This window comes from Vulpes vulpes, chromosome 12 (genome assembly GCF_048418805.1).
Source record: "Vulpes vulpes isolate BD-2025 chromosome 12, VulVul3, whole genome shotgun sequence".
Classification (NCBI taxonomy): Eukaryota; Metazoa; Chordata; class Mammalia; order Carnivora; family Canidae; genus Vulpes; species Vulpes vulpes.
The window spans coordinates 56,887,456-56,959,544 of record NC_132791.1 but is presented as its reverse complement, the minus strand read 5'-3'; positions in this window follow the sequence as shown (position 1 = coordinate 56,959,544).

The following is a 72,089-nucleotide window of genomic DNA, read 5'->3' as shown; positions in this document are numbered from 1 at the left end:
ATTTTGTGCATATTGACAGATTCTAAAGATTTTATGAAGAGGCTAAAGACCCAAAATAGACTGCACAATACTGAAGAACAATCGAGGATTGATGCTACTTGACTTCAGGATTTACTATAAAAGCTGTGGCAATCAAGATAGGATGGCATTGGATATGTGGGTATTATTATATTTCCTCTAATTTTGTATATATTTGAAGGCTTTCATAATGAAAACTTATTTTGTTTTGTTTTAATGGTACAGACTGGTTCCTGAGAGATTTCTTCATCTTTTTTCCATGCTTTCTCCCTTCCCCTAACAATCAAAATTAATCCACACTCTAGGCTTTGTCAGTTGTACTGATTTTCTATTTCCCAAGTCAGTAATTCCTGCTTTCATGATTATCTTATCCTTTATGTTTTCCTTGAAAGATATGTGGTTTAATTTTCTAGTTCTTGTTTAAAATTTTTAGTCAAATACTTAATTTATTTGTTTAGATTCCTTTTTAATTGCTTAAATGTGCAAAATTGTGATTGCTGTCTGAGCTCAACTTTAGATAATCCCTAAATTTTTGATAAAGGATGTATTCATTATTTTATAAACTTTAGTCATTTTGAATTTGAAATATTTAAGAGAAAATTGTGTAATTTTTCTGTGGGTAGACTTTTTTCTATTTATTTTTATTAATTTCTCATTCTATTGGTGGTGTATTCATGGATTATGGTCTGCTTATCATGGATTTGTGTGTGTATATTCAGAAATTATCTGTGTTCTTTATATGACATTGGGTTTTATAAATTTTCCAGGGGACTTGGAAAGAAGATATATACTCATTATGTTATTGAGTTTGCTGATTTATTCACCTTAATATGATAATTGATTATCACTAAGAAAGGTGATAAAAGGAGTACATTGTTTCTTCCCCCAAATTTTAGTTTATTACTATTTTCACAACTTATAATTTATCAAAATAACATTTCCCTTCCTTAATTATGTATCCCATAATAGTTTAGTCATTGTTATATATTTAAATTTACTCCATATTTGCTATGATTTCTGATCACTTCTTACTTGGGCAGAATATTTTGATGTCATTCTTTCTTCAAGAAAGATATACTATTGTCTATTTCATTATTATTTGTTTTGAAAGCTGTCTATAGTTTCAGAATGTCTACCTACTGACTTTATACTTGGATAATTACTCAGTTCAGCAAAAGGCATAATATTTTGAGTCCTGTAATCCTTTTATTTGCTCTTTGTAGACAACTGTTACATTTTCTAATGGCTTTGAATGTGGTTATAAATCAGTATGTGACCAGTCAGATCTGCCCCTCCCACCTCCATCTCACATTTAACCTGATTTTTCCCCTTAAAAATATTTCTATTACTTTTAAAGCTTTATGAACTTACCTAAGATATATTTCAGTATATATAATCATTTATGCTTTTTTTTTTCCCCTGGAACATGATATAATGTTTTTCTACAGATTCAATTCTTAGGACTTTCCAGAATTTTTTTGTTGTTGTTCTCTCTTTGATATCTTTTCTATTCTGTACATGGAGTTCCTTGTTCAGTGTCACAAATTATCTTTGCTTTGGTCTATTATCTGCTGTCTACTTACCTTAATATTCTTTTCCTCTATATTCATGGTTATCTCAAAACTTCTGTCTTTTTCAGTAATTTGGTATTAGTCAAGTCTGTGGTTGCTAAATTTAGTCTTTTTTGTTGTTGTTTGGTTTGGTTTTACCTTTTTGTTTTTTAGGTCTGTGATTTTTCTTTTTTTTAATCTTTTATTTATTTATTCATGAGAGACACAGAGAGAGAGAGAAGCAGAGACACAGGCAGAGGGAGAAGCAGGCTCCATATAGCAAGCCAATGTGGGACTCAATCTCCGATCTCCAGGATCCCGCCCTGGGCCAAAGGCAGGGCTGCCCTGATCTTTCTTTTCATTCAGCTCTGTTGTGTACTATCTCTTCTTTAGGAGTTTCTGCTTTAATAAAAAAAAAAAGATTTTATTTATTTATTCATGAGCGACAGAGAAAGAGAGAGGCAGAGACATAGGAAGAGGGAGAAGAGGGTCCAGCCTGATTCAGGACTCGATCTTGGGACCCTAGGATCATCACAACCTGAGCCAAAGGCAGATGCTCAACCACTGAGCCACCCAAATGGCTCAAGTTTCTCTGCTTTTATTAGGTTCATGTTTTCATTATGTTCTTCCACAGCACAAAATCTGTTTCTTCAACTTTTATTTTTTTCTAGGTAAGATTTGTCATCTATGGCACATGTTATCAGTAGCCTACTCAATATCCATTTTTCCCTATTTTCTTATTTCTAGATGACTCACTTTATCCATGGAAGAAGTAATGTACCCAGCTAAAAGGGAATGTCAAGACTCATAGCTTATACTGTCTGATTATTTTTTTTCGTTTTCTACCCACACAGGAACATTTATATTAAAACTTACCATATTGGGACTCCTGGGCGGGTCAGCAGTTGGGTATCTGCCTTTGGCTCAGGGCATGATCCTGGGGTCTGGGATTGAGTCCCACATCAACCTCCTCCCGGGGACCCTGCTTTTTCCTCTGCCTATGTCTTTGCCTCTCTCTCCCTGTGTCTCTCATGAAAGAAAGAAAGAAAGAAAGAAAGAAAGAAAGAAAGAAAGAAAGAATAAATAAAATCTTTTAAAAAATCTTCCCATATTTTTCTTGTGCAGGTGGAATTTTTGTCTGTTGGTCCTTTCTTTATGTCTGAGGGTCTTAGTATAATTTTCAAAAAACTTTTCATTCACATTCCATGTATACTTTGCATGTGTTTATGGGTGTGTGTGTGTGTGTGTGTGTTGGGGGATTTGGACTGGGAATTTTATTTTACTGCAAGGAGCCAATTGAATTCAAGGAAAACTCTTTTTCCTCTCTTTCTTTTTCTTGCCCTCCCTCTCTGCCTCATTTTGGGTTGCACATTTTTAATTTTATGACTTGAAGCTCTGTCCTTTTCTTTGATTGAGTCTGAGGTATTTTTGCTGTTTTGGTCCTATTTGTTATTCTATCCTTATGGGTAGGGAAAGAGAGTTTCAGATGTTTTTATTCTACCATCTTAACTTGGAAGTCTGTACAAGTTCTTTAAATAAATTTTAATTAAAGTAATACAAACAAATGGTTACAAATCAAATCATCCAAAAATATTGTGATAAGAAACAACTGAGCTCAGCTTCACTGTGGTTTAACCCAAACCTTAATCCCCAGAGGCATTTTCCCTCTTTTGCTTTGTAGATGGAGGAAAAAATTTACATGCTGTAAATGCAGACATCTTCAGTGTAAAGTTTGATGGATTGTGACAACAGGCGCATTCTCCTTTAAGCCACCCTTCATTAAAATATAGCAAGGCCCCTCTCCTAACACAACTTCCTGGTTAATGCCACATTACTCCCCCATACCAATGGCAAACACTATCATTTTCTTTCACTATAGATTAGTTTGCCTATTGCAGAACTTCACATAAATTGAATCATACAGTAGGTACTCTTTTATATCTGGCTTTTTTCACTCAGCGTAAAATTTTTAATTTTTTTTTGTAGCATGTTTCATTGTTTTTTTTCCTTTATATTACTGAAAAGTATTCCATTGCCTGTTTATATTACAAACTGTTTATCCATTCTGGTGACATTTAGATTGTTTCCAGTTTGGAGTTATTATGAAGATAATGGTTACAGACAATTACATTACAATGATATCGTAATATCATTTTTGTACACATCCTTCTATGTACATATGTTTTCCTTTATCTTGAGTAAAGAAATGAAAGTGGAATTTCCACGTCTTAGATCAGGTGTACTTTTAACTTAATGAGAAACTACTAGAACAATTTCCAAGCTGATTATACTATTTTAGAGTAGCTCCAGCAGTATATGAAAGTTTTGGTTATTCCACATACTCAACATTTAGTGTTGTCCTTATTGGTGCTTGCCATTTTAGTGATTTGTGATACATATATTGTGATTTTAATTTGGATTTTCCAGAAAACTAATGGTTGATGTTAAGCCCTTTTCATGTACTCATTGACCATTTTTATAACTTCCTTAATGAAATGTCTTGTTCAAGTTTTTTGCTGATATTTATTTTGTTTTTCTTTTTCCTATTGAGTTGTAGGAATTGTGCATATATTCTGGATACAAGTGCTTTATCAGATGTAGATATTGCAAATATTTTCTCCCAGCCTGAGGCAAGAATATGTTCTCTTTCGATGAAGTATAAATCTATTTTATTTTATGAAGAGTGAATACTAGCTTAGAAATCATTACCTAACAAAGTTAATAAAGGTGTTTTTCCCATGCTTTCTTCATCAAGCTTTTTGCTTTTATAATTTGGTGTATGATGCATTTCAAGTTAATTTTGTGCAGAATGTAAGGAATGACTCTAAGTTTCTTTTTGTTCTTATACAGTCTGTTCTAGCACTGTTTTTTGAAAACACTTCCCTTTCCTCACTGAATGACTTTGATACTTTTGTCAAAAATCACTGCCACACTGTCTTGGTTACTGTAGCTATAAAATAAGTCTTGAAAACTAGAGTTCTTTGATTTTGTCCACTTTCAAAACTGTTTTGATTACTCTAGATCTATTGCATTTCATTTAAATTTTAAAATTGGTGTATCAAATTCAGTGGAAAAGTCTGCTGGGATTTTGTTTGGAATTACATTCAGTTTGAATTTGCTTAAGAGAAGGGAAAGGAATTTCATCAATATTGAGTCTTTATGGTGTCTAACATCCATGGGCGTGGAACGTCTGTTTATTTAGTTCTTCATTGATTTCTCATAGTCATAATTTTCTGTGTAGAGGTCTTGAACATATTTTGTTAAATTTGCCCTATGTATTTAATGATTTTTGATACCATGAAAATGATATTGTTAATTTTATTTACTAATTTAATGTGATGGTCAATTTCATGTGTCAATTTGGCTGTACTATAGTACCCATTTATTAAACCAAACTAATCCAGGTATTGCTGTGAATGTATTCTATAGACTTTTAAGCAATCTATAATCAATTTCCTTTAAGTAAAGATTATAATAATCTTGATAATCTGGGTGGGTCTATTTTAATCAACTGAAAGGCTTGAAGAGGAGAAGTGACATTTTCCTGAGAAAGAAGAAATTCCAACTGTTGAGTGCATCTTCATCTTCTGTCTGAGAGTTTCCAGCTGATCCTTCTAGACAGCTTGCCTTTATGGATTTTGGACTTAACTAGCTAACCTCTACAATCACATAAGCCAATTCCTTGCAATAAGTCTCATATATATTCTACTGGAATGTTGACTCTGAAACACTTAGTATATAGAAATAGAGATGATTTTTTAATATTGACTCACATATTTATCATTTCTTCCTTCTTTAAGCAGTATTGGTCTCACCCTAATAGAACACAAAACTTTGGTAAAGGAAATGCTTTCTGAGATTTGTCAGGGGACATAGTGGGGGGTGGCAAGACACACTTAATAAATACATTTTAGCATACTTACATCTCAAAGTCTGAATTCTTTCTTCTATATTATACCAAGGAATTTCTGGCATCTCAACTTTGTTTAGTGAGGACCACCATTGGGAGTCTATAGCTTTGTTTATAAGCACAGCAAGCAGTTAGAACCATACCCATCCTTTCAAATCAAAGACTGAATTCAGTTTCTCTGGAACATATATCTTTATCAAGACATGACTAGGTTGTAAATTTAATTGACATTGTGTATCAGCAGCCTTCATGGTCAGATTAGAAGTTTGGTCATTGGCTTTCATAGTTCTTTGACTTTGAGAAATAAAAAGTTATTTTAGCAAAATTATAGACATTTCTTAGGTTTCAGTTTTACTTTTGATTGAAACTTGAAGATTTGATCTAGGTGTCCTCTCCTTAATATATCCGAGGCCTTCATAAGTAGCCACCCCATTTAGTAATCTTTGAATTCCTCATGTCTTCCATACTATTAATTTGCAGTGGTAATGAGTTTCACCACAGGCTTGCCCTCAAATGGTAGCTGATAACAAATAAACTATAATGATTAGCTGTTTGCCTTCAACTCCATTTGGGCCAAATTTCCCTACCAATTCCTGATATTTGTTGCCAGAAACCTGATACAATCATAGAATAAACTAAGACTCTTAATTGCAGGCTGAAGAAACTGTCCTAAGTAGGAAGTGCATCTATTCCAGGGAACTTGGATAGCTCACAAATGTGAGTGATAAGAATTATAGAATGAGACTCAAGATACAAGCAACTCAAGCAGGAAGTATAACCACTGTATATTAGCAGAAATAGGCCTTCTGTCACCACGAGATATTATTGCAGCCATCCTTAATGATTTATACTGCTCCTTCATCTTTACACCATTCACTTCTGATTCAGAGTCCTGGATATGAGTGTCCAGTGGCTGAGTTTAGGCATCAGCCCACATGACCTCTAGTGGAGACTTACCCATCTATCTTCCATAGCTGAAGGCATAGAACTGTGTCCCAGCAATACTGCACACAATAGGAAATACTCCCTAAAAAAGAAACGGCTTGATGCTCCTGGATGACTCAGTCAGTTGAGCATCTGACTCTTGATCTCAGCGCAGGTCTTGATCTCAGAGTCATGAGTTCAAACCCCATGTTGGGTTCCATGCTAGGCATGGAGCCTACACTAAAAAAAGAAAAAGTTGGATAATGTACAGCCAAAGGAAAATAATCACATACATGTTTAAATAACTAATTTTTACAATGCATTGATATTCCAAAAATGTATTTAATCCTGACATGTGATTTGGTCATTTTTTTTGCCATACATCTAGTTTGTTTGTTGTCTCCCTACCCCATTTAATTTTCTTATTACTGCATTGTTTTCCATCAGTGTGATGATGAAAATTGATGCCAGTCTGATTCTCATGCCTTTGCAAGTAAAAAAGATTTTTTCCCTTTCTTTCTATAAAATGTGACAATTTTTATTTTTCCTTGAGGTTCAAAAATGTCATGGGAGGGGTCTTTTTTCATTCATCATGCTGAGTATTTCAGAGAGTCTTTGATCTCAAGAATGGTGGCTTTCTTCAGTTCTTTGTCTATTCACTTCTCTCTACCATCTCTGTTCTTTTCTGAAACATCCTGTAATCAAATAGTGCACCTTTTGGATGTTATCTATCTAAATTTATTGAAACCTCTCCTTGGTGGGTGAGCCTCTCTTCCTCACTGTTCTTTTCACTGTTCTTTTCACTGTTTTGAGTTTATTACTTTTTCTATTATTTTCTTTTCAGTCAAGGGAGAGATCAGAACTAATTCATATTTTTGGTCTTCCTGCAAAGAAAATGTATAGCATTAATGATAATCTCTTTCTTTGTATTTGTTGGAAACATTTTCCCTGCTTGACTATTTAATCTTTTGCTTTTATAATTATGTTTTCTTTTTTATTTACAAAAAAAGTTTTTTAAAAATCTGTCAATATAATTTTTTTTCTGCCACACCATTTCTTCAGAACTTAGAAAGCACTTCCTGAAGTAGAAATTGGATGTTTTGATTTTCTCTTATTTTCTGATACTTGGTGAGCTAAGTCCCCAGCACTATTAAATACATCACCCCTTTTTAATGATGTGTAGTATTTTATAATATATTCTTATATGTATTAGAGTCTAGTTCTCTTTTATGTATCCTGTTCCATTACTCTACTTTATAACAATATTACAATGTTTTAACTCTTTTAGCTTTATCAGAAACCTGAGGGGCTCTCATTGACACCAGTTCATTTGCAATCCTGATTAGGGTATTTTTTTCACACTCATGAACCTTAGGGGCAATATGTAAGTAAATGCTCACCTTGCTCCTCATTGCTGCTACCAAAACATCTCTGCTTCATTCTGCAATTGCTCATCATTCCCTGTCATTTACTGAAGTCTTGAACTCCTAGATCAATCGCCTCCTCTCCTGTCCCACTGTCATAATTCTCATAGAACAAATTCCATGTCAATAACATTTTCAACATCCTGGCCTCTCAGTTCTGAACCTTCCTTATTTCCAATCATCATTCCATCCTACCTCAGCCACTCACTTCCATGCTCACACATTAAAATTTACTAAGAGTAGCTACATCCTCTTTGAAATCTTGTTTCAATCTTCCTCATTACTCTTTGATCATCACTTGGTAGCCCAGCTCACTTACTGTAATACCCCACTGCAAAAAGTTTTCATCATCATTGAAATTGCCATTGGCCACCATTTACACTTTTCTCTATCATGTTCTTCTAGTTCACTGCTTTCCTTAGCTTACATTCCGTGGAACTCCCTTGCAAATACCCTCAACTCTTTTGTTTCTTTATCCCACTCACCTGGCAAACAATTAATCTTGAGTAAACCCTGCATCTTGTAGCTGCTCCTAAAACATTGCTCTGAGATAATGCAGTCTCACAGAACTATCTGCAATGATAAATTTGTTCTATATCCGTGTAAATTCATGTTCCTGCTTTCAATGCAAATATTTAATACCTTTTCCATTCTTTTAAACCTTCTGCACTTCATCACATTTCTCTTTCTATTAGCTGATAATCTCACTTATGCTTGATTGAGATGATAAAAGAAATAAGACAGGAACCTCTGCATTCTCACAGCCAGTTTGACTAACCTGACTGCATCTGAACTTCTTTGTCTCAATTCTTGCTATGTTGGAAGAAGTGTCCCTTTCCAATCAGAGGCCAGCTTAGTGCTCTGGAACATGTCTTTTCCAGTCTTATGAAAAATTGCATTCTTCTGGCTCTACCTTCTGTTCAGACCTGAGTACACCAGCAGTTATCCCTCATCTTAAAATTCTCCTCTGTCTCTTGTCTCATTCCAGATACTGTGATATTCCTTTTCTATCCCTCACCACTGTACTTGCATCCTCATCCATATTTATTTACTCATCTATTTAGCACCTGATAGCCAATTTATTAAGATAGCTGATTTAACCATTTGCAAGTATGACCCCAACCTCTACTTCTGACTCAATACTGATGGAAGTAATCTGCTTCCTCTTGGAAGGACTGTTCAAAGCAGTGGGTCACTTGAGCATTCTGATCTGAAAAGAATTTCAACCTTAGAACCTTCACCACAAGGAATTTTGCTTGTATCTCAGTGTCTTGGTAGGTACCCCAATTGTTCTCTTAACTTTGAAGTTCTGAACACCTCTTTGCACCTCTAAGTAAGCCCAGCACACACCTTCTCCAGGGCTTTCTCATGGCCACTGACTAGGGTAATTTTAATTTGGTTCCATGCAGGTGTTTCTAGTATCCTTTGAAGTCACAGCTACAGTGGGGTTTGGTGACTCACCTGTTTCTCATTGAGAAGGAACAGCAGAAAACCAGAAAGAGCAAGTAGGCTAGAGCTCTGCTGAAGCTGCAACTGCATCAGCGACACCCTATTTATTCTTAGATCCAGGCCAACTAAGGTTCTTTGACTATACAGAAGCTAGTCATTTCCAGTGCTGCCAAATGATTGCTAAATTGCCAAATCCAGGGGATATGATTCTGTGTTCATTTACTCATTTAGTCATTTAGTCCTTTCATTTTACCAACCCCAATCTTTAAAATATTGATCATTCCCTCCTTCTTGAAAAATGTTCCTGACTTCTATAATGCTGTGCTTTCCCTTTCTTTCCACCTCACCAGTTACTAATTTGAGTCCCTTGCAGGTTATTCCTCTCATACAAGGTCTCTAAATAGATCAGGCAACTTGACTTTCTCTGACTACATTCCTTCCCTAGGTGATATTTTCATATACTAAGAACATGGCCTAATTCTAGTTTTCCTTAATCTTCATTTTTTTCCCAAGTTGCTTTTGCTACCTTGGAATGAATTAGGTTGTGACTAATAGAAATTCCAACACAAAGCAGCTTACAAAATAAGAGAACATAGAAGTAGGGCTGTGTGTTGGTCATGGTTCTTAACTGTAGAAAACAGGTTCACTGTGCTTGTTTTATCAATAGGATGTTTATTAAAGGATGCGAGAAAGCATACCCAATCATTGGGACTACTGGAAGAACAGAGAGGCTGACTCTCCTGAAAAACTCCCAGAATCATTCCCCAGAGTTTTTCCCTATGACTGACCTGGTTGCTGTCACCATCAGAACCATGCTTCCTCTCATGTTCTTCTATTCTGACCACAGTTCACCCAAGCCACAGTATCTCTGCTGCCACTCACTGAAGAGCCTTTGCTCTGTCCATTTCCTCATGTGGTTCTTAAAGATTTTATTAATTTATTCATGAGAGACACAGAGACAAAGGCAGAGACATAGGCAGTGGGAGATGTAGGCTCCATGCAGGCAGCCCAATGTGGGACTTGATCCTGGGACTCCAGGATCACGCCCTGAGCCAAAGGCAGACACTGAACCATTGAGCCGCCCAGGTGCCCCTCCTCATGTGGCTCCATGGCCATCTACTCCTACTTTGAATATGCCTGGTTGCTAAAGTGAAGCCATATTTCTTTATTCTTGAGGCAAAGGAAATCGAGAAGGGTGGTTTGTTTCTACACTGGCAAGGCAAGATTAACAATGTAGAAAACAATTTAAATCGAGAGGAATTCAGAATATACTGGGTACTCATACATGACCAATGTCCATTATAGAGGTGCTTAATAGCATTGTTTACAAAGGTTTTCATTTCGCTATTATTTTTTATGTTTTTAATCACTCTTTTTTTTTTTTTTTCCTGTATGGCTTCACTAGAAGGGCTGTAGTATTCTCATTTAGTGAGTCAACAACTTTTTGAAAGGCAACTTGGTGTCATGCACTGTTCTAGGGGATGTTCTACGGGATGGACTCTGCCCAAATGAGAGTTAAGAGAGAGTGTCTCGGGTAACTTCCAAGCAAGAACAGGACTGTTTTCCTTGAAGCTTCTAGAAAATATGCATTTTCTTGCAACAAGCTCTTTGGCAAGCAAGTGGGAGTAGCTGATTGCTTTAAGCCACTCATGGGCCACTGCTGACCTGGGTGAGGTGACTTTCCTTGTAGCATATACACCATTTGTGGAAGGATTTATAAAATCAAGAAAACAATATGGAAGAAATGAATGCTGGGTGATGCCAAAGAGTAAATATTCATTTTACTCACTATATCTCCTGTTCATTCTAGATGAGCTACTTGAGAACTATATGGACTTTTACAGAAATAGCTTTAATCCAGTAAATAATTTTGGAACAGTTAGAATTCTCATAAAGTTTATTCTTCCTGTATAGGAATGAGGGGTATGTCTCCACTTAAGATGTTATTCTTTATTGCTTATACAAGTTTTATAGAATCTTTCACATAAATTCCTAGCAGGATTTTTGCAAAGATTTTTGCTGTTATTGTGAAAACAACTTTAAAAATATGTTCTTTTTGGTATGTATGAATATTATCAATTTGTGTTCATTAAATTAAGTAATTCTTATTTATAAATGATTTTATATCCTATTTATTTAAAAATTACTGACATTGTGGAATAAATTTTACATTTAATTTTAGTTGGTATTGCCAAAAAAAATCATCCTGTGTTTTCATTTCTAAAACAATCCTTAAATTTTTCTTTCATATATTGTAAGATGGTATTAACTGCTAGAATAATGTGTACTGGATACAACATTTTTGCTATTTACTTAATTACACTGATGCAAAATTAAAAGTTTAATAAATTTATTTCTATTATTTCATTAAATACAGTTTTTAATTGGCTGATACTCTATTATTTTAAATTGCATTTCTATTTTTAATAAGTATTTTAAAAACAAACTGTGATCATTGAACTAAAAGATATAATCTTATACATTTTATCTATTTGACAAATAATATATGGAGAGAGACTTCCTTATATGGAATAATCCTTCCAACCAGAATTTAAATCATTATATTCAATCTAAAAATAGTCATTGTTATTTCTCCCTAAATATCCACCTGTTGGATGTTTATTTTTTAAACTTTTAAAGGGAACACATGAAATCTCTATTTGAACCTCTTCCTATATCTGGTAGAAAGAAGAGTAAGATTTTTAGGGGTATATTAATTTAAAATAATGGCATATACTACAGTTTTAACTTCTGTATTACTAAAATAGTATCTTGAAGATGCATATTTTCCACTTTCCAAGTTATCTAATAAAGAAACAAAACCTTTTATTATACAAAAAACTTTAAGATACTACACTAAACTTTATATTATTTTTTGTATGCCTTTTCCAACCCAGTTTCTGGCACAATATGTAGGAAATTGACTTAACTTTTTCCTGAAACCATGTAAATATAGTCAGTAAAAACTCTATTATCTACTTTAAAAGTATAAATGAATAAGCCAATTTTTGCTTTTTTTTGTCCATCAACCAAAGGAATTTCTTAGTCAATTCAATAAAGAGTATTTTCTTAGGAAAAACAAGATAGATGGTAGCGATATGAAGCTAAGAGACATATATCTTTAATCTCTTTCTTAAATTTAAGTTTATTATAGATTTCTTTAATTTTTTTCCACACACTCCCATTTTCCTTTATTTTAATCTCACTTTCTTTCATCCCTCTGGAATAGTGAAAGTTTCTTATGAAAGTAGAATCCTGAAGTTTCAAATTCCCCCATCTTTAAAGTATATTAGGCAATTTATGGACTCAATTTTTGAAGCCAATTGCAATAGTACACTTAAGATTCTTGGATGAGAAAGTCTTTTATAAATAAGATTTTCCTGTTCAAATATACAATGGTTCCCTGCCCAAATGAACAGAAATTTAAATTACTATGTTAAAAGATGTTCATTCTTAGGGTACTTATTTCTCAAAAGTCAGCTTTAAATCCCTTAATGAATATATAAAGCAACTAAAATTCTTTTCCTATAATTTTTCTTATATTTATATCAAGACCTTTTTAGTGACTTTATCACTAACTTGGTATTTTTTTTTTTTTAGTGTTACTGAGGAAATTTTAAAGTTTAATTCTGTTAGTGTTTTAATAGAACAACATAGGCATGCTTGCCTTTAGTGCTCATTAGGTTTTTGTTTTGTTTTGTTTTGTTTTGTTTTCATTTAAAATACTGGTCATTCAAACATTTTGACCTCTTTCATGTAACAATTTTTTTGATGATTTTGAAAATGGTATAAAAACAGACCATTATTGGTTTTCCTAGAGTCACAATCAAATACTTCTCTCTACTTTTTTCCCTCTCTGGCCTAAATTTTGCTTTGCAGACTTTCCAGTTTCTTAACTGTCCAATTTTAATGAACTTGTTTCAGACTCACTCCCCACCCCCCACCCCAGCCAAAACAAGCTCTTCTACTTGGTCTTTTCAGCAACCTTTGTGCAGTAGTAAATTCCTTGCTATATAATTACATTTTTGTTTAAAAAAATCAGATCAAATAAGTCATCTTCCTGATTACCAGCTCAGATACAATATTCCTTCATCTGTACATCTTCTAAAACAAAATTCAAACTTCTTAGGATTCCAAGTGCCAACCAACTACCCCAACTCCTATTTGGTAATTCCTGTGACCTGGATATTCTTTCTTCTTTCTTTCTTTCTTTCTTTCTTTCTTTCTTTCTTTCTTTCTTTCTTTCTTCCTTCCTTCCTTCCTTCCTTTCTTTCTTTCTTTCTTTCTTTCTTTCTTTCTTTCTTTCTTCTTTCTTTCTTTCGGATTCCAGGTACCAATCAACTACCCCAACACCTATTTGATAATTCCTGTGACCTGGATTTTCTTTCTTTCTTTCTTTCTTTCTTTCTTTCTTTCTTTCTTTTTCTTTCTTTTTTAAGATTTTATTTATTTATCTGAGAGAAAGAGACAGAGAGAGAGAGAGAGATCTCAAGCAGGGGGAGGCGCAGAAGAAAGAGGAGAAGCAGACTCCTCACTGAGCAGAGATCCTGATGTGGGACTCAATCCCAGGACCCTCGTATCATGACCTGAACTAAAGGCAGACACCTAACCGACTGAACCATCCAAGTGACCCTAGATTTCAACCTCTATGAAAAAAATGAGATTTCTCTCTAGTCCCATATACTATTTCCTAATCACAGTCCTTATCATCATTACCAATCACCAACACAGATCTCTATAGTCATACTATTATCTTCCAATTTCTGTATGTGCATTGAAAAAAATTATCTATTCTACATTATCTTTACTGCCTAATTCCTCTATTATGTATTTTCTTACTCCCTTAAACATTAAGGCATAAAATCTTCCATGGAACTGCAATTAGTTTGCATTTACTTATAGGTTGTTTCTGATTTGTGTGTTTATGGAATTATATGTTTTAATTAATGAAAGAGAGCTCAACTGTCATTTTGGACAAATGGCTTGATATTAAAAATAAAAAACAATACAGTATTCTTTTCAAGGCTTCTGATATCATGCACTGTGTTCCGTGGCTGTTTTCTAAGTTCCATTAGTCTTTTCAATGGTTTATATAGACAAATATAAAGCTGCTCTAATACATTAGGACTCTAATTTTTTTAAAAAATGAAAAATAGAAGTAAACAAGCCCTTAGGAGGCAAGAATATTAACACAATGAGTGATTTCCCAATGGAGTCACACTAAAAACAAAACAAACAAAAAACCCCAAACCTATAGTTTAGGACTGGTTGTCTGACCGCATGATAAATGAAGCAAGTGTAATCTGTCTTAAATATATTTACACTTTTGTGAATTATAAGCTTGGATCACATAGAGTCCATAAATAGCAAAAGAAGATTCCAAGATGAAATCATTTTATTGCATAGGAATTCTTAATTTGTCAACTTTGAAATCCCAGAATGCTGTCTTTTTATTTTTCAGAATCCATTTGCTTGTGTTGGTGTTTAGCCCAATAAAAGATATCTCAGGAGATCATATTTTATAAGTGAATGCAAACATATAAAGCAACTTGATGGTTTGGAGTTTATATTTAAACAAGTTTGTATTATTCTGGTTTAATTATGTAACCCATAATGTAGACAAGTCATATTTTTATTAAAGGGGAAAAAAAATCTGATCTCAGAAGGATGGAAACTAGAACTGAAGGGTCACATGAATCTATAGAATCAGCTCTGCTAATTCCATACAGATGTGCTAGTGCATTCCTGTAAATTTTCAGACTGAAAAGGAAATGTTAGTTACACCCTTCCCCTTTACAGCCTAGGGTAAAATATTTCACATATTGTGCATATGTGTTACTGACGAAAAACTAAAAGGACAAAAAATAAGAAGCGGTCACTTTGGGGTTAGTGTTTTACTGTAAATATAAAAGAACAAGTGTATTTAAAACCTACACATAATTCTTTTGCAGATACCTATTCCTATTTTCAAAGTATAAATGCATAATTTGTATATTTAAACAGTGACTGAGGGAAATAGCTTATTGAGAAAATTCATATTCATTTCTGACATGCCAAAGTATATAGTTGTCACATGATATGTTTGCCTTTGGAGAATTGATAGGATTATACTTTACAGATATTGACAAGGGTATAGACCTCACCAGAAGGAATTACACAGTGACTAAGATAGCACTCACTGCGTTACCTGGAATCCTTGACTGGCATCTCTGTATTCTCCAGAAAACTACATCCAAAATGACTTATTAGCTAATAGGCACATCTGCAGATGGGCCAGTGGACCATTGGCTGCTGGTTAGATATTAAAGAAAGCTTTAATGCTGTCACATTTTTGTTTTGAAGAGGGATTTTGAAAAAAAAAAAAAAAGAAGAGGGATTTTGTTTTGAAGAGTCTAGGAGAAGGATGCTGACCCTTCCCTTCTAATGACCTTTTTCCCAGAAAGCCTAAACTTCACTGTTAAATCATTCTCAATATAGCACTATAAGTAACCATTGCCATTCAAACAGAAACGTTACACATGAGGAAGACTGCTTATCTTTCCTGGGATAGTCCAGCGCTCTCATTTTCTAAAGAGTAAACCAAAGCTTACAACCAAAGCTCAGAAAGTTTCAGCTGGTAAATGGCAGGAACACAATATGAGTCTCTGAATTTAGTCCTGAAGACTTATATTCCAATAGCTGTCCAGTGGAAAGATTTGGGATTTTCCTAATAATCACTTATTAATAAACTAATATCTAAAGGCAACTGAGACCAGCTATCCACTATTAAAATACCCTGCTGTGGAGAATACCGTTAAGCTAGATTTGCAATCATGAATAGAACTCTCCCACTATTGGAAATGAGAAGAATTTTCAAGGGATGTAGTGCCAGGGAGGGCAGATGACTGAGTCAGGGTTAAAATATTCTAAGGACATGAAGATGGCAAGTCTTGGAAGTGGAGGAATGAAAGGAGGTTTACAGGGTCCTATTCTAGGACCTGTGCAAGGGTCTGTGCTGGTAGCATAATGTTTAAAGATAATGCAGCAAAAGCTGGGAGAGACTTAGGATTCTGTTGTTTAGTTTGTGAGAGCTTGTCAAAAGGAAGTAGAGATTTACTCTGCACATATGTTTAGGTTTGAGAGATACTGGCAGCAAGCCTTGTAACAATGTACTAGGCAACACAGTTCTGAAAATTGGAATCAACCAGAGTAGGTTAGTGTAGGGGTAGTAGTGGCTAAACATTGTTCAAGGCTTACTTTGCCATTCAAAAGAAATCTTAGTTAGTGGCTCCCTGGCTAAGTCAGGAAAGCTGGAGGCCCTAGGAGGATGATTCAGTGTGGTGCATCTCAACCTCCGGAGGAGCAAGATTCTGGCCAAGACTTGGCACTGGTTAGTTCCTCACAGCCAGTCAGGGCCCCTTCCAGAGATCACACCCCTGATCTGATATTATTGAGCCTTTGATAGTCATAAAGAAGTTGATATTCATGAAGAAGATACATCTAGGAGAGATGGACATTATGGATAGGACATATTCACAACCAAACTGAAACATCCTCTGGCCTTTGGAGTTTGAACTGTTGTATTGTTGATTAGGGTTATTGCAAGAAGTTAGCACAGGGTGTAATACATTTTATGACAGTTCTGGCAGGGAACAAATGGAACTTTCAAATTAAGGTAATTTGAAGAGAGTTTAATAAGGGATTATTAATTAATATGTATGCAGTCTGTAGGGAAACCATAAGAGGTAGCACAGAATTAGTAACAAACAACAACAAAAGGTATCACTACAACTCTTTGATCTGAAGGCAAGGACTGATCATTGGAATCTAGAGGCAGCAAGCCCTGTGATAAACGGGCTCACAGGGGATGCCTGGGTGGCTCAGCTATTGAGTGTCTGCCTTCAGCTCAGGGCATGATCCAGGTCCCTGGATCGAGTCCCACACTGGGCTCTCTGCATGGAGCCTGCTTCTCCCTCTGCCCATGTCTCTGCCTTCTCTCTGTGTCTCTCATGAATAAATAAATAAAATCTTTAAAAAATAAAAAAAATAATAATAAAAGGGCTAACAGAGTAAAAGCCTTCTGTCCTGGGATGTGAGATATAGCCAACTAGAGCAGCTCTGGGGGGCTAGAGGGAATTTGGGCCTGGGGGAGATTGGTCCCTTACTCTGCTAATATTCCTTTTTTTGGGGGGTGCAGAGATTTTTAAAAAATAATTATTTTGAGAAGGGGGAGGGGCAGGGGGAAAGAGGGAGAGAATCTCAAACAGACTCCCCAATGAGCATGGGACCTGACACTAGGCTCTATCTTAAGACACTGAGATCATGACATGAGCTGAAACCAAGAGTCAGACACTCATCTGACTGAACCACCTAGGTGCCCCAACTACTGTTATTTCTTCTTGGAATTTACCGTTGACCCCAGGGCGAGGAACCCGATGACAGAGTCAATTCAACTCAACATTCTAGGCCACAAAACAGGATGGAGAAAGATGGAGATAGGATCTGAAGGGTGTCCTTCAGACTTGTAGCATTAATCTTTGAAGAGGATGTTTAGAAAGTTTTGTTATATGATGTGAGATTTAAACCACCATTCCATGAAAATATCAACCTTTTTAGAGTTTGATGGAACTAGATATACGTGTGTATGTGTATTATATTTGAGGAAGGGTTTTATTAATTTCACTTTAATGCATGTGCCACACATGTAGCCAACAAAATTCAATTGAATTTGGTTACTTTTAATTTGTTTTTAAAGATTTTATTCATTTATTTGAGAGAGTGAGAACAAAACAGCACGAGTAGGGCAAAGGGCAGAGGGAGAGGAGAAGCAGGCTTACCACTGAGCGGGGAGCACAGTGTGGGGCTCGATCCCATGACCCTGGGATCATGACCTGAGCCGAAGGCAGATGCTTAACTGACTGAGCCACCCAGATGCCCTGTATTTGGTTACTTGTATCTGAGATATATTTATCTATTAGTGTTTCTTTTTAAGAAATAAGAGGGAATTGTTTTCTTTTTTGATTTAGCTTTAAAGAAATCCAATACAATAAATTCTGAAACTCTCTATCACTGTTAAAATTAAGACATAAAATTAAATTGGGCCTCATGAGATATAGGTGTTCTTGTAACTTGTAAACAGAGTGCTTTCACACATGGTTCCCCATAACTAAAATAGTGCATTGCACAGAGCAGGTATCAATTTTTTTTGGACTAAAATAAACAAATATATAAGTGACTAAATTGACTGACAGATTCTTGATTCAAGCCAGAGCCTGTTTCTGATGAGATAAGCACAAGGGAGTAACACACCCCTCTCCAGAAGCAGAATTCCCCTTTCTTTCATTGTTCCTTCTTGTGTTTACTGTCCTGCCATATGGAGAGAAGAGAGTGGAGCCGGCAAAGAGGCCTATAGTGCTGCTTAGCCACCATAACTCCAGCCATAAGCAGACAGGAGAGGGGAAGGCCTTCTGGGACTATATTTAAGTCCAAGGAGATGTGTCTCATTACTAGGAAGACTGCCTGCTTGGCTTTCCCTTCCCAGCTGCACAAAGAACTTAGCCACCTACCATCCTCCTACAGAAAAAGAGTACCCTTGCAAATTCACTATGTTTTTTATTTATTTATTTATTTATTTATTTATTTATTTATTTATTGTCTACGTTTAAAGGAGGGAACCATTCCATTACACACAGAGGTGGAGAGTGAGGATGAGGAAGACCTCTGTGGAACTTGATTTTCCTATCCATGTCATTCTATTACACTCTGAAAACTTTGCAACATAGAGACATATCTGAATACATGGACAGTTTATCTTTATTTAGAACCATTTCCAATGATTTACATTTTAACTTCCCAGTGCTTGTATGTGAAACACCGTGAATCTTTGAACAGACTTAGGCAACAGTCTTTTCACTACTTCTGTTTTTTCTGCCACTGATTTTTCATTATCGATGCAGATGTCTCTGTATTTTTGCCAAATGATTTGATGGTATGTTAAAAACTGATCTAAACACTTAAGAATTTATTCTCCTGTTATATATGTGTCAGAAGCTTTATGAAGCAGTAAATCAACGTAGGCACATGTGTACAACCTACAAACATCCTTACTCTTTTCCCTATGAACCATAAAAATTTCATATATCTTTGTCTACAGACTAATTTTTCAAGTGTGTGCTTGGGACTGAATTAGCAGATAACGTTACTAATTTTATTTTTGTAGTAACCTTCATAATTACTACCTTAGTAGCAATTAGTGATCAATAAGCTCATCTCTAGAAGTACCTAGATTCTTTTTTTAAAAAAAGATTTTATTTATTTATTCATGAGAGACACACAGGAGAGAAAGAGAGGCAGAGACATAGGCAGAGGGAGAAGCAGGCTCCATGCAAGGAGCCCGATGTGGGACTCAATCCCGGTACTCTAGGATCATGCCTTGAGCCAAATGCAGACACAATTAACTGCTGAACCACCCAGGTGTTCCATAGAAGTATCTATATTCTTTCATATGCAAGGCTATAACTTAGTTTCAGAGAATCTTTAAATGCATTCTTAATGTTCAGGCAATGGTTAAGCAAAAATTTCATTTGTATAAATCTCAATTTCATTAAGCTATTCCACTGTATCAAAAGAAGCTAAGACCCTCATTATTATGTTTATCTTATTTCAGAATGATATAACTTGGTAGAGACTATAATATACTGTGTTTCTACAAACATAGGGCGCTCAAATTGAAACATTTCAACATTTGTAATACCACGTCAAGGCATTCTAAAATTATAGGTATGTTTAATGTGGTAGGAGTTCTATACTTTTTTCAGTAGAAGCTGTTTTTAAATTAGTGGCCATATTTTAACTAAATTATATAAATATAATGTATTATATATATTTTTTTGTACAAAACATATTGAGTACCTGGGCATTATAACTTTTGTGAAATTTTGCAGTATTTTTTCCCCTTCTGTTTCCTTCTGTCAGTACAAGTAACACTTTTTAAGGTTCCATAGATCCAGTATGATGGATAATATTTGTTATTTTGTTATGAGACTGACACCCACCTACCTGGTTGTGTTTCACAGATACTGCCCTTAGGACTCAGATACTGAGTCCTAAGAGACTGCTCCTTTCTGATGCTTTACCTTATTTAGTCTCTTTTTCCATGAGGAGGAGTGTTTTTAAACCCAGAGTCTGGGAGAGAAGCTGCAGGGGTGGGGAATCACAGCACAGTTTGGGTTTTGGTCTAAAGCATGTGGCAGTATACAGTAGGTTCCCTCACCTGATCTAGAATCTCTTCTGTATGTATTTCCAGGTTGTTCATTTGCCTTCCCAGCAAGTTCACAGGGAAATATTACTATTCCTGAGTACTATTCACTACCTCTTTCCTCATTATGAGGGTAAAGGAGAAGCTGATGGGACAGGAGGCTGACATTAAGGATACCTCCTCAGAGACAAAGGAGCCCATTTAATGTGTTCACCAGGGTGTTGGTTTTCCCATGGAAAAGTCCTTAGAACAGGAGGAGGCAGAGGAGACTGGATAGTTTTCATCGCTTTTCATCTCCTCATGGGAAATAAAGTACATTTCTTGAGAGATGATAGTCTTTGGATGATAGCAGTCCATTTTTATGCCTTCGTGAAGGCACTGATTTTATTCAGATCTCATGAGATCTTTGGTGAAGTATCTGCTTGGACCCACCCACCACCCACTATCCCATATTTTCATCTTCACCAATTTTTCTTACCTAAAAAAGCAACAACTCTAGTAGGCGCTCCTGACTGAAGAACTCAAGGCTTCAGGTTTACCTTTTCTTTTTTTTAATATTATTTATTTATTTGCCAGAGAGAGAGAGAAAGAGAGCACTAGAGAGCACAAGCAGAGGGAATGGTAGAGGGAGAGGGAGAAACAGATGCTCCACTGAGCAGAGAACCTGATGTGGGCCTCGATCCCAGCACCCCTGGTATCATGACCTGAGCAAAAGGTAGACACTTAACTTACTGAGCCACCCAGGTCCAGGTGCCCCAGGTTTACCCTATTATTACAACTACTCCATTGTACCTACAGAAAATAGAAATAATCCTAATCTGGTTGAGTCACAGGTAAATACACTTAAAAGTAGTTGACTTAAATTTTAAAAATACAAAGAGGCAGGGCATTTCAGTTCTAAAATTTAAAGAGCTTGAGAATTCATACCCCCAGTCTTAAAGAAAAAAACATACTGCACAAATTAAAAACCAATGACTTTCTTCAGACCCATCCAAGAATTGAGGTCATGGGGGCAAACTGTCAAATCTGGAGAGAAAAGGTGAATATAGAAAATCAGTATGTTCAGCCTATCTGGAGCTGTGGAAAAGCCAGTGGAGCCATAAAATGACAGGAACACTTAGGTGGTAAATTCATCTTGATCTAGTTGACATTGATTGAATGTATCTACCCAACAACAGCATAATACATGTTTTTCTCAAAACTATACAGAGCATTTTGATGAACTAGTGGAACATGAGTGTGAACTAGCTTGAGAAACAGAAACTTATGAGGGACCAGTCACTGGCAGCTGGGCGACGGGCGGTGGGGGGGAATCCCCATCCCATAGTTTTGTGGTTTTTACCTCCAGGAAGCCCACCAAAGAAGAAAATAGTCCTGTCATGTTCCTAACAGGAGGAGGAAAAAGCAGCCATTCTGAAATATGCCCAGAGTGTTCTCTGTAGCAAGGCCCACTGTCCAGGGAAAGGTCTTTATCAGACCCTTATCTGACCTGGGGAAGGGCAATTAGCTAACCCAACTTCCTTTAGTCATTCTGTTTTATGTCAAGGAAGGGAAAACAAGTTAAGAAGCATTTCTGAGAATTTAGCTCAAGGACTTAGGTTCTTGAGATGAGATTTAGTCATAAGATTATAGAACACTTCCATTTCCCACATCTTACCATTACATTAATCAGGCTCCAGAACATCAAAATACAAAAACTGGTAGGACTGCAAGGAGATAGACAAATTCACATTCCATTTGGATGTTTCAATATTCCTTTTCTTTCCAGCAATGAGGAAAGTGAGGATATAGGTGAACTGAGTAGCACCATCAATGGATGTAACTGACATTTGTAGAACACATCACCCAACAATAACACAATACATACTTTTCTCAAACTTGCATGGAATATTCACCAAGACAGATCATATTCTGGTCCACAAAAATACCTTAACAGATTTAAGAGAATAGAAGTAGTATAGAATTTGTTCTCAGACTACAATAGAATTATTTTTAATAGAATATAAAAATAGAATAGAATTCTAATTAATAATTAAAAATTATTAACAAGGGGCACCTGGGTGGATCAAATGATTAAGCGTCTGCCTTTGGCTCAGGTCATGATAGGGTCTTGGATCAAGCCCCATGTTGGGCTCCCTGCTCAGCAGGGAGTCTGATTCTCCCTCTCCCATTGGCCTTTCCCCTCCTGCTCATGCTCTCTCACTTTTTCAAATGAATAAAAAAATCTTTTAAAAAAGAGAAATTAATATGAATCCTTAGCTGATAAATCCTAAAGTACATGGAGATTAGACATATTTCTAAATAACATGAAGAACTTTCAAGAGAAATTTCAAAAGACTTTTAACTAAATAAAGAAAATACAACTTATCAAAATTTATGGGCTACAGTAAAAAGCAATTCATAGACATTTTTTGCAGTGAATATATATCCTAGAAAAGAAGGCAAATGTAAAATCAAGAATTAATACTTTCATCTTAGGAAAATTAGGAAAAAAAGAGTTACTTCAACATGAAATAAGAACAAGAAAAAAATAATGAAAATGTGAATAAAAATCAAGAAAATTAAAAACAGGAAATCAATAGAGAAAAACCAGTGAAAGCAAAAGCTGGTTCTTTGAAAAGATCAGTAAAATTAACGAACTTCTATCTAGGGTAACCAAGAAAAAAATAGCAGACAAGCTTAATAATACCATAAATGCTAAGCATCAACTCATCTGATTCTATGGACAAAAAAGATAATGAAAGCATATTATAAATAATTCTATGTCATAAATTCAGTAGCTTAGATAAAATGGACAAATTCCTTAAAAAGATACTAACTACAAGAACTCATACAAGGAGAAATAATAAAGTGAACAGGTCGGTATCTATTAAATAAGTTGGATCAGTAATTAATAACCTTCCAAAACAGTAAGAACAAGGTCAACAGGAGTTCAATGGTGAATTCTAGCAAATATGTAATAAATAAATAATACCAGTTCTCTACAATCTCTTCCAGAAAGTTGCAGCACACAGAACACTTCCATACTCATTTTATCAAAACCAAAAACATTATAAAAAGGGAAAATTACCTAATATCAAAACCAAAAGCATTATAAGAAAGGAAAGTTAACAGACCACTATCTCCCATGCACATGGCTACAAAAATGCTCAAAAACATATTGCAAAATTGGATCAAACTATGTCTAAAAAAAATTATGACCAAGTGAGATTCATTCCAGGTGTGTTAATAGTAGTTCAACATTTAAAAATCACTTAACATAATCCATCACATCAACAGGATAAAGAAGTCATATGATTATATCAATTGATTACAAAAGACCATTTGACAAAATCCAACACCATTCATCATAAACACTTCAGCAAACTATGAGTGGAGGGAAAATTTCTACAAAGATCTACAAAAAATGACAGTTAATATCATATTAAATAGCAAGGAAGTTGATGCCTTCCCCCTGAGAGTAGGAGAAAAAAACAAGACATCCCCTCTAACCACTCCTCAACAATGTACTGAAATAAGAACATAAAATAAAAGGCATACATATTGAGAAGGAAGATATAAAACTGTCTTTATTCGCAGATGACAGAATTATCTATCTGGAATATTTCAAGTATATTCCAAAAGTATCAATAAAAACATCCTAAACAAATAAGCAATTATATAGCAGGGTTGCAGGATGCAAGATCTATAAAAAAGTAAATTGCTTTCCAATATACTAGCAATGAACAACTGGAATTTGATATGAAATCCACAATGCCATTTTATTAGTACTAAGACAGACTGATTCAAGGTATAAATCCAAAAAATATGTATGGAAACTATATGCATAAATCTACAAAATTCAGATGGAGAAGTGAAAGAAAAGCTGAGTGAATGGAGAGATATTATATGTTCATGGATTGGAAGACTCAATATTGTCAAGATGTTTATTCTACTGAAATTCATCTATAGATTTAATAATATTAAATGTCAAAATCCCATCCCAAGTTTATTTCATGGATGCTAACAAAATGATTCTAAGGTTTATATAGAAAGGCAAAAGATGGGCAGCCTGGGTGGCTCAGCAGTTTAGTACCACCTTCAGCCCAGGGTGTGATCCTGGAGACCTGGGATCGAGTCCCACGTCAGGCTCCCTGCATGGAGCCTGCTTCTCCCTCTCCCTGTGTCTCTGCCTCTCTCTCTCTCTCTCTCTCTCTCTCTCTCTGTCTCTCATGAATAAATAAATAAAATCTTAAAAAAAAAAAAGAAAGGCAAAAGATCCAGAATAGCATGTACAATTCCCAAAGTGATTAAGTTTGAAGATTCTCACTATTGCCACTTCAAGACTTACTACAAAAATATAGTAATCAAGACAGTGTATGTAGTACCAGAGAAAAAAATAACAAATACATAAATGGAATAGAATAGTAAGTTCAGTGATAGATTCACAAAAATGTATTCAATTGATCTTTGACAGAGGAGCAAAGATGAAAAGCAGAGTTATAGACCAAAAGAAAACACCAGTAAAATGTGTATTTGATAAACAACTTTTATCCAAAATATACAGAGTTCTCAATACTTAATAATAAAATATGTATTCATTCTTATTCGAAGGGAGACACCTAAGATTATCTTCTCAATTGTTTCATCTCAATCAATTCTTACATAGTTTTCATCTTCTGGCAGCCTAGGATTAAAAGACAAACATGGAGGCACCTGTGTGGCACAGTGGTTGAGGGTCTGGCTTTGCCTCAGATCATGATTCCAGGGTCCTGGGATGAAGTCCCACATCAGCAAGCAAGCATCCCCACAGGGGAGCTTGCTTCTCACTCTGCCTATGTCTCTGCCTCTCTCTTTGTGTCTCTCATGGATAAGTAAGTAAAATCTTTTTTTAAAAAAATAAAGGGCAAACATGCCTATTCTCTAGCACATGGGAGAAAATACAAAATAAAAACCTCTATTTCTGTAAGGAGAGCATGAGAAACAATAAGCAGTGGTCCCTGGTCCATAGTTCATGTCCTATTAGTGGACAAATTGGTTCAACCAATTGCCTTAGCCCCAAGGTAGTCCTTGTCCTGAACCTCTATCCACACAAAGTGGTTTAACAAATTTCCAGAGAGAAATCTTACAAAAGGTTTCACCACTTTATGTTGACATAAGTTCTCCCAGTAAAGATCGTCTGTTGAAACTATTTACAAAATGTTCATGTCAAATAATTCTAGTATGATATCATTTCTAGGCCACATTTGATGTCTTCACTTTAGGTATTTTAGCTTTTGAAGGAACAACCTACTTCTAAGTTAGTAAAATAAAATCTAAATTTGACAATCCTTAAAAATAAATTTAGCATGAAATATAACTTGAATTAAGATAATATTTTAGTTTATTAGAATATATAGAGTAAATAATAGAAGCCATATTCTTAGAGAGTGCCACTTTAATATAGATGTACTTTCTGTAGATACAAGGAAGAAGACTGAAATAGATGGGCCTTACACACAGTTCCTTCCTTCATTTCCATTTTGTTGAATGTTCTTTCAAAGAAATAAAAATACTGAAATATTGAAATCCTGTTTTCACTTCATAATCTTATTCTCTTGCTTGTCCTTTCATAGGTAATTTTCATTATGAGTTAAATTGTGGCCTTCCTAGTCACTTTTTTTTTTTTACCACAAATGAATGCATGTAGATGTGATACTACTATTTTGTATTTTTAAACTTTAAATAAATTATATGCCAAACATATTCTCATCTATTTGCTTTATTTTTTAATTAATCAATTAATTAATTTAGAGAGAGTGTGTATGTGTGAGCAGAGGGGAGGGGAGTAGGTTCAGAAGGCCAGAAGGAGAGAATCTTTTTTTTTTAAATTTTTTTATTTATTTATTATAGTCACAGAGAGAGAGAGGCAGAGACATAGGCAGAGGGAGAGAAGCAGGCTCCATGCACCGGGAGCCTGACGTGGGATTCGATCCCGATTCTCCAGGATCGCGCCCTGGGCCAAAGGCAGGCGCCAAACCGCTGCGCCACCCAGGGATCCCAGAAAGAGAGAATCTTAAGCAGGCTCCACACCCCGCACAGCACTTGACACAGGCTCAATCTCACGACTTTGAGATCATGACCTGAGCTGAAATCAAGAGTTGGACGTTTAGCTGACTGGGCCACCCAGGTGCCTCTATTTGTTTTGTTTTTAAACATGTGTTTCTAAGATTTATCCATGTGGATATGTGCAAATACACCAAGTATACTTGAACTGCAGTGGCTAATTCCACTGTTTGATTACAGAAGATCTGTTCTCTTGGTGGTAGAATTTTCCATTGACTGGATTTTTTGTTGTTGTTGTTAGAACTATTAAAAGATAAACTGAGATGTGTTAACATTTTTAATAGTTTATTTGAACAAAAATCAATTCAAATTGGGCAGCATCCCCAAAGCAGCCTTTTATAGGCAGAAAGAAGCATGAACAAGGAAGTTATATGAGTTAAAACACAGGATTATTATTGCATAGTTATGTTCCTTTGGGGGACCACAGAACAGAGGTCTATCATGGAGATTATCTAACTAGCACTGATCAGATGATTCCTCATTGACTTGGTTTAAGAACCCATTTCTGGAAGAGCCAAAATAACAATTAAGTTAAATGTCAGTAGAGTGACATAGGGCTTAGCATAAGTGACTTCATTTTGGGATTGTTGTTTTGTTTTTTAAGAATTCTCTCTTGAGGGGCAGCCCCAGTGGCCCAGCAGTTTAGCACCACCTTCAGCCCAGGACCTGATCCTGGAGACCCGGGATCCCTGCATGGAGCCTGCTTCTCCCTCTGCCTCTGTCTCTGCCTCTCTCTCTGTGTGTCTGCCATGAATAAAGAAATAAAATATTTAAAAAAATAATTCTCTCTCGATCATACTCTTAGCTTAACTCAGACATGTGATAAAAAAAAAATTTATGAGATAATTGCCACTCCCAGCTACTGCTGTATAGTTCTTGCAGTTTTTGCTGAATCTGTGTGTGGCATTCACAGGTCATAGCATCAGGTTCACATTCTTTGAGTTCTCTGTTGCTTTTCTGACATTCTCCTCTTAGGGAGATCATTTGCTTCTTGGTTAGCAGCTGCAAACATGCACATAAAGATTTTGAGAGAATAAGGTGTCCCAGAGAGACTTCTATGATTATTACAAGCAGGACAATTCCACTGTCCAGGATGCATTTTAGAGCCATGGTGCCCCAAACCCGAAGGAATCAGAATCAAGTACGTGAAAGAAATGGCCTATTGATGGAGTAATTTCTTAGGCCAACTAGCTTATTCATCCTATGTAACTGAGTCTCAACTTCTCCAGAAGTGTCCATCCAAGTGTGGCACCTGGTGTTGACCATAGCTCAAATGGTAAAAGATAATGCTCAGTAAAAGATAATCAAGGACTCTGCTATTATTAAGAACAGCTTTGGCCAGAGGCTTAAAGGACTTCTGTCAGGCAGCTGTTGCTTTAGCAGCAGATTCTATAAGAACCTCAAGAATTAAGGAAATGTTCCTGATCATAGCCTCATTTGCACTTACTTTTAGGCAGAGGAGTAGGCATCTGCCAAATGAAGCAAATTTTGAATTATGAATGTCTTTTGGTAATTCTTGTTTGAGTAAGTGGCTTGGGACTTGAATGGTGACAGCCATGAAAGCCAGTAAAATGTAAAGATCTATAGCCCACACAGGAGGTTTTTTTCCTGGTTACTCTTACCTTGTGTCCTTTTTTTTTGTACAGAGCCTGGTGCAAGCTTCCCAGAGTTGAGGTTATTAACCAGAGACAGGGAAATAGACCCTCAGGGTTAGGGAGCCTGACACAAAGAGAGTGAACTGCGTTTGTTCCAGAGAAACTAAGGCATTGGAAAGCAGGAAGAAGTGTGTGATGGGCAAAATTACAGGATGGCCAGCATTGTGGCACATGCAACAGTCCTTTGGAGGGTAGACTGCCTCTCCGTGCAAGGCCTGAGAGATATGTGAACAATAGTATTATCTTTCCAGGCAAGAGCAAGGAAAAGGGTGGACAAAAGAATTATAAAGATCTTTGTGGAATAACAAGAGGTAAAGGATGGTCAGAGAATAAAGAAGGAATAGAAAAATTCATCAACCTGACTTCCTGGGAGGAAGCAGTCACCTGGATGTTGGCTACCTCACTTTCTTGTCAATTTGATTTTGAGGGTTCAATGCCTGCTTAGGAGCAGATGTCATATGGGGCCTTGTTCAATTGTGAGATGTGCACTTAGGTACTGACAGTTTCTATTTGGCAACAGTATCAGTGGTCAAGAGTACTAGGGAGGGTGCGTCCCATGATTCTTACTTTAACCAAAAGCATCAGAATAAAACAGTAAATGACAAAAAACTTAAAATACTGATGGTAAAAGATCTGATAAGAATTCATGACAGAAATGTTATTTCTGGGGTATCCTGGGTGGCTTAGTGGTTGAGTGTCTACCTTTGGCTCAGGGTATGATCCTGAGTCTTGGGATCAAGTTCCTCATTGGGCTCCCTGCAGGGAGACTGCTTCTCCCTCTGCCGGTGTCTCTGCTTCTCTCTCTCTGTCTCTCATGAATAAATAAATAAAATCTTTAAAAAAAGAAATCTTATTTCTATAGCATACAATAACTTAGGATAATAGTTGGACAGTGAGAGTATTGACAAATTTCTGGAACTTCAAACAATTTCTGGAATACCTATATTAGTAATATACATCTGTACACAACCCAAGAAAGTTTATCATCACTTATTTGATGATGCTTCCCATATAACTTGACATACCAAAAACCTAACTAGCTTAAGATCTCTCTTTTACAAAGTGAGAGAGAAGTTTTTTGAGATTTTCCAGGAACACTGGGAAATCTGAGTTTGTGGGCAACAGACTCCACTTAGAATTTAATTTTGAGAAAATGTGAAAGGCTTTGAACATTTGATTAAATATGATCACAGATCATTATTAAATGAAACTTAATTATCTACTTAACCAAAGTGACACTAGAAGACATTAAAGGCAAGTAGAGGTTATATAGTTGTAAATAAAACTTAGTTCTTGTAATATTGTGAAAACTAGGTTTTCTTTAGCAGTCAAAAACCTGATAAAGACAACATGAAGCATATAGCAAATTACTTTGGTAAGACATAAAATGTTTACTGTTTAGGCTTATAATTTAAAAGGTAAAAAACAAATGAAAACCCTTTGCTTATCATTTAAGAGTAGGCCAATAATGTAAGAAAAATTGGTCCTTTCTTCTTTTTTTAAAAAGATTTTATTTATTTACTCATGACAGAGAGAGAGAGAGAGAGAGAGAGAGAGAGGCAGAGACACAGGCAGAGGGAGAAGCAGGCTCCACAAAAGAGCCTAATGTGGGACTCGATCCCAGGACTCTGGGATCACTCCCTGAGCCGAAGGCAGATGCTCAACCACGGAGCCATCTAGATGTGCCTTTTTTTTTTTTTTTAAGTAGACTCCACGCACAGTGTGGAGCCCAATGCAGGGCTTGAACTCACAACCTTGAGATCAAGATCTGAGTTGAGATCAAGAGTCAGACACTTAACCAATTGAGCCACCCAGCACCCCAACTTAGTCATTTTAACAGAGTTATAAGCAAATTCTCTAACTTTGCACCAGTATGTTTTTGACATTAAAACTCATTTTTTAAAAATATATACAAATCTGAGGTGTCTGGGTGGCTCAGCTGGTTAAGTGATCAACTCTTAGTTTTGGCTCTGGTCATGATCTCAGGATGGAGAGACCGCGTACCTCCTCTAACCTTGGGCTTCAAGGTTTAACACTCAGCGCTGAGTTTGTTTAAGATTCTCTCTCTCTCCCTCTGTCTCCCCCTGCTTGTGTTCACACATGCTCACTCTCTCCCAAATAAAATCTTTTTTAAAAAAAGTATACAAATCCATTCCAGTCTTAGCCACACATAAATTATTTTCCCAAGATGACTTTTCCCCAAACCTTCCACATTTTCATATATATATATATATATTTCACATCCATATATATATATATATATATATTCTTTACATAGACATATAGAGAAGATAAATCAGATGGAAATAAAGATTCCTACGTTCTAGATTTACAGCATGTGTCTTTGGAATGTCTTAGTAAGTCCTTTCACAAGGGCTTGATAATATTTTTATTTCTCTTTGGGTACATAGTTTCATTTTATCTTAGGGGAGAAGGCCTTTAAAAAAACTCCCTATCAGACACTGAATATCAGCTTCCAATTTGGCCAACTGCTGACCTTAGAACTACCTTAAAATTTTAAAAAAATCTTTTAAATATATTGTTAGGTTTCAGCCCAGGCAACAGTAAATATTCCCAGCAGTATTGAACAATCCCATGGACACAAGAGGCATCCCCAAAGTCGTGCAAAAGATACTACGCTCCCAAGATCCAGTGTCATTCCCACCCAAAGGGAACCAAGATACTTAGACAACTGCCCTGAGAGCTGGAAATAGTAAGTCCCTATTCACACATGGAGCACAACTGGCATTTCTCTCAGGCCACATCCACCTGCAAATGGGGTATACAATATACATTTCTGTCCAGCCACATTTTGGGGGTCCCCAACGTGATGATGGTTGAGCTGCCTGCACACACAAAAGCCTGCACGATCCCATCAGACAGAAAACCAAGACAAGTTCCTAGGACATGAAATGAGACAAACAAGGAGGCGATAGCTGTCCCTGGGAAAGAAAGAATCAACCACCAATGCTACCCAAAGCAAACCCACGAGTCACAATTCTAAGATCTAATTTTTACAAATATTTTTGCCTACCAATCTAAAAGGAAAGGACAATGTGAAATTTCACCTTCCTTTCTTGACCTGGCCTCACACATGGAGATCTGTAAGAGGTGACTTTGATAAGAATTCTCACCCTTCATTGGTTTCTGCCAGTTTTCACCAGGATCCTGGCTGTAGGCTCTGAAGTCGGAAGGATGTCCCTATAGATCTCATCCTGGTCCCCAAAAACTGTAGAGGAGGAAAAATAATTTTTCCCTTACCTTCTGGAATGTGTGATTGGTTGAGGTGTTTTTTTCTCTAGAGCACCCTGCAAATGACTAAACTTACTACATTAAAAAATTCTTCACTGTAGCCACAATCTACTTGATCAGCCTTAAAATAAAATTATATTTACCCAATGCCTCACAGTGGACCCACTTCAGCATAAGACTGACTCAGTGCTAACCCAGATTCGATCTAGTTTCCCCATCAGACCTACTGTTTCCACAGATTTGATCCCGACTCTAAGTTGGACCCAGTGCCTCCCTGGATTGCATCTGGTTTCCAAGTTGACCCTGTGCTTTCCTGGGTTCAGTCTTGTTTTCAAGATAGATCCAGGGCTTCCCTCCCCTAGTCCTGTTTTCAAGTCAGATCCAGTTGGACTTCTGCCAGTTTTCAAATCCAGCCCAGAAAACACAAATGCTCAAATAAAATCTGGTATCTCCTAATGCAAAAGCTGCAAAGCCAGGATCTGAGGAGGGACTCATCCAGGGCCTGCAAAGGTTTGGAGAAAACAGTGAGCTCATGGACAGAACAGGTATGTTTATCTGTCTGCCCATTGCTCCTGGGGGTCACGTGGGGATGTCCTTCAATTTCCCCTTCTGAAGCCAGAGTTTTTAAAAGCAGAACTGAGATATATTAATTTTTTAAGAGTTTATTTGAGCAAATATCAATCTGAACCAAGCAGCATCCAATCTAGCAGATAGAAAGGAACTCCAAGGAGATGTACAAAATGCAAGATTTATAGGCAGAAAAGAGAAGGAACAAGGAAGTTTATACAAGACAAAAAAAAGCAGGTTGGTTTATTACGTGGTTCTTTTCCTTTAGGGGATGGCAGAGGCCTATCAAGCAGATTACCCAGCTAGTGCTGATGAGGTGATTCCTGATTGAATGGTTTAAGATTTCATTTCTGAACGAGCTAAAGCTATAATTAAGTCTCAGTTTAGTGACATAGAGTTTAGCATAAATTGTTCAATTTTGGGCCTGTTTCCTTATACTTAACAGAATTATAACTGCCATAATAATGACAATGGCTAAAATTTGAGTCCTTGCCATGTGCCAGGCATTATGCTAAGCGTCCTACAAATGGTTAACACATTTTTATCCTCACAACAATCCCCAAGATAGGAGTATTCCTATTATTTCCATTTTTTTTTCTTTTGAGACAAGGAAACCCAGGCAAAGAGAAGTTAAGTAAATGTCTATGATTATATAACTGAAGGTAACAGGGCCAGGATTTGAGCCCAAGAGCATTGTTCCAGGGCAAGTACGCCTAACTGCTGGGACAAATCTCTAGGCACCTGGGCAAGGTTTTGTAGCACATATGCACAGAAATGAAATAGTTGGGTCCGAAGGTGTGAGCATTTTATTATTTTTAGTGCTATTTTTTCCAGTTGATATATTCTCACAAGCTCTAAATGAATGTCTTAGGCTCCACACTCTCTCCTCATGCAGAGAGCTTACGATATTATGCATGATCTAAATTAGTCATCTCTACTTGTTGACCATCCGAAGCCTGAGAGGTCTGTGTCTTCAGCTCCACTTGGCACCTTGAGTTTTCTTTTGTTGTAGCTCTGTTATCTCTTTTGAACATGGCTATCTTTTAAATGTTTCTCCTTTGTACCTAATTGTTACATGTCGGGGTAGAGAGCATTTTCAAAACATGAACTTTTGTACCACCTGGATTTTCAGTTCTATTCATCTTCTGCTATAACCACCAAATATTCCTTAAAACTCTTCTCCTTTGTTTCGTTACCAAAGACTCAAGACGTATGGGTTGATCATCTTTTTGGTGAATAAGATGCTGAGCTAGATATGGGGCATACAAAAACAAAAAAGGCAGAATTCCTCTCTCTGAAGAACTTACAAAGGAATTAGTCTTATAAACAACTAATTAAAATGAAATGTGATAAGTACTAGGACGAAGTATAATCGTATGTTGTGAGAATATACATGACAAAGTATTTATTTTTGCTTTAGGTGGGGCTTGGGGATGCTGACATATATGCTGGGAATTGAACACGAGTAGGGTTTTCTTAAACTCTGAGGAAGAAGTGAAGGTATTTAGCAAAAGTAGGAATATAAACAATTGCTTGAAGGCTTTAAAGTTCATAGCATTTTCAAGAATCAGCAAGTTGGGCCGTTCATGTGATGGATGCTGGGAATCGGGAAAAGAAATTACAGAGTATAAAGCTGAGAAGCTAAGTTGGCCAAAATGTTGGAAGTGGTTGCCTGGGGTGGCAACTGAGATGGGGGAGAAGAGGTCACAGCTCAGTACCACCTCCCTCGTTTGGCTTTTACTGATTTTGTATCTAGTCTAATTTTACACATCACTTTTCCCTTAAAGATTTTTTTTTCTTTTTTACCATCACAACTCTTAATAATTTATACCACTTTTTAAACAATGACTCCTTTTTTCTTAGTATAATGACTTTTTCCCTTAAAATCCACTAAATAAGCATACTAAACAAAGTTATATTTTTAACATTGCTGTTTCAAGCAAAGGCACACTTACAAATTTATTTTATACAATAGCTTCTAGTCAAAGAATATTACACGAAACAAATTTGAAATGCTTGCTAGGTTTGGATGAACCCAGATGTGTTGCTTTGCCTGTGGATGCCAAGCAAGAGGAATAAAGCTGTATTCTCTTTACTCCTCCTCCTTCTTGTGCATATATACTATTGCCTCATGCTTTAAAGCACATAGTTTACTACCAACGACTCCAGTTTTTTCTATTTATGTCAAAGCCTTCCATATCAGGTAGTTATTTTAGACTTTAAGTCTTGAGGGAAAGAGAATTGTCAAGCCCATATGATTTTGATATTGGATGCCTGCCCAGTATTCAAACACTTGACTTTCTACCACCCTTCAAAGAATGATACTTCACTCTTCCTCCTCTAGCCATCATAAATCTTTCTCCTTTGAAAATATAGTAAAACTTCATTATGTTACTTTATATGTGAACAGTATTCATCTTCCAATTATTATTAATATGTTTTTGTTACTGAGTTGATGTATTCTCTGAGAAATATGTCAGGTTATTAGATTGGTATGGACAATCCATATTTAACAGCTTTTAACTTAGGAGCATTATTTTTAGGAATACATTAATGTTATTACAGAAGGAATAGATGTATTTGGATTCCATACATGAACTCACTTGTAAGAGCACAACTAATTTAAAAAAAATGTCAGTCTACTAGAATTCAGTCTACTTCTGTAGATTCATAAGATTATGCCTTTGTATCTAATACCAAGAATTCGATTTTGATCCTGTAAGCAAAAGCAGCTAATTTATTGGAAAAAAATTTGTATTAGTTATTTCACCAATTGATGTGCCAAATAACTGGTCTGGAAGGGTAAGAGTGAGGGCTGCCAGGGGTCCCAGTAGCCAGAGATACTAGGCCATCTTTTATTATCTGTGCTGGCACTCTTGTCTGCCTCATTGTTGTTTATTCTTAAGTCATATTCCAATTCCAAGGATAAATATCTAATTGACACGGACTGAGTTATTCCTACACTTTAGTGGGAACTTTGAATGGGAAACAGTTTCTCAAAGTAGGGGTTTTTTTTTACATTAACTATAAATATGAGGTAAGTGTTCTCAATATAGGAAAAATAGCAGATACCCACCAGATTGTAACAATAGTCCACCAGCCTACACAGATACACATACTTGTTTTCCCTCATATATGAAAAATTTTATTTATGGATTTTATGTTAGCCTTGTTTCTGCAGCTAGTCATAAAGCCTTATCAGCTCTTTATGTCTTCCCTGCACAACCCTTGGTATTTGTTGTTGTTGTTGTCATTGTTGTTTTCTTAAACACCTTTTAAATAGTGGTGGCTGTCTGGGAACATTCACATAGGACATAAGTACTATTAGCCTCAATCAATTCTGAGAGCTCCATTTGGGCAAACCAGTGCCGGTGTATCAGCATGGAAACATCCCAGATTATTTTTCTTTAAAGAAATAGCAGATAAGGAGAGGTGTAATTCAAAATACCATCCACTAGAAGGATTGTCTTTCTCCACTGTCTTTTATGGCCTCCAACAAGTAGGACTATAATTCAGTAGCAGTCTATCCTAGCTGTTGGGGAGAAACATGAAGAATGATCCAAAAACCAAATTTGTTTTTCATCCTCAGTCATCCAGTTGAAAGGAATTGCTAGTGAATCTACAGATACAAATTTAGAAAGCAGTGCATCTCTTAAGTGATTGACATGACATAAATCTCTCAAATTCTTCATGTGGCAGACTACTGGCTATTCACTGAAATCATTGTTCTTTTATTCTTTATGGAATTATTTCTATGCTCTATCTAGCAGCTTCCTTTCTAGTGAAGTGTGATCATATGACTGTGTTCTTCCCCCCCCCCCCCCCCCCCCCCCGCTAAAGATTTTATTTATTTGACCGAGAAAGAAAGCCCACAAGCAGGGGGAGCAGAAGGGAGAGGGGGAATGTGGGGCTTGATCCCAGGACCCTGGGATTGTGATCTGAGTCAAAGGCAGACTCTTACCCAGCTGAGCTACCACCCAGGCGCCCCATATAACTGTGTTCTACCTCATGGAATATAGGTAGAAATAGTGGCTACCATTTCAGTCTAAGACATTTTGAAAGTCTTGTGCTTCTTTTACAGTTTTTTAATCTTCCCTAATACCTTGTAGAGGTAGAGGATAACAATGCTCTAGGGAATGGCAGAGATTTAAAAGGCAAAGTTTCTGGATCTCTGAACCACTGTGTAGATGAATGCTGCCAGCCAGGAACACCCATATTGAGGCCGTCACATAAGTAAGAAATCTACATTTATTGGGTTAAATGCTTGAAGCTCTGTATGCATTGTAGAAGTTTGTATTAGTTCCCAGGTTGAGGAACACTAATGTCTTGCATTTGGCTCTTCCTACTCTAAAGCATAGGGAGTCAGTGAACTAGCATAGGGATTTTGCCAGTGGCCAAAGATATCCATCCAGGTATACACCAATAAGCTAGGAAAATAGTCACTGGATAGGTTTGTTGTTCCGCTGGCCTTGGCAAGTGCTCCGTTTTGGCATTTGACTCCACAAGCCTCATTCTATCAGCCTATAGTGACTTTATGGCTTATTGGAACTAAGGTTAACTATAACTCGGCATCCAATTCTGACTAAAAGGTTTAGGCAATTCTCTTTCTTGTCTTTCACCATGCACATTACCTATGTTTATTTGGAAGGCTGAGGGAAAGGACTAGAGAATATAATGTGGTGTTAGGTGTTACAGTATATTCTTCTTTAACATATATGATTTTGACTTTATTCAAGGGTCTCTAAGTGTGGGAAATTGGCTCAGAGGCCATGACTGTAGTGTGGATAGCTCAATTTGGCCTTTAGAATATTTTTGGCTATACAGATGCAATAAACCCATACTGTCTATTACGTGTTTTTATGGTTCTGTGATTAATAAGCCTCAGCTAGAGGTCTTTGTGTGTCTGGCATTCTTGGAACTTACATGATCATGCTCTCTTGTTTGGTATGAAAACCAAGGATAATATTCTGCTTGTACACACTGGTGCTTTATAGTGGCCAGCATCCATTTTGATTCTTGATGCCTGCATCCTATTAGTCACTAATGATTTTGAATGTATCCCCTGATAGTAAAGATGCATGCTGGGCAGCCCGGGTGGCTCAGTGGTTTAGCGCCGCCTTCAGCGCAAGGCGTGATCCTGGAGACCTGCGATGGAGTCTCACGTCGGGCTCCCTGCATGGAGCCTGCTTCTTCCTCTGCCTCTGTCTCTGCCTCCCTCTCTCTGTGTCTCTCATGAATAAAAAAATAAAATCTTAAAAAAAAAAAGATGCATACTGTACTTCAGCCATCATCTGGACTTGGCTGGTTAGAGTTCTTCCCATTCCTGTTGATACCAGCAAGTCCAATTATAAAGGTTGAGGGCTAGGTGGGATTATGTTTATTTCAGAGAATATATATATCGCAGGGAAAAATAAAGTTACATTTCTCACATGATTTTGGCATATGAGAAATTTATATATACAATAATAATTTAAAATTAAAATCTGACTTAAGATATTTTAAACCAGGTCATTCAATTAAATACAACTAATGAAAACTTTGTACTCCTGAGGTCCCCCCCCCCAAAATAAGATTAGCCATCATGGAAGAGCCACACTTTGCTGGTATTACTTGCATATGTTTTTGTAACTTTTGAAAGTCCAGGAATTCAAATCTTATCTTTTCTGAATATTTGAAAAAAAGCTAATATTCCAAGAAGATGTTAACCTATTACTCTACTGCTTACCTCCATGTACATATGTACCCTACTATGGGATACATGGGGAAAAGTTATAGGTGCAATTGGAGGTCCAGTAAAAAGGTGTAAAGTCATTCTTTTTCAGTGAAGAATCTTGTCATGTGCTGAAAGTCAAAGAATGGGGAACGAATAATGAGGTTGAGGATAATGGTGAATGTTTGAAAGTTTATAATTTGATTTGGGGAATTAGGAATGGAATAGATGGGTAAAATGACTACCAATTAGAGATAACCCATCCTTCTCACACAGCTGAGAGATCATGATCTTGACTGGAATTGAAGCCAAGCTACCATGAGGTGCAATCTGCTTTTGCTATACCATATTGCATGCCATGGGTACCTCGGGCAGCTGTTTACAATCACTCCAAAGCTAGTTAGCAAATAAAATAATGTTTGCTGCAAGCATTGAGATGGATGTACAATGGTGGGATCCAAAATTAATATTCTGTTTAATATAATTTTTTAAAGTAAATCTTTAAACAAAAATTAGAGTTGAAGAAATGGCATAACTTTGTCACATACTCAAAGGAATGGTGAAACGATTCATTTTCTCGGTACTGAATATTTTTTATGATTAAAGCATCACATTGTTAGTGTACAACAAACACTTGAAGACTGTATCTTATCATTGACATGACATTTTTGTCACTCAGTGCAGTAATTTGAAACTGTCACACAAGATTTTAACAAACCTCACTCTTTCGTTGAGATAATATCTAAAATAAAGGATCAACTTTTTTTTTTTCCAGTTAAGCTTGACACTACAATGAAATCTGAATGCTTTTCATTGTCTTTCCTTTTAAAAAGGGTTTGTTTAAAGGGACAAATATGGCAGTAATCTTTGAAAATTCTCCTTAGGTTCAACTCCAGGCAGCTCAAATCTTTTATAAAAACTCCAGCCCTCACTGGGTCCCTTAAGAGTGATCAACCTAAGATTTGTAATATGAAACTTCTGTGTGAATTGTTAACTTCCCCCAGATGGGACAAACCACAGTGTCTTTTAATGCACTAATGGTATCAAAATGCATAAACATCAGATGCAACTGTGTGCTCACATTTGATACCAATCTGGTATTATAATAAAGGAATTATAATGTAGGACACCAGGGAAATCATAGTACATCTTCACATCCTGCTTACTACTGCTTGATGATTTCATAAAGGCTTCTTTCAATCAAACTCCCCTCCCAGGCTTGAGTAATAGGATCATAACAAACAGATAAGGCAGAAATTAGAATTTAGGACTCCTCATTATTAATGACTAGTGAATTTCCCATTTCCCATTAAGCACTTTAACCATTGCTCATTGGCTCATGGGGAATATTACTTTCCTTCTAGTCTTAAAAGAAATATAGATAATAAAAATAATTTAGGTAACTTCTTTTTGGGATCTGCTCTTAACTCATATTAACACTCTTAGAAAGTTATGTAACTACTGAACTTTGAAAGACAAATGGAACCTTTAAACACCTTTTTTTTTTAATGCAAAGTTCCAGCTATGAGATTTGACTGTAAATAAGCCTTCACAATGTTGTATTCAAATATTTTCACTTATAATTTTATGACTTTCACCAATATATTGTATGAAATGAAAAAATTAACACACTATGCTTTTCCTAAGAACACGTCTTTCTTAATTGTTAAAAATTTTACAAAATTAAAATTTGTGACTTAGGAGAGGCATACGGATACAAAATCTTCCAGACGCTCAAAGTTTTCACTTTTTTCCTCAGAGTTTACAAGATGTAGAGGAGAGAAAATTGTTGTTTTTAAAATATACATAGTTGTAGAATCTCTGTTGCTATAGTATTTCTATAACAATTGCAAAAGGGAACTCTAAACACTCCTTATCTCATCTCCTTAGGAAATGCAATGAATCCAGAATTCCAGCTGTCCTTTAGCATCGTATAACTTCTGCCACATATATTTTAAGAATGAATTAACTCAAGCACAATTAACTCTAGCACAATTAATATCCTTTCTGTTCCACATCTTTTAAGCTAAGGATTGATAACTCTAAAAAATGTTTTTCCAAATTAGATACATCGATGAATATATTTGCTTCTAAGAAATGTTACCAAGGTTGTCAGTGAAAGGAGCTATCTTATAAAATGGAATTTGGTGACATAATCACACATGCTTCATGTTGCACAATAATGTTCCTACTCAGATCTCAGAGAAAACACCCTACAGCCACTACAACTTGTCACTTCTACCTGAATTATGAATTACAGAAGAATTTTCAGAGAAGGCAGGTTTAGTGGTCTTTGCATTTTTGATTCAAATGTTCACTCCTCTTTTAGCATAGTATATGATCTTAGGCCTCAATTTTAAACAAACAAACAAAAATAGCATTCAAACACAAAGTTGAAATGTATGGGGAGCCATGGAATGACAAATATGAATTTTAGGTTTTGAGAAAGCCAAGAAAAGAACACAGGATCTTCCTGTAAGAAAGCTATACTAAAAGTTTGCACAGAAAGTTTACTACATATAACCTGTGGATGTTGCGGGATATCCTAACTGCCACTGAGCCAGGCAAGCTCCATTCTTCTCAAAAGTGGTAGAGTATTATTTCTTTAGTATCATTGACAAAGTGCATTTTCAAAATGAAGCAGTGCAATCTACTGTATCAAACAGTATTTTTCCCTTATCAGTGTGTTAAACTACTTCTGGCTTATGTTTAATTGTTTTTGTTTTGTTTTGTTTTTAGTATAGAAGCAAAACTTGAGGGCCATGTGTCCACAAGACTAAGACTCTAAAAAGAACTATTGAAGAATATCTTACTGCCTACAGAGTGCGTCTAGTCATGGAGAAGAAAAATAGCAATAGAAAAGCACCCATTTATAAATCATTCACTTATTCAGAGTCTGTTTATTGCTTATTGGATATAAAGAGCCTGACATTGAGGAGTGCACAGTTGACTGCCTTGGGTGTATTGGTAGGAATTATAACTTGGTGACAGCCTTTATAGGAACTGCATACACAGTGCTAAGGTTTGGCCAACCAGAGAGGCTTCTGGCAGAGGCAATATCTGAACTGTGGCTAGGAGGAGCAGATTTAGCCAGGGGAGTAAGCGTTTGGACAGGAAGATAGTCAAAACACAGTCTCCTCTCCTCCTCCAGGCGAAGCCTCAGACACAAAGAATTGCAAGGCAAGAAGTGTCAAAAATCACACTCCGTTGGCTATAGAGAACTAAGTTTTGCATGGTCTTGAAGATATGCTATGAGCTTCTTTGTAAGTTAATGGATCATCATTGAATAATTTCAAACAGGGAAATGAAGTGTTTCAGAAAAGTCATTTTGGTGTACTGTGGAATCACAGGTATACTATTGGGAGGTGGGGCAGAAGAAGTCAAACTTTCGGAGGGCTTGAGGGGCTACTGCTTGCAATATATTGTGATATGATGAGGGTCTGCCCCAGGGGATGGACACAAGTGGACAGCTTTGAAAGGCTCGGCAACCAGAGGAGAGGTAGGAATCTAGGTCTATTCCATATGTTTACTTTGGGGGACCAGGCTGATGGCATTGCATCTTACTAAGAGAAGGAGGGCAGGAGAAGGCTGGAACTCACCAGAGATACTGAAATAGAGACTGCATTTGGGTACCATGCTGCCTTGCTGCACCTTCAAAGGAATTCAGCTGAATCTGGCTGAGAGAGGATAGCTGGCCAGGACCAAAGCTTTATTTCCGGTGCTTGATTTAGATTAGCAGAGGAAACTTGAATTATTGGCCTCTATGGAAGCCACTGACTCCAGAGGAGAAATTCTCCCTTCAGCAATGCTGGGCACTAGTCCATTTGGAACAAAAAGTGCTGGAAGAGGAAAAGACAAAAACTTCATTTGGACATAGTAAAAGGAAAGAGGATATTTTAAAATTGACTAAATAAAGAGGAGTTAACACAAGTATTACACTCTGCAGCAAAACTCCATTTTATGTACAGTTGTTAAATTGTAAAGAAAAGATATTTATGTGGAAAGTTTGTACAGATTTTGAGTTTGTGCCTTGACTCACAAAAGTTAACTTCGTAGCTTTTTTTCTCAGGTTGGCTTGGTGTGTGTAACATTCAATTCTGTGCTGTCTTCAAATATTAATCAATAGTTTAGCTGGTTTAGTTGTGCCTAATTTGGGGGTTTCATTTGTGGCAGCATCCCTGTACTTAAAATACTTTTTAATCTGTTGAATAATTGTTTGTTTTAGGGCATCTAAAGCAGGGAAGGTCTTCTGGGAACCATGAACTCCTGAAATGGCATACAAAGCTTGTGCATAGGTAGTTGGAACCTTTGTTGAACAGACAGCGCACTATAATGGTGCTTGGGCACATATGGGGTCAGAATTTTCTAGATCTCCGTCATAAATCCTGCAAAGCTTCCCCTCTCCCTTTTCTCTCACTTATGTTAGTTTGGGGCAGAGACTTTGGCTCAATATTATCTGACTTTCTGACGTATTTGGTTCCTGGCTGCAGGCAGACAGGGCCTCTTTTAACAAAGCCATATATTCTTCCCTTCCTGCTTTCAGATGGGCCAGCCCTAACAAAGTGGCTGTCTCTTCTAAAGTATGAAACAGTTTTGTCTCTCTTGGCTCTTGGTTGCAAGCAATGGAAAACAACTCTGTCTAATTGAAGGAGAAGGAATTTCCTGGAAGGATGTAAGGTAGGATACAAGAGGAGGGAAGAAAGTAGGAGCACAGACAGAGTCACACCTCCAAACGGCTCTTGGTTAGGGCACTGCCCCTGGCTGACAATGTCCTGACAGTAAACCTATGATCATTGCCCATCCCTGCCACTGAACACTGCACCATAAGCTTCATCTCTGTGTCACTTGTCACTCATTGAAGGTACAAAGGCTGGGAAAAAAGAACCTAGTGGCTGAGTCTAGGAACATGTCACTATCATAGCTGCTGGTGTTGGAGAGGGTGTACTTGGCTCCCTTTGGCCCTTGTAGCAGGAGATGGGTGGTGCTCTCATCAAAGCTCACACAACGAAGATTACTTCCAATTGGAAGGGTTTTGCATAGGCAACAAATTGTCATTTGTTGCCTATGCAAACAATTTGCCCTTTTGGCTACCTCTCTTTTTCATTTCTGCTTATATTTACATTTTAAAATGTCTTCACCCAACAAAATGTCACTATTTCATAGATAGTTTAAAATATGCTTCTTTCCTCCTCCTTGGGAGAAAACCCACGGCAAGTCAGGCTGTAATCCAGAATTTCTGGGTAATATCCACTTCCTCTAGTTTTGCACAATCCCACTTTAGAATCCTGCCACTGATGGCATGCATTACATCATTAATTACTACCAACAAACCTCCCTCAAGAAAAAGGAACTTCATTAAATTGTGTAAAAATAGCCCTGGCTCAACAGGGAAGAAATAAAATAGGTAGAGGCATTAGTCTTTGTTTCTGCAATTGGCCATGAGGCAGTAGCTGGTATTTATGACTTTCTTCCTCCACCATGCATTTCTGTTTGCTTTGCCCTCTGCTAGCACCTCAGTTGGCTGGGATTCTTTACCCAGTGGGGTCACTCAAACCTTCATTCCTGAGAGATCTAAGCTTTTGGTGGTTCTGCCTGAATAGATTGCCAGAGTCTTTGATTAACTTTTAGCACTGGACTTAGTAATATGAGAAGGTGTTCTGTTTATTCTCCTCCCTACTCCCATTGTATAACAGCAATCCTATTTTTTCTTGAGAATTAGAATCAATCAAAGAAGCCTAAACACTCTTTTTTTCCCTTTTTTCTTTTTTTTTTTTGCCAGTCTTCACAGTGGTATAAGGAACATGAAATGGCCCAATGGAAGTCTCAGCTCCATTAAATGTTGAAAGCATTCCTCTCTTTTCTCCATACCAGCAGAGTCTGGAAATGATGGGATGGAAAGCAAAATTTTTCAGGGTATAATGATTAATTGGGCAATTGTGAATAGCATCGTCTTTCCAGCCCTTGGTTCCTGAATTACTGCAATTTGGTTTTGGGAAAAACAGAATCACTTACTACTACTTGCTGGTTCAGAACAGTTAATGCTTCTACAGAACTACAAGGTGAATTTTCAAATTATTTCTCCGACATGATGACTTAAATCAGTCTTCACCAGTCTATTTTACCTCTTTTTGGCTCTACATGATTGGCACATGACAAAACCAGTATAACCACTAGTCATGTTTAATGTAAAGTAAATGCCTCATTTGGAAGCAGTGTTGTATGGGATGCCCAGACCTGGCTTACCAAGAGGTGAACAAAGGCCTATTAGCTTTAATTCTGTGAATAATAGTGGATCACCCTAGAATCAGGTTCTCAGGAATTAATGTTGGCTCTCAAATAGTGTTTTAAAATTTCTCTAAATATTTGGATACTTTTTTTTTTTCTGATAACATAGTCAACTTGCTAAATGCCTAAAAGTTATACAGCTAGTAAATGGTAGAGCCAGAACTTGAAGTCAGATAGACTGACTCTCAAATATAAGTCCTTGTCTCTATATAATGCACCTCCTCTCTGAATTTGTTACTTAAGATTTTATTATCCTGTAAGGTCATTAATAAAGAAAAACCTTGGGTGTGTGAAATGACCTTGTTCTAGCAATTGTTTGAGAGGTCAAGAATTTAATTTCTATTATAATGGTATTTTTTACAAGACCCAGAAGTTTTTTTTCAATTGTGTAAGTTGAGTAAGACTTTACTGGGTTGTCCTTCTATTTCACCCCAGAAACCCCATGGTTGATTAACCACTGCCAAAAATATCTGCACTGGAACATTCTGATTGCTATCATAACTATGCTTCCTTCCCCTTTGAAAATTAAGAGCCACATTATGGACATCTTACTGAAATCAGAGAAGCTGATTCATTGGGGACTTTCCCCACCAGGATCCCCAAGAGAACTCTCAGGAAAATATCTTACTAAGGTGCTGGTGCTATTCTCACTAATATATATCACAAAGTTTGATGAAAGAAGTGAGTTCTAGAGCCTCCCAAGGAACACATAGAATAGATTAGACAGTTCAGACATGGTTAGTCGACTATGATTTTCCTATTTTTTTTTAAAGTCTTTACATTCTTTCCATTTTGACATACTAAGGAATGTCTGGTATCTCAATGGATAGGGTGTGGAAAAATTAGTTCTTATTATAAATATAGTTTTACTAGATAGAAAAACTTCTCAATTATAAATTTTATCAAAGAAAATGCATATACATACTTTTAAAAGCCAAGTGAGACAATTAGTATTATGTCAATGAAAGCAACTCCCCTTATCCACCCCTGTGCCCAATTTCTGCTTTGGGGACAGGGATTATTAACTACTAGCTCTTTTTACTGCTATATCTCTAAATAATATGCTTATCTAAGTAATTCAACTCTCTATCTTGATTTTTCAATTATAAACATTATCTGTCACTGCCATTTCAGCTATATACATAGTGTTTGGTTGAATCGATATCAAATATCTACATTCTTTTGACTACATTAATATTGTCCTCAGCTGAGCTTATAATATGGTGATATTCTACTTCTTGTAAAACTTTTTGTTTTTCTTGGAGTTAATAATGAATTCTTTTACCATTTTTGCTTATTTTATATATACGTGTTACTAGCATTCACCAAATTCTTCAGATCTATGAACTCCTCATAATAAGATAAAAAATCAAGCAGAAGAGATAATCTATCAGTCTTATTTTCTCTTTCTCCCTTTTTTTTTTTTTTTTTTTTTTTAACAGTGTCCCTCCTTGAGCTCTCTGGTCTGCAATATCTGTTATCTAGACCAGCTGCACTTTTGTCATCCTGGGGCTTCTTATCATTGTTAAAACTGAGTCTTCTCTTTACATTGCCACTACATTGAATCTCTCTTTCCTGGATGCCGTATCTTCTTTTTTCTTACTGTTTTATATTGGTGGAACACATCTACTGAGAAAGGGTTATTTATAGGCATATTTTCTTTGATTCTTAATCTGAAAATGACTTTATTTTACCCTTATATTATCTTCTAGTCTAAGGTCATTATGTTTTTTCATCTTTTTGATATCTGATCTCTTGAAGTCTATAAGGTTTTTTTCAAGTCAGCAATGTCAGAGGCTTGTTATAAAAAAAAAATTAAGAATACAGAAAACTTGAAAGAATTTTACAGGAAATATACATATATTCTTTCCTAGATTCTGACATGAACATTTTAATCTCCTTGTTTTATCATGTATCTGTCCATTTATTTGTCATTTTATCCATCCGTCAAACCATCTTGCTTTTTTGTTAAATCTAAGAAAGTTGCAGAGATTAGTGTATTTTTCTTCAGATATTTCAGCATGCATATCAACTAGAGTTCAATATTTGTTTATAGGTTTTCTTTCATGTGATGAAATGCATAATATCAGAAGCCTACCATTAGATGAGTTTTATGAAATCCAAGTCTCTATCAAAATATAGAATGTTATCATCACCACAGAAAGTCCTGTCATATCACTTCCAGTCAATGCCTATCCCTAACTCCTTGAGGCAACTATTATTCTAATTTTTTTCTTATCATACATTAGTTTTACCTGCTCTAAAACTCTATATAAATGGAATCATATAGTATTTATTCCATGAGTCTGGATTTTTAAAATCTCCAGTGGCACCTGGGTGGCTCAGTGGTTGAGCATGTGCTTTTGGCTCAGGTCATGATCCCGGGGTCCTGGGATCAAGTCCGGCATCGGGCTCTCCATGGGGAGACTGCTTCTCCCTCTGCCTATGTCTCTGCCTCTCTCTGGGTGTCTCTCATCAATAAATAAATAAAATCTTTTAAAAAATTATTAAGGAAAACACTTGTGAAGGATAAAGGGAAAGGAATCAGAGTGTAGGAAAGAAGATCCTTCAAACCTTCATGTGAATGTGACACCTGTGATGGAGAAGGGGATTTAAAGCCTGGAAAGGAAGAGCCTTAGACTACATAGCAGCTCTGAGAAAGTTTCAGACAGAACGATGTAGAGTCCTCAAGTCAGAGTTGCCTGCTAAAGGAATCCCAAAGTCTCTCATTACAGCTACCATGTCCAGTCATCTGCTAGAAACAACCGTAAGAAGCTGGATCCAAAGGGGCAGAAGCTGGGGCTGTTGGTGATTATGCTCCTCCTAGCAGATCTCAATGGTGTTTACTCATGACCACCGTGGTATTATTCCATTGTATGAATAGAACGCAATTTACTTATTCGTTCTTCTAATGGTAGGAACCTAGACTGTTTCCTATTTTAGGCTATTGTACATAAAATTTCTATCAATATTCTTGTATAATTCTTTCTGTAGAGATATGATTTTATTTCTTTACCATAAACATCTAAAGGTAGAATTGTTAGATCATGGGTTTATTTTATTTTTTATTTTATTTTTATTTTATTTTAATTTTTTTTGCCAATTAGGATGATTTCTTTTTTTTAATAATAAATTTATTTTTATTGGTGTTCAATTTGCCAACATACAGAATAACACCCAGTGCTCATCCCATCAAGTGCCCCCCTCAGTGCCCGTTACCCATTCACCCTCATCCCCCACCCTCCTCCCCTTCCACCACCCCTAGTTCCTTTCCCAGAGTTAGGAGTCTTTATGTTCTGTCTCCCTTTCTGATATTTCTTACCCATTTCTTCTCCCTTCCCTTCTATTCCCTTTCACTATTATTTATATTCCCCAAATGAATGAGAACATATAATGTTTGTCCTTCTCCGATTGACTTACTTCACTCAGCATAATACCCTCCAGTTCGTTCCACATTGAAGCAAATGGTGGGTGTTTGTCATTTCTAATGGCTGAGTAATATTCCATTGTATACATAAACCACATCTTCTTTATCCATTCATCTTTCGATGGACACTGAGGCTCCTTCCACAGTTTGGCTATTCTCATGGGTTTAGATATGTGTTTTTATAAGAAATTGCCAGAGATTTTCCCAAAGTGGTTGCATGATTTTTCACTCCCATCAGTAATGTATGAGAATTATAGTTGCTCCACATATTGACTAACACTTAGTGTTTTTAACTTTAGCCATTGTGGTGAATGAGTAGTTGTATCTAATTGTTATTTTAATTTAAATTAATTAAATATTAATTTAATATTTTAATTTAAATTAATTAAATTAATTTAATTTTAAATTAAAATTAGACATATTTCTTGGATATCTAATAAGCACATCCAGGTGCTTTCTGATCATTCATATATTTCCTTTCTGAGGAAGACCACCAGATTTTTACTTTACCAAATAGAATAGTCTGTGGACCATACTATCTCAACATAAATTCTCATAATTCTCCTTCAAAATCTATATCAAAATATTAGATGTGAGTAGAGAAGTTTGGGTCAATTAAAGTCAATTTTTTAAGGATGTGAACTCTAAATCATTCTCTAAGAAATGATGTAATGTTCGTTTTTCAAAATAGCCCATTTTCTTTTTTCTTAGTTGAGAAATGTGTCAAACATCTGTATGGATCTCAGTTTCCATGTGCTCAGTATAGAAGATAGAAATTAGGTGATTGCCATCCAAAGAATACTGCTTATTCGGAGCATAAGTCAGGGCCCTTCTGGAGTGGTTTATTTATAGAACTCTGAGATGGGATCCAGGTGGGGTCCCTGGACCCACACATAAGATATAGGCATTTGTATGTATTTCTACTCATCATGAAAGGAAGCTGAATGCTCTGTCCTGTTGAAAAAAAAAAGAGAGATTCTTTTCCCCCTTTACTTAAATATTAACAGTGAGCAACAATGGGCTGAGAACATGGGTTGTAAGTCACAGAGATCTTGTTTTGAACTCTGATCCACAATTTACCTACTTGTCACCTTGAGAAAATGACTTAAAATCCCTGAGCCTCCTTCTTTTTTTAGTAGATATCTATTGCTTTGAAACAAACCATCCTAAAACACAATGGCTTAACACAATAAGAATTCACAATTTCTCATAAATCTGTAGTATGAGTGAATGGTTTTGCCTAATACGGTGTTGTCAGGGGCACTGGGATGGTTAGAAAGTCCAAAATCACATGAACAGCAACTGGTACTGGCCACTGACTGGGAGCTTAGCTGAGGTCCTAGTTAACCTCCACCTGGGATCCCTGACCCATTCTAGTCAATGTCAAGGGTGCACTGATAACAAGTCATCCTTCTTAAGAAATATGTAATTCTAATTAGTGCACCGCTAAGCTATGTTTGAAGTCAGCTGATTCAACACTGTTCTTAGGAAAGGAACATCATTCTTAAGAACCTTATTTTTCTATTTTTCCTGGAAAACCATTAGAATATGGAAAATTCCAGCACTTACTATTATGATTTTTACTCCCCAACTTCTGGAAAAACTATTTGTGCTCAAAGAATATATTAGAAATATCCTAACTCCTGGGGTGGTCTGTTTTCTTTTTCTGTAAAAATACACACACATACACACACACACACAGTCTCTGAAAACTAACCTTCCATGTTAGGAGGGATAATCTATTTGAAATTGGTTATAAAATCCAGAAGGTGCTGGAGTTGAATAGCTGTGAGGTCAATTTTAATCTCACTAGTCAAACTGTGGCTTGTCATTGATGTCATTGGAAGTGATAGAGCGTGTAGTATGTCTACCACAATCAAAATGTTCATTGTTTCTGAACTCCAGTAATTTTTTGAATTATGAAAAAAAAAAAAGGTTTCCTTTGAACCAGTGATTGAGGTGAGGCAGGGCAAACTGAAATGATTTTGAATCCATTTTTTCTGTGTGAATGGGGACCCAATTTTAACATTTTCCAGTAAGTGGGTGGTTGTTTCCTCCTCCCCTCCACCCCCCACGAAATACCCAATAGTATTTTAGCTTTTTTTTTCCTTTTTACCAAAAGATTGTTTTAATGTTAAAATAAAACCTGGTGTCTGCAATCACTCTATTCACTGAAATCATTTAGTATGTATACCACAGAGATATATTTGTCTGATCTTGAACTGCATTCTTCTTGGCATTCTTACATGAGGGCAAAAATGTAACTTTTGAATTAGTTAACAAAGAAACCCAAAATGAACACTTTTCAATAAAAAATCAACATTTGAAAAAAATCATAAATATACATTCACTGTTGAAAACTTGAAAAACAGGCAGCCCGGGTGGCTCAGTGGTTTAATGCTGCCCTCGGCCCAGGTTGTGATCCTGGAGACCCGGGATCAAGTCGCACATTGGGCTCCCTGCATGGAGCCTGCTTCTCCCTCTGCCTGTGTCTCTGCCTCTCCCTCTCTCTTGCTCTGTGTCTCTCATGAATAAATAAATAAAATCTTTTTTTTTTTAAAGAAAACTTGAAAAACATGATTAAAAGAAAAAAAGTAATGTAAAAGTTCTGAGACTGTGGTACACTCTATTAATATTTTGGGATTTATCCATTAGGACTATTTTTAAGTAAATATATATACGGAGTAGGATAATTTACTGAAATAATAATTTGTCTTTTGTTCTTTGGCTGTAGGTAACTTTCCCTTCCATATTCCAAGATAGTGGCCAAGTCTTTTTTCCTTACCGCAGGAAGTTAATAATGGCTTTTATGTGACCGAGCCAGAAGTAAAAGTTGCCAGACAAAGCAAAAACAGTACCCACTGAGAGCTTTTGTTAAAGGTAGATTCGTGGAGCCATAGAATCGAAATGTCTAAGGAGGACCTTCAGGAACTGGGCAAAGCTGGAGAGGAGAAAGGATTTGGAGAGCTTATCCTGGGACCCAATATGGGGAAAAGGTGTATGAGATCCTCTGGATCCTACTATTTCCCTGGACCTCAGGGGGCTGTCAGGGCTTCTGGGAGACCAGATGGGTCATGTGTCTCTGAGGCAGGGCTGCAATGCTTCCTCCTGCTACTGGCCCCTTGCCTCAAGCTTAGCATCTAATCAGCAGAGCCTCTGACTTCAAGATCATGAACACACCCCAGTAACCAGTTTGGAACAGTGTCCAAGAGAAGCCAGAGATCAAGGTGGCTTTCCCAAATGTCCCAGACTACTCATGCCTCTGGGATTCTCGCCTGAGCCTGTAAAGAGAAAGAGGGACCTATAAACTTGACTAAAATAAAATTTTCACTATTCCAGTAGGTGAGCATTTGGAGGAAATACTGTTTTAGAGATGCATAGTGATGTGACATGTTAGAGGCAAATTCTGAACCACTGTACAGAAGAGTCCATCTGGATTGCACCCATGATGATTCACAGCTTCTGGAACTACAGACATTCGATGTGGTGCCCCAAGTAGTAACCGAGGTGAAATTTCCTTCCATCTGAGGACTCAGGGAATAATTGAAGGTTATTTAGAGAAAATAAAGAAACTGTGATGTTTCTTGGAACCCAGCACAGTGGTTCAGAGTGTAAACTCTCAATTGCTTCATAGCTTTAAGTCTGCCAGTTTAACTCTGCCAGTTACTATCAGTGCAATCCTGGCCAGGTGACTTAGCTTTTCTGTTGCTAGGTTGTTTTATCTATAAGATGAGATCAATAGTAGTATCCAGTCACAGCATTGGTGAACAGAGCAATGTGGGGCACGTAATAAGTCAATAAACATTTACTGTTGGTATTAACTTTTGTGGGTGCCTGGACTTCTGGGTGCACATTTAGGATTGCTGAGCATGTTCTGCAGCCCACATCTGCTCCAAAGACTTGTTATAGCCCCCAAAGGAGATTCATCTGAATTGTTTTTGTCCTTATTCAAGAACTATTGGGGTGAGAGTTGAAGCTGACTCTCAGAAGGCATTGTGGCATCTGGAACTTTTAGAGGACAGTAATGACAGTGAATTGGAGAGGATCTTATGAAGGGTTCAGAAACCCCTTGGGGGTGACAGGGCTCCGGAGAAGGAGCAGAAAGAAGGGAAAGCACAGGTAGCCTTTTCAGTGTTCACCAAGAGGTGATTTTCTCTGGGATTCCTACATCACAGGGAATGTGTACAAGGTGAATCCTAAAAGCTCCATCTTTGCTTTGAATCTCCACAAAAACAACCACTTTTCTTGGAGAGTGATGGACTCAGTGGCAGTTGTTGCCCTGAATCCCAGAGGTGAAGTCACATCCCAGATCTGACACATGGGAGTTGGGCTAACATACAGGACCAAGAAATGAAGGGCACTGTTCTGCTTGTGAAAGTGGTGATAACTTATTGAAAGTTGAGAGTGGTTTCTGAGGAAGTGCCATTTTGCCATCCTCAATGGACAGCATCCACCAATTGGAAATTCACCTTGGGCATTTGGCTGAGCTGTGTAGCAGCAAGGGTGTTTTCCTGGTTCAAGGGATGGTGTCTGATGGAAGAATTCCTTCTGCTGCTTCACTCTTTGCTGTGTTGTTCACTGTAGATTTTTGGTATAAACATTAACAAGTTAAGGAATTCCTCTTTTATTTCTACCGTGTTGAGAGTTTGGTTTTGAATAGTATCATATTGTATCATATATTCTTCTTGTATTTGCTGGGCTAAACATAAGATTTTTTTCATCTTTATGACAGTGAAAATTGTACCAATAGATTTTATAATATTAAATCCAGCTTGCATTACAGTGATGAAACTTACTTGGTTGTGGTATATTGCATGGTGTGCATTGTTGGAATCAATATGCTAATGTTTTATTAGAATTTCTTAAGGTTGGTCTATAATTTTCTGGTCTTTTTAAGATTTGGTATTTGAGGTTCTACTAATCTCATGCAATGATTTTAGGATCTTTCCAGTGTTTTAGTTCTCTGCAACAGTAAGTATGAGAGAAAACTTACCTTTTTCTTGAATATAAGTTAAAATATGTCTGTATGTTTGGTCCTGGTAGCAATTCCTTTTGTTATTATTGAAATATTTTTAACTCCCAATACCATTTCTTTAAAGGTTAAAGGCCAATCCTGATTTTTAAAATTTTTTGAGTCGATTTATGTTATGATTTTGGGGGAGAATCACTTGAACTTTCATTCAAGTTTTAAAATCTATTGGTTTAGAGTTATGGTATTCCCTTACAGTTTATTTAATTATTGTTATCTTTTCTTTGTTTGCATTTATCCTCTATGCATCATTTTAGAGCTCTTATTTCTCTTGATCAATCTTGTGAGAGGTTTATTTATTTTATGAATTATTATAGAAGGATTGCTTTTGCTGTTTTCTATTGTTTCTTTTTAAAAATCTCACTAATTTTCTTATAGCTACTGAACATACTTTAGAATTTTATTTTAGTAAGGGCAATAGCTACCAGACTTTCTTGGTCTTGATTTGCCTGAAAACATGTTAATTTCCTTCTTACAAAATATTGGATAGTATTATAATTCTAGGTTGACATCTATGTTCTGTGTATCATCTGTTCAGTATAATACTTGTTAATTTGGAAATAATATGATTTTTTTCTCATTCTGGTGGGTCCTAAGATTTTATCTTTTTCTTTGGTGTTTGAAGTTTCATTATGGTAAGTCTGGGTGTTGATTTAATTTATCCTGCTTGGCATTTGTTAGGTATTGTTTTTTAAAGATTGTATTTATTTATTTTATTTGAGAGAGAAAAAGAGAGAGAGAATGGGGAAGGAGAGGGAAGAGGTACCTGGGGAGGGAAAGAGAGAGAGAGGGAGGGAGAGAGAGAGAGAGAGAGAATCTGAAGCAGGCTCCATGACTAGTGGACCAGCTCAATGTAGGGATTAATCTCATTGCCCTGAGATCATGACCTGAGCCAAAATCCAGAATTGGATGCTTAAACTGACTGAGCCACCCAGGTGCCACATGTTAGGTATTTTGAATGAGAGGGTTGTTGTCTTTCATCAGTCTGGCACATCTCAAATATTATTATCTTCAAATAATTCGTTCTGACCTATTTTCTTTTTTCCCATGTGACACTGTGTCTTAATGTATGTTAGACTTCTTACTCTATTCTCATTTTTGCTTATTTTCTCTTTTATATTTTCTCCTGGCCTCTTTGTGATATGTTCTGGATAGCCAGATCTATCTTCCAGTTTACCAATTACCTTCTGATATCAGTGTAAACTGACATTAAACACATTTAACATTGTTTATCATTAAATCTTTCATTTCTGGAAGTTTTATTTGATTTTTTAAAATCTGTTTCATCATTTCTTATAGTTTCTTGATACTTGCATACATTTTCATGATTGTCTTATATTTATGCAAACATGATGAGTATAAGGTTTTTAGAATCTGTGTCTTGATACTTTTAGTTTTTGAAATTCCTGTATTTCTGACCTTTCTTTTATTCCTCCGCAGGGAGCTTTATTCTTGTGTAGTTAGTTATTTTTGCCTATGACTTGCTCATTTTTGTTGTCAGTGTATTTCCAGAAATTGTTTGAGGCCTTTGATTCAAGTAGGTCCTCCAGATAGGATTGTGTTTGTTTCAGCTTGTGTGAGAACATTCCACTTCCTGGATCAGTCTGAGTCATATTTATGGATTGGTAATTTTGATTTGCCTCAGAATAGGTGCAGGCAAAAGAAGGCTACCTTCTGTTCCCATATTTTCAACAATAACTTCACCTCCTTTTCTCAGGGTCTAAGTAGAGGAGAATTTGTTTCTACTCACTTCTGAGTGGTTTACAAGTTGAGAGTACAAGTTTTTATAAGCAGAGGAACTCTTTTCTTAGATTCCCCTTTTTGACTAGCCTTTGAAGCTTATCTCTTATTTCTGCTTGTCATAAGGCCATGAAAACCCAGGTTTGGGTAGCGTCTGGGAATTGTTCACTTTTCTGCCAGCACATCTGTGCTTTTATGAAGATTTAAAAATCTTTTTTTTTTTAATCTAAGACTTTAAGTTGACTTCAGTGAGTGATCCCAGTACTTAACATACTACGTCAGCAGAATTTGAAAAATATTGTGTATTTACCTTAATGTGTATAAGAAACCATACAAGTAGCACATCAAATCTATGATTTTACTGATATTTTAGGTATTTAAAAAATAGGGTGGATTTAAAATCAATTGAAAAGTGGTATGTAGATCAGGCATAAATCATAAGTACTGTTAATCATGTGATTGCTCTTTTCTGTTGACAGATGACAAGAATAGGGTAGCACTGATGGTGAGAGAAGACTCAGAGACCACTGAGGTATGTTAGACAAAGTCTACATAGTCACAGGATAGAGAGTGAAGCCAGAAGAGTCATAATTAAGAACAGAGAGATAGGCCACATTTCTCAGGTCTTGTAGTTATACAAGCTTCTAGATCTCAAAATCTTCATAGAGGGGTCATATAGTTTCAGATAGTAACATAGGTCATTGAAGATCACATCAGAGATTCTAGAAGCTCAGCGGCCCCCTCCATGTCAGATTAAATGCAGATGACTGGAGCCACTTATAGGTAGGCAAGTTTGGCTGTGTGCTGGATTCCCTCTCATCATGAGGTGCCAGGTGCACCTCATCACTTTCAGCTCCATACAACATACAGTACAACTACAGAGCACATGTTAGTACAGAACACTCAGGCCAGGACACGGCCCCCATTTATCACCTTCTCCCCACCCTAGGCTGGCCAAATCTGGTTCAAAGATGTTTCTGAACTCAGTGCTATGGCATGAAAACAAAGATCAGTTGCTCAGACTTCTCTGGCCACAGAGAGTCCTTACATGAATAACTCAAATTTGGAAACATAGGTCTAGTGCAAGTAGAGTTTGTCAGGAATTATGGATATCAGGCAGGATATCAAATGGAAAAGATACCACATTCAAATTAGCATGACTTGAGAAGTTTATTTATAAAAAGGACTAATTACAAAGGTATGTAACTGGTGGTGGTGATGGAGACACAAGACATAGTATAGAAACCTGGAGTTAGCAGAAGCAAGGTTTCATCACCCATAGAGCTGAATGGACAATGGGAAGATCTTGCTGGAACTCTAAAGGAGAGAATGTCTCATAGAGCAGCCACCTAGACTGGCAAAGTGACCTTCTGTCAAGGGACATAGGATGCCAAGGGCAAATTAATAGCATGAGAATCAGGAAAACAAATATTCTGTTCTTAATTCCCTCCCATTTTCAGCTTCCTGCTGGCCAAACCACACTAGAAGCCAGAGGACTTGGGAGCCCATTGATGTAATCCATGCTAGATAGTGAGCAAGGTGAAGGATGGAGAGTCAATTTGGGGGAAGAATTAAGTGAAAGATTTCTGGCATATCAAAAGAACTGATCTATAATCTATGATTAGTCAATAACTACATCAGTTTGTAAATCAATTGGAATCTCTAATATTTCACATGTGTAATCATCAGGAAAATTGCTACACTCCTGTGTCAACAAGAATTTATGTAGTGTGCCAATCACACTGATTTTCTTCACAATTTGTAGTCTGGTCTTTCTAATTTCACCTACTTTATTCTCTTTGGATGTTATTCTGATTATAGGTCTTTCAAAACTTTTCCAAAATATTCTAGTTTTCCAGGATCTCTGCCACTGGCCTATTTTTTCCTCCTCAAAATTTTTGAACTGCCTTGGATAAAACCCATGTGGACAGAGTATTTATTGATATTGGGTCATGCTAACTCATTTATCACTTCTGTCTTACTGACTCTGAACTCAGTGCAGTAGAGTATGTAGCCAGCTCAGAGGAATGCTTGCTAGGGCTTTACCCTTTTTAGGAATCATGTTGGTAATGATTGTATGGTGACTTTTATTGGTGTAAATAATTCACTTAGGTGTGTAGATAAATAATATAACTTTGATGGACTTTGGAAATTTTCTTTGGTAATGGGATTATTAAAATTTAGAAAATTTGAATATGGGACTATGTTGGGTTTCTAATGAGGAAATAGTAGTTTTTTTAATGTTTTGTTTTGTTTGCTTGTTTAGGAAATAGTAGCTTAAATGAAGTGGCACCAGTATGTCATACTGGGGGGTATGGGGGGTATCATTAAGAAGAAACAGAATGGAGTTAATACATTTTGATTATTTATCATAGGCCAGTTGATGTGCTAGTTAATTTTTTTCTTCTCTTTTCTTTTATCTCTTTTCTTTTTGTTTTTGTTTTTGTTTTTTGTTTTGTTTTGTTTTGTTTTGTTTTGTTTTGTTTGAGAGAGAGGGAAAATGCGGTGGGAAAGGGCAGAGGGAGACAGAGAGGGAGAGAATCTTAAGCAGGCTCCATGCCCAGCGTAGGGCCTGACACAGGGGTTAATCTCACAACTCAGATCATGACCTGAGCTGCAATCAAGAGTCCTATGCTTAACCGACTGAGCCACCCAGGAACCCCAGTGTTTTAGGTATTTTACATATGGAATTTAATTGAGCCACATAAATATTACAAGTCAGATTATTTGTATTGGCAGACACATATTTTAAGCTTCCAAAAAATATTATTGCTTATCATTTTTAATGTCTTCACAACCAATGTAAATATTTGAGATAGGAGTCTCTCTAACCAATGGGAGCCCAGGAGTCCATTAGATCGAAAAGTCCACATGTCATGGATACTTGAAAATGGCTAGTACCCTGGGTAGTGGTCACAGCCCCACAACATGTTGTCAAGACCCTTCTTTGCTGGGTGGTTCTTCCAATTCATCATCACACTATTGTTCGTTTCTTTTGAAACACTCAGCTAGCCACTTTGCTTATTTACTTAAAACTTTAATTTCAATAACTGTAATTGCACTTAAATTAAAATATGAATCTTCAACACATCCTTGTGAGGCTCTGAATTACTTGACTTTCTACTTCTCAAGCTTCACTCTGTATCATCTTCCCTACTTATGTATCATTGCCTGGATCATTCTTACCAATCTTTATTCCTGAGAAGCCCCTATTCTCTCAAGTTTCAGATTGTCATTTTCTCAAGGAAATGCCACTTGTACTTCCCCTTCTGTAAGTTCCCCTGGCATTCTAATAGCATCTTTCACTCTTCCATCAGATTCCTTCCTGAACCTTGTAAAGATACATTTGTTTCTGTGATTGTTTCTCAAATGTCTGCCTTTCCCATCAGACTGTATATTCCATGAGGTCTCTTTTGTTCACAGTGGTATCCTTGTACATGGCACATAGCACAAACTAGTGGCTAGCTCCATAACCTGTGTCAAATGAATAAATAAATGGCTGAAGTACACTCCCTTTCCTCAAGGCATTTCATGTTAGATGTAGCCGTGTAAGGAAATACTACCATTGCAGTATGGTAAGTGCTGTGCTGGCAAGGAAGACACACAATAGCATGTTCATGCCTTAGGTCCATTGGAAAAAAGAATGAAATCTTTCTTTTCAGAAAATCCCACACTGAATATGGGATCATTCAACTGGTAATAAGAAAGTGGATGGTAGAGGTACTCAAAGGTAATGAGGACACAAGCATAGCCTTCCAGGCATTTGCATCAATGTACATCATCCAGGACAAAGTATAAAGGTAAACAAAATGAAATGTAATGAGAACAAAAGAGAAGAATACACTAAACCCCACTGATGGTGGGGGTAGGGGTGTGCTGATCACACTGGGAGGAATTCTTGACGGGAGAGCCCTTTGAAGTTGACCTTGAAGCATCAGCAGGACCTAGGTAGGTGGGGTTGGGCAGTGGAATGTAAAGGGCAAGATACATCATAGGCAGAAGAAACTAGCTAAGGAAAGGTACACAGTCAGGACACTATGGACATGATTTGGGGAAATGAATTGCCCTGATTTGGCTTGAAGCATTATTGGTTAGGGTCTTTGAAGTTTGGAGAATTCTCCAAACTTCACTGCCCCGCTCCAAGATTCCGTTTTCTAATACTTGGAACCTTTGAATATGATGAGATGTCACAATTATGAATATGTTACCTTACATGGAAAAAAGGAACCTGGCAAATATCATTAAAATTAATCCTTGGCTGATCTTAAAGAGATTGTTCTGGATTATCCTACAGGGCCCAGTGCAAACAGATGAGTCCTTAAAAGCAGAGATACTTCTCAGGTGGTGGCAGAAGAGGAGGGCAGGAGAAGTCAGAGAGCTTCAAAGCACAAGAAGGATTCAGTGCACCAATGCTGGCTTTGAAGCAGGAGAGGCAGCCAGCCAAGGAATGTAGGCAGCCTCTAGAAACTGACAATGATCTTTGGTCAACAGTCAGCAAGGAGACAGGATCTTAGTCCTACAACAGCATGACACAATTCTGCCAACAACCTGAATGCTCCTGGGAGTAAATTTTCCCCTAGACTCTCCAGATAACAGAAGATGGGCTGACACTTTCACTTTGATCTTGAAAGATCCAGAGCAGGATCCCCGTCTGAGCATGCCTGGATTTCTGATCTACAGAGCTGTGAGATAATAAATAGGTGTTGTTTTAATCTGCTATGTTTGTGGTAACTTGTGGTTATACATTCATGGAAAATTAATACAGGAGCAACTGTCGACTGCTTTAAATACCAGATTGAGAGGTGTGTATGTTGATTGGTGAGCAGTTAGGAAGCATGTCACCAGGGTCCTGCAGCTTTAGGTTTGCAACTCTGGCCAAGATATGAATTAGTACAATCAACCATCTTAAAAAGCCACGTTACATCGCCCTCCTCTCGTTTAGTTGTGGTCATAGAACAAAACTGTAGTCAGGGCATCAAAGGAAATCTCTATGCTTCTCCCACAAAGTAATCATGTAGGGTTTTTTAAGTCTCTTTCAGGTGAATTTACCACATCTCTGAAAGTGTGTTGAAGCTTACGCCTGAGTCTCACAGTTCTCTTCTGAAGGAATGTCCAAGGGAAGTGAAAGGACATGAAGTATCAGGGCTTTGAGGGCATTGCCTAACTCATTTTATTCCAGGTTTAGGGAATACTATCTTCCTCTTCAAGAAAAATGCCAGTCCTGAACCCCAGCATTACTTTGGCAGAAAGATCAGGGTCAGAGCCTTGAAGACTTTCTCTTTATCTTCCTGGAGGACTTCTATTATGGTTGCCACCTGCAAGCTGGATTTCTAAGAGTTCATCCTTTTCTACCTTTCTCCTCAAATGTTTCTTTCTCTTGTTTCCATTAGCATAGTTTAGACGAGCTGGATCTCCAAAATGACCAAGGAAAAAATGAAAAATATACTGAGGTAGAAGCAATACAACCATTTCGCTGTGCAAAGCACAAGCTCTGAGTCATTCCCTAAAGTGCTCTGCTTTGCATCCCATCTGGAGACTAGTGGGAGCCCTCATAGTTTTCGAAAACATCCTCAAGTCCTGGCCCACATGCCTGATGCTTGCCACTTGGGTTTGGTGTAAACATATCAGTATAAACACTGTCTTCTAAAGAAGTTAATTTTTTTTAACAAATTAATCTTAATGAACAAAGACTTCATTGTTTTCTGATTACAAAAGCACTATTTGTTAATAATGTAACACTTGAAGATAGATTAAATAATAAGAAACAAAAATTCTAGAATCTTACCATCTTTACTTTTACATATGGGCATATTTTTTAAACATGTGATATTGCTCTTCAGATATTAGCTTTCTTCTCTTAATTATAGATTAGATAGACCTTTCTTCCATCATTAAGACCAAGAGTGATGGAGTACCTCCTGCCTCTCCTGGGATCTTAATTCTTATGTTCTAAAGAATCCAAGACATCACTTCATCCATCACATAAGCCCCCTGTCTCTTAGCACAGAGGTGTGATTTTGTTCTTTTGAAACTTAGAGCAGAGAATGCAAACATGTATAATCTAGCAGGTAAGTGTTTACAACAGTTTAAATACTTCTAGGTAGAAGGATGTACTGCCAAATTCATACATTTATTTCACCTACCTAGCTCCTGTGGGCCTATGAGATTGTGACCATCACTTCAAGGAAATAATTGTAATCTCACAAGTTAATCTGTCTTCTTATAGCATGAATTACATAATTATCTGATAGAAGATTGTTCCTTTCATACAAACCCATTATCCTATTGCACATTAGGAAAGCAATAAAAATAATGGTCCATTGTCAAAGGAAATGGCCACACTGTGGTATAGATAAAGTTCACATTTGAAGGCCATGTAGTGGTCCTTCTCTCGCTGCATCTGCAGAATTCTCTCTCCACCTCTAAGAGAGAAATTTAAATTTTCATGTTCACAGGTCTGTGTTAAAATACGAATAATTGTGGATAAAGTTAACACTGCAGCACCGATGAGCGGCACCAATGTGCTCTCAGGTATGACTGAAGATTAATTGATTATGTCAGTAAACATCACCAAGGATATTAGGAGGCCTGGATGAAATGATACCCAGGATAAAAGAACAAAGAAGAGATCCAGATTATAATGCAGTGTCTGAGGCTCCGTCCAAGCTGAGCCTCACAGGGAGAAACTTAACGAGGGGAAATTAATGAAAGGAAAGTGATCAAAAATGCTGAAAATAAATCTCACCTACTACACTGTTTTGCTTGAACTCAGTTTTGCTTCCCAGGCCTCTCCAATTTTTTCTTTGGCCTTTCTGGTCAAATGAATTATTATTCCATCAGTGATCATACCCGTTCCAAAGAACAAACTATCAGACACCACCCATCCAACCCTCTAGTTGTGAAATATGCCAGAATATTCTTGGCCTGGCCTGGGATGAATAAAGGGATGAGGAGAATTAAGTGCTGCTGACTGGAAAATGATATTGTAAAGGCAGCCAAGGAGGCATCATTTGCTTTTTGCTCAGGAGGTCATTCAGAGAAGACAGACAAGAAGATTATTTCTTCTGCAGGAACTGGAGCAGGGGCATTCCATTAAGAGAGTTCATTAAAGCTATTTGATCTATAATGTCTTATTGTGGATACTAGCTAAAATATTAGAAATATACAGTGGAGCTATTTCCTTTCATAGTTTAAAGTTATTCTGGATTATAGTTTAAAACATTTTGTTCCCTTGGGAAATTTAAAGAATTTTTGGTGAAACATCTTAAATTAATCTTTTTGAATATTTCCTCTAAATTGGATTTGGTTATTTCATTTCTAAATTGTATATTAAGAAGAATGTTTTTAGAGCTAGAATTTATGTAATTCTAGCTTGGCTTTCCTGGGGATAAACCTCTACGAAGTATATACTCCAGATTTTAAATTCTGATTCTATTATTTTCACATCACATTTGGTTTTCATACAGTCTTCCACAGTCTAAGATGAATGTGGATTGTGTTTCTGTAATCTGTAATTATCCTTGTGTAATAAAAACCTTTTTATTTCTCATTAGTTTAAAAAATCAGACAGTCAATCAAGCAACTACATTTCTTCAATTGAAAACCAATAATAGGGGCACCTGGGTGGCTCAGTGGTTGAGCATCTGCCTTCAGCTCAGGGTATGATCCTGGGGTCCTGGGATCCAGTTCCACAGCTGGCTTCCCGCAAGGAGCCTGCTTCTCCCTCTGCCTATGTCTCTTCTTCTCTGTGTGTCTCTCATGAATTAATAAATAATAAAATCTTAAAAAAAGAAAATCAATAATAGCAATGAAATTTGTTTTAAAAGTTAACTTTACTCAGAGCTTATTTTTCTGAAAGGTCATCTTTTCTGAGCATTTCTTTAAATTCCTACAGAGGTAATATCTATATTCCATAAGTATATATGTAACACTATGCAAGGCAAGTCTCAATGCACCTTATAGCAATGAAATAACTTGGTCATTAATAGCAATAATTGAGAATATGTTATAATACATTACAGGAAAGATTCAGTTTAATACCTTACATTAAGGGGGACAATACAACCTAGAAGGAAGAAAACTTTTCTTTTATCTCCTCAGTATCATGTTAGGACACAGAATAAGTTTGTCATTACATGTTAGAAATACATGCAGTGAAGGACTTGTGTTGTAGAGGCTCATGAGTGAGGAACACTCACTCAGACTTGCTTCCTTTTCTAGGACTCAGAGCTAGATACTATATATCAGTGTTCTCTGCAGTTTGATGTCACCAGACAGCTGACTTCTGTCTAATACAACATAGATGGAATTAATGTATGACTTTCAGGCCTGGTCCATTAAAACGCTTCCACCAATTCCCGTGCTTACTTTTTGCATCACTTTCCTAAGTGCATGCAGAAAATTCAGCAAGAGATTCCCATGCCTTAAGGAACGATAAGAAGAGCCTTGGTTGCTGAATGATACTGGCCAGGAATTCAGAATTGGACTCCACGTACAAGAGATGAACTTACATTGTACACGTGACTGAGATTTGAGGATGTATTTCTTACTGGGTAATTTACTATCCTAGCTAATATGACTTAGAACAAGGGTTAGATTCTCTGATCCAACGTTATGAAATCTTGAATTTTATTTTCTCAGTAAATTTACACCAGAGTCGAAGGAACCAGTTTCTGCACAACCCTGGGTAATTTAGCCTTCTGTCTCGAAGTAAAATTGTGAAAACTGGTAAACAGAAACAAGTTAAAACATTCTCATCTCTGAAGGGTCAGTAACAATTTAAAAATATAGAAAACATATACTAGATCTAAATGAATATCAAGAATTACTTAAGAAAAGGAGAAACATAGTAAAGTAAGTTAAAGTGATAGCAGTAACTAATATTATTTTATAGTAAATTGTGTGCAGAGGAGTATTAGCCTAAATCCACCCTCTGCATATCATTCACAAAAGGAGATGAGACAGCACTTTGTAAAATGCCCTTTGGTTTCGAGAAGCATCCAGAGCAGAGAATGAAAGGTCAAGGTTGTCTGGGTGTTCTTTAAAGGCGTCAGCACATTTCTCACCTTTCCCAGAATATAAGTTCTGGATTTAGTTTCTTTAAAGAGGGGCAAAAACTTAAAAAGAATTATGAAAGAATTTGAGTGCATAATCTTTCTGCAGTTTTAAAAAAGATTTTATTTATTTATTTGAGAGAGAGAGAGCATACAAGCAGGGAGAGTGGCAGGCAGAGGGAGAGGGAGGAGCAGACTCACTGCTGAGCAGGGAGCTGGACTCAGTGCTCCATCCCAGGACCCTGAGCTTAACTGACTGAACCACCCAGATACCCCATCTTTCTGTTTCAATTTTGTACAATTTTATCATTTAGGATAAGTTGACAGTATCTTTTTATAGTGACTTGTCTTTATGAAAAACTACTTAATCGATTTTCCTTGAAACAATGATTTTTTTTGCATTCATTTCTCATTGGTTTACAGAATATTCATCAAAACTTTGTTTTGGCAGCCACAGATATAATAGATTTTGTAGCAGAATGATGGATTTTTGGTAACCACCCATGTGGTAGTAGCAGAGACTGGCTTTGTAGCAGTGAGTGTTCAGCATGCTATGGGCATTATTCACATTGCTTTACAGAGGCAATGCTGAAAGTCAGTGAATCCAGAGAGCTGGCTCAGAGGAGTGGGGTCAAGAGAATGCAGACTCACATTTTGATGGTGCTTACTCCATATGCAGGGTCCCACCTCCTTTACACAGGCTGAAAGTATGCCTGGGAGATTGTTCCACATGGTCTTCTCTGTAGTCAGTGCATCACGTGTTTGATTACTGACCCTTTCTACCTCATTCTCCCAGGCTAGACACCATGAAGTCATTGGGCATTGACATGGCTTCTGGCAAGTTTTGCTACTCCTAACAGTATCACTGCTTCTCTTGAAGACAGTGGTTACCTGTTAGGTACTGTTCCTCTGATGGGCTGAGGCTTTCAGAATATCATAGCTGTGCTTTTTGCAAAATGTATGCATAAATTGCTTGCATTTCATATTTTAGGGAAATATAAGCGAAATAACTCCTTCAGGTTTTGACTATAGTACTCTTCTTCTCAACTTGCCCCCAGCCCATGGAAAACTCAGCTGTATATAAACAAGCATTATGGCAGTGATTCAGATGAGGCTGGGTAAAAAAGGTAGATACCAAGCACTTTTATAGAAGTCTATGCTTTCTAATTACTAATGTAGGTCAGGATTATCTGCAAGACTCTAGTTTCTCTTTAGGATTATATATTTGCCAGGATTCTTCTCAGTTTTTCAAGCAAATGTACTTAGATTCATGCTTTCCTATTCTCAGAGAAAAACACATCAGAAGTTCATGATGATACTTGATAATCTAAAAATAAGCTTAATTATAACATGGCTATCTTCTGAAAAATTATAACATGGCTATCAGAAAAAGATTTCTGATGTTTGTTCAAGTGGTATTTTCCTTAATTCAGGAAGTCAGGAAGTAAATTCTAACAAATTTTGTTGATATAGTTTGCTATTATTTTGTAACTGTCCTGAAAGTAACATCTTCTACCCTAAATTGAGATAGTATTCAGTTATCTCTTCCTGACTAAAGAACTACTCCAAAATTTAGCAGCTTAAAACAACAGCCTTTTTATTGTATTATGATTTTGTGTGTCAGGAATTTAGACAGGGCTCAGCTGGACAATTCTTTGTCTCTACATGATGTTGACTGGGTTTACTTGATGTTGTTCAGCTAATGATCAGATTGGACTGGAAGATCCAAATTGCCTCCACTCATGTGTTTTGGGCCTTAGCAAGGATTTGTGGAATGCTGCTCTCGGCAGCTGCTTGTGGTCTTAGGGCCTGTTTGTTCTCTGCACCGTGTAGCTGGATTTTGCAGCAAGGTATTTCAAAGCACATAGTGAAGCAAATTAAATACTTGTCAGTGTGTAAAATTTACATTCACATGTATGTATTTATATATACATATATACACACTGTATTATGTGCATACATAATGCACATATTATGTGTCTTAGGTATGGTTGCAAGAAATTTTCATGTGGTCCCTCTAGTCAGTAAAATCTCTAGTAGCAACTGAATATATTGTTAACTTAGTGCTGCTAACAGGAGTGAGGCTCACCTAATCCTCAGAAGAGCCCTATGAAATAAGCACTATTAGTGTTCTAATTTTAGAATCAAAGAAACTGAAGCTTAAAGGCTAAAGTGAGCTGCCCAAGGTCACAGAGAGTGATAGCAGGTATTGCCTGTGGTTGGTCCTATGCCCCACCTCTGGAGTGTCTTCGTGCATGGTAGAGCCTAATGTGAACAGAATGGGGGAAGAGTGTGGTGGGTTATGTGGTCTCTCTCCATTGGGGCTGGAGTCCAGCCTTTTAAGGGGACTAGGGACCAGAACAGGCCACTAGCAGAGACCCAAATCTTGGCAAGAGGCAGGGAAGACTTCACTCTTTCTGTCGCATGCACCCACAGCCATCTTCAGGCATTCACAGCTAGAAGATAAAGCTTCTTTCAGGTCTCAAAAAAGATATAGGAAAGATAACTAAGGGCCAATATCTGAATCAACTCTTCAACAATGACCATCCAGAGAGACTGATGGTCTGAACATACTAACTACTTTTGGCACACTGTTCAAGTCATTTACACTGGCTGGACCAGACACAGGAACCAACGTGGATACAATGATGGCTCACACTGCTTGAAACACTGATAAGTAGAACAGTTGCATTACCCACCTTAGTCTTATATGTAGAGAGGAGTCTAAGAGTGAGGTCTTCTCGTCCCCTGAAGTTTCTAGGACAAGGAATGCCAGCCAACATACTGGCAATTAGCAAGAGATAAGTGGCCTCATTTGGAGTCTGCATGTTCAGATTTTACTGGCGTTAGGGAATATGTACATGCTACCCATGAATCAAGTGTGATGATGAAAGTCAACACAAGGAATGTCTGATCTGTGAAGACTGCCTAGACTGAGGGATAATAGATCTTTGTGCTGAGAAGCAAAAGATATTGTTATATTGCTATGAGCTCAGGAAGGATGACAGGAGGGGTAGAAGATGCCTTAATTTTAAAATAAATTCAGAGTTTTAGCTATTACATCGTTCTGGATATTTTAATGTCTGTATTGAAACTGTTACTTCCACGGACAGGAAAAATCTAGCCACATCAAACAAAAATAAAAGAAAATGGGAGACAAAATAGGTTTTTAATATTACATTGTAAGACATAGTTGTGTTTGTCCTATACAATGATGTTTTTCAGTGATCAAATACATTAAACTATTTAGGAGCATGATAAATACTTTGAAGTCTATCACAGGAACAAATTTATACTATTTATATTTTCAAAATGTGATTGTCATGTTACTTTCTCAAAAGTTCAAATATTGAACTCCTTAAATGTTATATAAGAAATATATAAGAACAGGGACACCTGGGTGACTCATTCGGTTAAGTATCCCTATGTTGATTTTGTTCAGCTCCTGATCCAGGTTTGTGAGATTGAGCCCCGCATCAGGCTTCACAGTCAGCAAAGAGTCGGCTTGAGATTCTCTCTTTTTCTCAAGCATGCTCTTTGGTATTTGCCCCTCCCCTTGAACACACTCTCTCTCTTTCTATCAAATAAATAAATCTTCATTTTTTAAAAAAGATTTTATTTACTTATTCATGAGAGATGCACCTAGAGAGGCAGAGACACAGGCAGAGGAAGAAGCAGGCTCCCTGCAGGGAGCCTAATGTGGGATCCCAGGACCCCGGGATCATGACCTGAGCCAAAGGCAGATTCTCAACCACTAAGCCACCCAGATGCCCTAAAATAAATAAATCTTTAAAGAAAAAGAAATAAATAATCTAAATGAGTAGTTAGATTAAATTGGTAAAATTAAATTAAATACAACAACCACTAATGTCCAAGATAACTGTCTTTTTTTCCTTTTCTAATCCAGCTTTCTTTCATATCCTCATGAAACCCTCCTTCCTCACTTCTAGTAGCATACTTTTCTTATGTTTAAGTCTCATTTTTAGTATGATTATAGTATGATTATATCTGCTGAGCATATATCATGTCTGATATTTCAATTTGACATTGAGGCAGAACCTAGCTATTATAAATGTCTCATAATGATAACCTCTTTTCCATTAGTGTCTTGGAATAATCTGTCATTGTGTAGAATTATTATATTTAATACAGTCAGAGCAACTTAAGACAGTGTTTTAGTTCTGTGAAACATCTGCATCTTCTCATTCACAGTTACTTGATGGCTCCTTATTTATTTATTATTTTTTAATTTCCCAGAGGAAAACTGTGGCAGTTGCTTCTATATTTTCCTATATTTTCCTAGTGATAAATCCCAATCTAGTTGCTTGAATAGACTTCATATCACAGTAGATTTCTGATGTTTGTTCAAGTGGTATTTTCCTTAATTCAGGAAGTCAGGAAGCAAATTCTAACAAATTTTGTTGATATAGTTTGCTATTATTTTGTAACTGTCCTGAAAGTAACATTTCCTTTTTAATTGCTAGGGAAAAACATAATGTGCACTGTTATCTCTACATAAATTAGAATCTTAAGATTTTCACAAAGTGAGGTATATAAGCCTAAAAAGGAATGGTAACATAAAAATGGCCATCAGAGTGTTAATCTTCAGTAACCTAAAGGATAGTTGACTAGGGAAGAAAGGACCAAAAAGCTCAGGGAAAGCATAGAAAGGCTCACTCAAGGCAAGAGAGGGTTTACAGCTTTTAAGAAAAGGGATGAGAGGAAGAGAGGGATTCGGAGATCTTGAACAATTCACATATCCACATTACAGGTTTTGAAATGTATTTAAGAAAAATTAATCTGAGATTTATGAAAATACTCTTTGAATAGTTATGATTTTAGGATTATCTTCCCTGTCATCAGTTTTAATTGTTGTAAGTAGACTGATCATTTCAAAAGGAAATGGAGCTTTTCTGGAACAGAGTGCGACACTTTGGTGAGTTGTCCTTGCTCAGGCAAGAGTGGCAAGTAGAATTGGCAAGGATACTGTTGACAGTTAATTTCAAGGGGCATGATGGTATAATGGAAAGGATGTGAAGTAGTTCTTTAACTGTCCCACTGCAAATGATCCCAAACACAGTTGGATAAATTAAACTTGCTGGGCCTCAGCTCCTCCAGTGGAAAAAGAGATTTGGTCTAAAAAAACTTTCAAGTTCTTTTTGGCATTTACAATTCCAGAAAAATGTTTTTCAAAGGTTTATACAAAAAGATTACAGATCTTTATTGGGATGATGCTGCGCATTTACAAGATGTTCTGTTAGAACCCTAAAATTATAAGGAGCTCATTTAAAGAACTTATGCTCAATGGCACTGAAATCTGAATTTATTCAGACCAAGTAAATCATTTATGCCTTAGTGCTTATATAAGATAGTACTGTTGGGATGGAGGTTGACTGGTGGCGGTGGGAGTTGAGGGCTGAGTGGGTGGTGGGTAGCAGATGTAGCAGGTGAGAGCTGGGGGAGGCCACTGGGTGCTGGCTGTGGTACAGGAGCTACTGTGGGTAGTGAGCTGCCTCATCCTTGCCCTCCTGCCTTGGCTGCAACCCAGGTCCTGGCACCCACCGCCCAGGGTCCCCATGATCCACCTGGCTTATTACCAGGACATGGAGAGACTGGTGCACCACCTCCTGCCCCTTCAGGTCTGCTGTTTCCCAAGCCCAGCAGCCATCAATGTCAATAACGAGATTAGCCTGTTTTATGTCCAATTATATGGCTTGGCCTATGAGTACACTGGCCCAGTACACAGTCACACTGCACCCCAAGATTTTCAGTGCCACCTGTGACATCCTGATTGAGCATTATGAGTACTCACAGGGAATCCAGAAGTATGACTAGGACTCCAGCTTTGCCATCCAAGGCCCCCACTAGACATTCACAATGAATAAAATAAAAAACACCAAGGACACTAAATGCTGGCAAGAATATAGAGCAACAGGAACTTTCACTCATTGCTGGTGGGGATGCAAAGGATGCAAATTGGCATAAACACTTTGGAAGACAGTTGGTTTCTTACAAAACTAAATATACCCTTACCATAGCATCCTTTAATCATATTTTTTGGTATTGACCTGAAGGAGTTGGAAACTCATATCAACACATATACTTACATGTGGACATTTATAGTAGCTTTTTAAATAATTGTCTCCTTTGTTCACTTTTTATCCCTTTATCTCATAGGTGCTTGGTAAATATTTTATTGAATGAGTAATTGAGCCCACCATATTTGTCTTAAACAGTATAAACAGCTGACTGCCCCAGCTTGCCATCAAGCAGTACTAGGCAGCTGAACCACCGATCCTATTCCCCACATTCTGGGATGCCAAGAGGTCCAGAATGGAGGAGTGCCTCAGAATTTGGGATATCCATTTAGAAAGACACTACTGATCATGTGCCCAAACATATGGATAACTATTTACTTATACATTATATCCATATAATGTATGGATTACTGTTCTAACATATTAAGTACATTCTAACTATGTATATACAAGTTTTCTTATTGAATTAAAAAGTAAATATTTATAGAAGTTGTGTTGTCTTTCTAGACCCCAATGGCTTGTTTATCCCCTTCCTGGGAAGAGAATAAACTTCCCTTTTGGAGGTCACTGTTTTTACCTGTCCTTGTGCTGAGACATTTTAGTGTTTTGAGTATCTATAAGGTCTCTTCACTTATAAGAATTTTGGGAGGGGTCCCCAAATTCTTAGCTGGCTTCTGGACAATCATATGTTGCCTTCTTCTATCCTATGCCAGCCATACCCTTTGAGGCCTTCCTTAGAGATTCCTAAAAGTCACTCAAAATTGAGAATATTTAATATAAAGATGCCCTAAATACCAATTTTTGACTTCTAAATATTCAGCCAGGAAGTTCTTTAGTTTTTGAAAATGATAAATTCTCAGAGGATAGTCCTTCCAGACCAGGCTTTAAATGATGCAGCTCAGAATGTTACCAGGAATCTGAATCATCTAGCACGCCTTTGAAAATCAGTCCCATAATTATCTGAAGGGCTCCTTTAATTAAATCCATGTTTCAGGATGCTTAATCCAAACTGAAACATTCCAGAAGTGTACTTACCGAAAATAATATATTGTGAGCGTTTAAACCCCTGGTGCTTTAAATCAGCTACACTATAGTGAAGTATCCGGGTCTTTGTTCCTATTTTAAAGTTTCATTTAAGAAGGACAGCTTACCTAAGTGTAGAATCAACTTATGTCATCATTTCTTTACACAATTTTTTTTGCATGATATGTCCTTTCCTTATGAAATTACATGAAATATGTTTTGTATTCAAGGCTTTAGTAATTTACACTCTCAGTACATTTTGAAGTTATTCACCAGTTCTGTGATATAGGGCACAGTTGCCTCATTGAATAAGCAAATCATTTTTGAAGGTGCAAAACCAAGCCTTCCAGAGAGGTTGCGTCTTTCCTTGTGAAACACAACTTTTCTGGGAAAGTAGGATTTTGCTCCATTGATCACCTGTCTTTCTGTATTCCCAATGTTATTTATGGAGGTTGGATGTTCGTTGAATGCATGTGCCATTTGTTTAAATTAAGGAGATGATTCCTTACTCTTTTCTACAGAATATTCTTAGAATTTCAAAAAGGCAGCCTAACATTTTGAGACTTCCAAAGGTGCTGGTACACCATTTACTTCAAATGAGTGTCTACCTCTTAAAGGGAAGAAAGGTTCAGGCAATATTATAAATTATGTTTGGCAAATGTTATTGGAGAACATTTAAGATATTTTAGCAATAATTCCTGCTCAGTCTTTTATTTGGGACACATTGTCATTTTCCTTGTGAGTCTGTGAGTGATTAAAGGTCTTTTGGCCCATCTCATTAGACAGAAATTATTGACCCTATAAACAAGACATTTTAAAACACAGATGTGTAGAGATTCATAAGCAAAATTAAAAAGAGGCCATGAATTTAAAAGCATATATACATGGACAACACACATTTTTCATGTATAAGCAGCAGCTGTAGTAGTTGGCATGTACTCTGGGTGTGCAGCATTAAACTTTACAGTTTTCTAAGCATCCCAGGTACCTTTTTATACCATTCAGTTGTATCCAGCTTTCCATTATTGTTGGCAGGACATCCTTTGGAATGTCTGCTCTACCCAGGGGATGATCTGGTGCCAGCCTCTCACAGAGAAAGAGACAAAAAAGAATCTGTAATTTAAATAAAAAATAGTGGAACAATAAAATTGGCAAGGAGGCAAATGTCCTTAAAATATTCATGTCCTGAACAAAACTCAACTTCAGAAGGTCAGAGCTTTCCCAAAACATTTAAAAGCTCTTGCTCTATGATAAGGATCCTCAGAGAAAGATACCTTCCCTTAGCCTCAGTCAGAACTTACTTGGATTACTAAGCTAGTAAAACATCTCAGAGACATCTAAGCAAGTACTTTTTTAAATTAAAAAAAAAACTGGCTTTGTTCAAAGTAAACTGAGACAGAATGGTCTTGGATATATTTTCCATAGAAGCACCTGCTTTGGGTGCAACCACACATAGAAGGATTTTGGCACAATAAATTGTCTAACCTATTCAAGGGATGATATTTTGGATACTGTTCATGGCACCTTTTAAAGGCAATTTTTAGTGTTCTGTCTAGACTTATGTTTCGAGGTCAGCACGCAGCCTTAAGATATTGTTCATTGGTTGAAATCAGAGAAGAGACAGGGAAATTCAAATTAAACCTTGCCCTCTTTAGTGAGTCTGTGCCTCAGACTATGGGGCTTTTGGGGAGAGCACCATTGTAAGAGGACAAGTA